General features: G+C 43.4%; 2 protein-coding genes across 4 annotated transcripts; one reads left to right on the forward strand and one right to left on the reverse strand.

The window, feature by feature from the left end:
• Positions 1-1128: 1128 nt before the first annotated feature.
• KDM5B (lysine demethylase 5B) lies at positions 1129-48319 on the reverse strand. Of its 3 annotated transcripts, XM_083173221.1 has the most exons (29): positions 47658-48319; positions 36463-36540; positions 32446-32568; positions 31343-31513; positions 30508-30564; positions 28987-29112; positions 28785-28881; positions 25184-25269; positions 24747-24905; positions 23708-23788; positions 22536-22655; positions 22297-22455; positions 22036-22217; positions 21801-21963; positions 18421-18540; positions 13806-14000; positions 13487-13668; positions 13200-13321; positions 10273-10423; positions 9741-9855; positions 8012-8364; positions 7779-7917; positions 7529-7708; positions 6986-7147; positions 6346-6828; positions 5888-5999; positions 5411-5613; positions 5021-5287; positions 1129-2042 (listed from the first exon to the last, which is right to left on the reverse strand). In XM_083173221.1, exons 1-29 carry the CDS (start codon positions 47790-47792, stop codon positions 1908-1910), a joined length of 4656 nt encoding a protein of 1551 aa, XP_083029347.1. In that variant the 5' UTR covers positions 47793-48319; the 3' UTR covers positions 1129-1907. The 3 variants fall into 3 exon arrangements, with proteins under 3 accessions (XP_083029347.1, XP_083029348.1, XP_083029350.1); XM_083173222.1 differs by lacking the exon at positions 23708-23788 and having other exon boundaries at positions 47658-48316; XM_083173224.1 differs by lacking the exons at positions 23708-23788; positions 24747-24905 and having other exon boundaries at positions 47658-48316.
• Positions 48320-48892: 573 nt separating this feature from the next.
• On the forward strand, positions 48893-54421 carry LOC146060231 (uncharacterized). Its single transcript, XM_083173225.1, has 2 exons — positions 48893-48994; positions 53177-54421. Exon 2 carries the CDS (start codon positions 53336-53338, stop codon positions 53945-53947), a length of 612 nt encoding a protein of 203 aa, XP_083029351.1. The 5' UTR covers positions 48893-48994; positions 53177-53335; the 3' UTR covers positions 53948-54421.
• Positions 54422-72089: the final 17668 nt, after the last annotated feature.

Here is a 72089-nt window from a genome sequence, read left to right on the forward strand (position 1 = left end):
AAGTCATACATTGAATGGATCTACCCATAACCTGAGCCAGTGCACATTTCATCATACCAGATTTAAGGTGCCCATACACGTTACAATTATTGTATCCAATATTAGATACAATATTGCATCTCATCGCATCTCGATTTTGCGATAAGATGAGATCTAGTACAAAAAGTATGTGCAGCACATACTTTTTGTACTAGATCTCATCGCAAAACCGAGATGCGATGAGATGTGATATTGTATCCAATAATTGTAACGTGTATGGGCACCTTAAGTGCCACTTAAAGCATGTGAGTCACCAGGCCATACTTGGCAGTCTGCAAACAAGTCACAAAATATATACAACTGTGCAGAAGTAAAAATATTGCAATATGATCGTTTTTATTGTTAATTAATTTTGCCTGGTCAGCCAACAATTACACAGAAGAGTGCCCTGTGAGAATGAGCAATAAGAACCTAATTATAGACCTTTGAGTTTCAGCTTCTATGGTCCCATCAAAAAAAAAAAAACAATGTTAGTGTCCCTACAGCTGATAAAAGAGAAATAGTGTGTATTTTTTTATATACCAACTCTCCCATTAATCAGAAGCAGCAGGAACAATTTTATAAAGATCTAGGAAACACTTGAGTTGTATTTCTGAATAGGTCTTCTTTTCCCTTTGCATTGGTAGATTAACAAGATGCAACTGCAGCCTCAGTCCCATCTATTAAGTGTTTTTTGGTTTTCAGGACAGTAATTGCCAGAATGGTATTTGGTGGGTGGTCAATATAACCGAAGTCTGATGTTTCTGGAAACCATCTTCACATTAACAGATTTAAAAAAGTATTGCACCTTTAAATAGTGTTTCTACCTTATTTGATAGAGGTTTTGATAGATATTGATTTGGTTGCCACTTTGTGGAGTGAGCCAATAATCATGACGTCGAAGTCACCAGAAAACCATGCCTTTAATATTTACATATGACATGACATTACGCCATTAGCAACTGATTCAGTCCATTCAGTTTACAAAATGGCTGTCTTCCACAGGTGCAACTGACAGATGTGTGTGAAGTAGGATCCTAACCTGGTTTTATTCAACAAAAATCCTCCAAAAGTTATGTTGTACTATATTTCATATATTAAGGGACATCATTCATTGTAACCAAGGATTTTATTCCACAATATAAACTGCAATATTTGATACAAGCTACAAGAAAAGCCAAAAATAAACAAGAAATAATTAAACAGGGTTTTAAGGGAAGCTGACGCACAGCTCAGATTGCTATATCTAACACGCTGGCTGCCCTAAGCACCTACTCACCCAACATATCTGTACAAAGACGCTCATTTTGAAAGGGCAATAAAGTCAGAGCATAAGGTTCAGTATCTCTTGGAATTTAAAGAAAGATAAAAAAAAAAAAAAAGAAAATAAAAAGTTATTGCTCAGGAAATGTATCCTAATGTAAAACACAGAAAATGGATTCTCATTAATGGAACCGAAAACTGAAGTGTCAGCACTTTACCCCAAGTTAAACAATTATTTCATACTCCCTTCTACGGATCCTTAAAATGTTGCAAGGTGGGGTTTTTTGGGGGGTGGAAAGAAGCTTCTCTTCAAACTGAAAACAACCTAAAACAAATTAATTTTGCTGGAGAACCAGCATATCTGTAAGTTGTAACAGCTGCAGAGTTACAGAAAATATACAAAACAATTCATCTTTCAGTGAAATCTGAGTTCTGTGGAAGGAGCAAGGGGTTTCTAGGGTCTGAGAAGCACCATTTGGAGCCGGATTTTAAAAAGGAAACCAGTAATGTGTCTAAAGGAAAGAGAAAAGAATCCTAAAGCTCCTGCAAATATAGTTTTTAATCCATCCCACCCAGAGCTTGGGAAGAGGAGTGCAGTCTTGAATCTCTGAGGGGAAAACGTGCTCTTAATTGTGCGCAGCAATTGCTTCATTGCAGTGAGTGCACACATAATCCTCCTTCTCAGCAGTTTCAGCAGAAATGCCAACGCAGACCTGATGAAACCAACGATTACAGCTTCCATCACATTGCACCCAGTCCACCTGAAACAGAAAATACAACCCCCGTTAATTTTGAAATTGCCTCCTCTAGAAACAGGATTCTGTAAATGGGCCTTTTGTAGAACACCAATTTTAAACATATTAAAGAATGTACAGGAGGTTCAGGTACTTTAAGAAATGAACATTGAAAATTTTACGGTTATTAATTGTGGACTTGCATGTAGCTTAAAAGTGTTACAAGAGTCTCTACTAGCCATAACAATCAGTAATCCATAGTAAAACAAATGGTTCATCACTAAAAGGCCATGGAAATAGGACGGCAAGAGCAGAATGCTCAAAGAGGTTAAGAATAACCTTAGAGTTTTAGCTAAAGACTTATGTAGGGTACTCACCAGGACAACCCGCTCACGATGCACATCGTGAGCGGGTCGTCAGTCGCTCACGGTGACGCGGGGGGGCACGACCCGCTCACGATGTGCACCATGAGCGGGTCCGATGGCGACCCGCACCCGGCTGTATGGTCGTCATTGAGATCCTACCTGCAGCAGGTAGGATCTCAATAACGACCGACCGGCGGGACCGCGCATCGGATCGGTCCACACCAGGTCAGAAAAGGGCCCAATCAGCACACAATCTACATCCAATTGATCGGAATTGGATCTAGATTGTGGGGATCGGGCCCTAGTCGTCCTGGTGTGTACCCAGCATTAGGGTGAGCTGTACTAAGCCTTGAAAAGTGATAAAAGGAAGATAAACCTCCAACCAATCCTGTCAGGAGCCGATTGGCTGGTTGTTTATCACTTTTCAAGCTTAGTACATCTGGCCCTCATACTCAGTATGCATTGTGAAATAAAATGTCACAATATCTGAATTCCTTCACAGGGGGGTAAACAATTCCCAGTTCCATCTTTGTTAAGGAAAAGGGAAATGTCAGCCGACCAATTGTTGGATCTAACAGACATGCTTGACCATTACTATGACTATTACTGCTTGGTTGCGGAAATACTGTTCAATTATCAGATAGCTGCATTTCTGAAGTTAATCTCCACAGAACTGCTGGCAAAAATATCTGATTGCACTACACTACAATTGGACTAAAATCACAAAATTGGTTTGCTTTTGCGGTCTGGTAAACTACCAGCAGCGAAACGATACCCCCCTAAGACCTTCAGAAGCTATTTACTACATTAGAGGATAATTTTATGCTCTTGCTGAGTCCTCATGAAAGATGAATACTGTAGGCCTGTTTCAGAGGTGGATGGAAATACAGCCACAAAATCTGCCAATGACACAGCCACCTGTTGCACACTGCAACTACTGAGAACTACCTGCTGCACAAAGATTCCACACTCCAAAAGCCTGCCAGCCACCTGGTACATAAAGTCTCTATACCTCAACTTCTACCAGCATCCTGTTGCATAGAGACTCCAACTAATGCCTGCCACCTGTTGTAATATAATCTGCAAGCCATAAAAATGGCACTTAAACATTATCATGCACAAATGTTTTTTAAGCTAATTTCAGAGAGAAACCCTATGACTGCTAAGAATGTCCACCTGAATTAAGCCACCAGGACCATTTGAACTGCGTATAAAGACTGTGACGGTTTGAAATATGCCCACTAAAAAGCCTGCATTTGACTAGCCCACACTGTTCCCCTCCCTCCCATAAACACAGACCAACTTTCAAACATTGAGTCCAAATTTGACAGCGACCACTATCAGTTATTCAGTAGCGAAGCATGAGCAGTTCACACAAAAAATCTATGCAAACATCAGCTTAGTGCCAACCTCTGAATCAGGCCTTGTATGCATTGGAATAAAAATAAAAAAACTATCCTATTAGTGAAGTGAAAAATAAGTCTATAAAATGCATACAATATCCTTAATTTGCTAAAAATATTTGTTTTTTTATGTTCAAATTGATACTTTGACAGCTAAATACAGTTGTTGTTTTTTTTTTTTTTAAAGCTGGCTATTCACTGCTCTAATCATTCAAATGACTGGCTTGAATGGTTTCTGTTCAGTGGATAGGACTGAACGATAATCATTAGCAGCCTCAAAGTGGCTTAGAAACTGTCTGGGTCGTTGTATCTTAACACCTGCCTTCAACTCTGTCAGCTACCGCTGCATAATAGTGCAGGGCAGAAATACATATTAAAAAGCAATTTACTGATGGTGTATTAAAAAATAAAGTTCTCTTTAAATAATGCAATTGTGAGAAATCTATCTGGTGAAATCTGTAACCATTTCCTTCACAAAACAAACTTGTTCTAGAAGTTTCATTTTTTTTTTTAAATAAAAGATATTAAGTCATTTACAACATAAAAATTTAATTCACATTTAAACTAAAATATGACCTGATGTGAAAATCTGCTTTGTTCATAAACCAAAAAAAAAATTAAAAAAATTTGAAGGACAGCTACATAGCTCTCATCCTAACCTTCTGTTTATGCCCACTTATTCCCCTTCTGTGTCACCCCAGTCTGTCTAACCTTCCCCTTTAGAATGTAAGCTCTCACGAGCAGGGCCCTCTATCCTTATGTGCCTTTCTCAGAATATATAAACCTCTGCCACCATGATGATTGCTTCAGTGTCCGGTCCCCTGATGCAACTATCCATATTAACCATGTACTTGTCCTAAATTGTCTTGTACTGTAATTTATCTGTTTTTGCTCATTTGTGTATTGTTAGGCACTGCGGAACCTTTGTGGTGCCATATAAGTAAACAATGGTACTTGTGTATTATCATGGCGCGGCCTAGAATCTAATTGCATCTCATAGAAGTGTATAGTAAAGTAAATGGCAACGCACCCTATAAAAAAAAATTCGCATGCGATTTAGCGTGCAGTGGATTTACATAAGGAAATCGCATGCAAAAAATGAGATGCGATTTCCCTACGGTGCCATACATATGCAAATAGGGTGCCGCGCTAATACACAAGTACCTAAACAATAATAATATTCAGTCTCCTCTCTAAAAATAAAACCTCAAAAGTCACATCTTCTGCATTCCCTCACCTCATCCCCTTCAGGTTCCAAGCATTGTTCTGCTGGACAAACTGCATAGTCATCTTCGGATTCAGATGTGAAAGAACCCTGGGAGTCACTATCTCTTGTCTCTGGGTTTCTTTCTCTGCCACACAGGTCTTTGGACTGCAATGTTTTCACTCTCTTTTTACGTGGAGTGACCATCTTCTTCATTCTGCCATCGGTACCCTCATGTCGCCGCTTTAATTTCTTTTCCGTGCTGTCTGTTCGATCTTTCTTCACTAGACAGGATACAGCCTTGGGGGAAAAAATTGGATTTTATTTCTAGCACAATACTACCTAAAAAGCTCCCCCTAAGGAGGAGGTCACAAAGCAATTTTCCTTAAAATACATATACTGTTTTTTGGTTTGTTTTTTTACCTCTGAGCGTGGCGTGTTCCACTCTGTTCCTTGTTGCTTACAGAGTGTTCTCTCTCTGCCAACACCTGTAGGGGTTAAGCTGCGCTCAGTGGTTGGTGTGCTTGGCTGAGTCACAAGAGCCTGATATAGTTCCTGTACTTCAGGAAGCAAAACTTGCAGAAGCTGAGCTTCCATAAGTAACTCGTCCAGCTCTGCACTCAGACCTGACATTTGAAAAGAGAGAGAGGACAAGAAGATAAAACACCCTATTAGGTCTCGGACATCGATGGTGCAAGCTTAAAATTGAAGTTCATAGTAAAACTTCAGGGCATTACTAATGTCATTCAATTTTTAGTCTATACATAACACACATTCTTCTTATTAGTAAAAAAAAAAAAAAAAAAAGGTCTTACGTTTCAGATTAATAGTGAATGCTGACTTTTTCATTCTCAAATCCTATTATGGAAATGGTGTCACAATATGTGCCTGCAAACTTACTGTTTAGAGGAATGCAGTTGCGTCCAGGAGAAAATGGAGACTGGACAAAGATGGTCCTGTTGTCCCACTCATGGGGCAGAGAGAATGATGTGGCCCCGACACTCTGTGATACCTGCAGAACAGCTAAACTTAAGTTAACATGTACAACTTTGATCTAGAACTACAACAGTGTTCTCTATGAATACAATCCGATATATGCAAAGCAAGCATCATAAAAGCTTTGTGATAAGGTGTGATAAACTGAACATGATAAGGTGTGATAAACTGAAGGAAAGAAATTGTGCACTTTAATGGCCACACTAATGTGTAAATGCACTGCACAGTATATTGGTGCTAATGAATAAATTCACTTTCGCCAGACTAGACAAAACATTTCAAAGCCAAAATACAATACATTTTTACAGCCCTTCAAACACCACAACATATTCCTCCATATAAATTTGAATCTGGTCTCTTACATTACAAGTTTCTGTCAGCTGCCCAGTTGTTGCTTGCCACCTGTTGTAGAGTTGACTTGAGCTGACTCTCTCCTGGGCAAGTTTTAGGTCTCCAGAAGACAACAACATGTGCTGTGCCCGATGCTGCCAGCTCACTGTCCTCTCAATAAGATAACGCAGGGCATCGCCCTCTGGCAGTCGAACGCGGAGACGTTGTAGAGATGCCAAAAGAGGGAGGATCTTTTCCAGAGGTGGTTTCTTTGAACGGTGGCACTGTGGACACAGCCAGACTTGGGATCCATGCTTTGGGGCATTAATACAGCCAGTGTGGAAGCAAGCACGACACAGCTCACACTGAATCATAGGAGCCATGGGTGCACCCTGACATACACACACTTTCCAGTCACTCTGTTCTTCTCGCGACAAGATTCTGTTCTCATTAGAGATCCGCATAGCATGCAAAGACTCCATTTCACGCAGTCTCGCCTCACCCAAAGTTGCCATCTGTGAGGTTAATGATAAAAAAAAAAAATATATATATATATATATATATATATTCTTAGAACCAGAACGGATTACATTTTAATGGTGCATAAATGCTTAATTGACCTACTCCAGGCTGTGACTAAAAAATAAAACGCCAAATAAATATGGCACTTACAGCAGTAGCTGTCTCTTTACTTTCAGTCAAGGCTTTCTCAAGCTCAATCAGGCCTTCTGGTTTGGGATATTTTTTCTTTCCACCGACAGTAGTCAGATCTTTAACCTTTCTCACTTTTCTTTTCAAACCAGGAGAGGAAACATCACAGCGAGGGCAGAGAACCTAATAAAAAAAAAAAAAAAACGTTCGAACAATAAGTCATTTGAAGGTGAAAGTGGGTGAAGATTCATATAGTTAGAGTGCACTCAAACAATTTTTTTTCTACTGCAATATATTACGGGAAGTACTTTATTTGGTACTTGTGTAGTTTCACGGTGCCTTGCGGGCTCAGTGGCTAGCTACGCTATCTAAAATCAACTTTATGCCAACATGGATAGTGGAGGTATGAACTATCCATGTTGGCATGGAGTTAAGTTACTTTATTTTACATAGTTTGTGGCAAGTGCACAACCCGGAAGTAGCACGGCGCCATGAAACTACACAAGTACCCATTATTTATAGATCCATTTCCAAACAGTAGATATCAAGCATATTTTTCATTACCTCTAGCAAAGTGTAGGGAGAGTTTGGTGTTAAAAACGTGTTTGTGGCACTTTCAGTCCAAGCATGGACCTCACCAACAAGAGCCTCAAGTCTCGGTAAAGGACTAAGATGGACAGGAATTGCTCGACCATGATTCACCAGCTCCACCAGGGTATCCAGAACAGGAACTCTGAGTCCAGTCTGTAAAAGAATAAGACTGAGTAGAATGCCACAGCATTATCACCATACTTGGACAAAGAGTGAAACGAACCTGCAAAGTCTCCACCTTCTGCAGCCATTCCTGAGCTTTCTCCACAGCATCCCTCAGAGACTCCACACATGGAAGGTAAGCTGGGACATTCTCCACTTCCTGCAGAGCAGCAACCATAGAGCTAAGATGATGTCGGGGCCTATGAAATAGGAAAATATGCTTGACATGTAGACAAGAGAAAATAATATTGCTAAACCTCCACATTGCTTCCAAGGAAGAGTATATCAACTAACCGCGCTCTAAGCAGGCTTTTGCATTTGTCATGCCAATGTTCTGACATGGTCAGAAGCTCCTGAAGTTTGGCCATTGCTTTCTCTACAGTCGGATGAGGAGTCAGCCCCACACCCAAGTCTATTAGTCTCCTCATTACATCCAGTGTGAGTGTCCCAGGTTCCTGACATGCTTGCTGCTGTTCCTCCAACCAGCGTGCCTGCTCCAGGCGCTCTCGCAAACTTCCCAAGGGTAAATCCAAATCAAACTGAAAGCTGGAATCAAGTAGCTGCTGTAAGTCACTTGCTCGTGGCATCTCTGCTGCTAAAAGCTTCTGGCTGCGTGTCTGAAATTCCTCCACTTTATTAAGAAGGTCCTTTATTTAAAGGAAAAAAATGGAATAGCTGTTATGTCGGTAAAATGAGCAATACGAAGAACACAGAAATAGCAGGAGTTTATGTACATGACTACAAGTAAATGTTTTAAAAAAACAAAACAAAAAAAACACCATTAATTAAATAGGATTAAAAAAGGTTTTAGATGCCCTACACACTTATGTAATAATGAAGTAATAAAAACTGAAAATATACGCAGCCCTACCAAACCTTCCCACGTAAAGCCTAAGTTTTCTTCAACTAGCAGATCTACCCACACTCACACCTGAATGGATCATTACTTACTCCTGTCACTGAACTGGAATTGTCCCCATTATTAAATCTTTGGTTAAAAGGAAAATCCCCAGGACCGGATGGGCTTTGAAGAGGAATTTTATCAGGATGACACAGAAACAAATACAACCTCATCTTAACTCCTTATTTAATTGCGTGCTATGGAGGAATCCTGCCCCGCATAGATTTATTGAGGGTAGAATAGTATTCTCCAAACCTTGGAAGGACCCTATGGCTTATTGGCCTATATACATATATATATATATACTAAATCAGGATTTAAAACGCATTACATTTTTTTCCCAACGGTTGCAGTCCATTTTGCTTAGTTTTTCACATCCTGCACAGAATGGAATTATTAGGGGCACATTGTGCACAATATTCATATGTTAGTTACCACCATACATAGGATTCATCAGCTCTTAAATAAAGAAGCAATTATTGTTAGCTGTGAGCCCGAAAGAGTTCGATAGAGTTTCTTGGTCACATTCTTAGGGTCCTTCAGCTCAAACAACCTGAAATTGAGCATTAATGTTATATTCCTGCCCCATTGCACATTTAATGATTAATGGCTTAAAACTTCCAATGCTTTGCACTACACAGGCGGACCACCAAGGGTGCCCACTCTCACCTCTTATTTCATTTGGCACTGGACCCGTTGATCAGAACTTCTTTAAAGACAATACTTGGAAAGGAATACTGATAGCCAACTCAGAAATTAGGGTATCAGCTCTGATTACCTGGTTTGCAAAAGAGCTTGTCGGATTTTCATAGGATATCTGGCTTTTTATTAATTTTGACAAGACCGAAGCCCTGGCAATATTTTCTAATGCTAAACTGGGCTGATCCTTCCAGTTTCATTGGTTTGGGACTTTTAAGTGTATTTGGGTTTGAGATTTCCTAGTCAGCTGTCTTAACATTTATCCTTTTATCGCCCAAATGAAGGCTGATTTTGGCAGATAGCAGCATCTGCCATTTCATACCTCGGTAGATGCCATTTGTTTAGGATGTTATCCTTCCCATGACTTCTATCCGGTTCAGATGCTGCCATACTACATTTTTCAGTGTTTTTTTTTTTTTTTACCTTGAGCTGAGGTGTCTGGCTGATACTACAAGGCAGAGAATGCAGCTGCTTCACAAATGACCTGAGCTCTGACACTGTCAGCTGGTTCTGGGTCTTTCCACCACCTGATCGGAACCTAAGAGAAGAGATCGTGCATCAGACAGATAACCTACTTTAACTACAGAAAAATAAAAAAGTTACAATGCAACATTAAAATAATTTTTTTTTTATGGTCTGAGGGGGTGGATAGAGGACAGTGTAATGGGTAGCATTGCAGCCTCACAGCACTGTGGGTATGTATGCATTATATTGGAAATGGGTAATAAACACCAAGTTAAAAAAATCTACATAAACTAAATAAAAGCTAGGCGGAACAAAAAGTGTGCCTTTCCTTTAAGGCACAAAAACTCGACATAATCTGCTTTAGGTGGGAAAGTTAGAGGGTGAGGCGTTTTTAGTGTTGTTGTGCCTAACCTCCATAGCCTCACTCTAACCCAGAGTAATGGTGCAAGCATTTTTTTCACAGACTTAACCATCACGGTTTGCTTTTTACCTGGTATGACGCTTTCCATTCAGCAGTTGCTGTGCGAGAACTCCGCACTTCTCTGCATCTTGTACGACAGCTCGCAGGTGACGCAGTAGATCATTATCTGGAAATTTCTTAATTTCAGATTCCTCTAAAAGCAGCTGCAGACAGGATATGCCTAAAAACAGAATTAAACACATCTCTGAATCCATGAAATAAAAAAAGCTATAAAACAATTGAAAACTTAAAGGGATGAGTGCTAGTTGGTATGTAGTATATAAACAATAAAAAAAAAAAAAAAAAAAAGAGAAAGACAAATGAAAAAATGTAAATATATAATTAAAATATATTTATATAGGGAGTCCGTAGTCTGTCTGGTGGGGGCAATCTGGAAGCAGCTTCTATTGGGCTCACGGGATTTACACATTTCATGCTTGAGATAAAAAAACAACCCTTTTTTATCCTGAAAAAGAGCTTAGAAACACAAAATGCTGCTAGCTGCCTGTAACAGCGGGCAGGACCGGTCTTCTAGCCACCGCACAGATAAGTATCTCATGGCAGCTGGCCGGACCCACCAGAGGTAGGATCAGTCTAGTTTCCCCATCTCCGTGGACTCCCTTCCTTACATAAGGAAACTGGAAACATTAATAAACTCTTCCTTCCCTACTGGTGCCCTTTTTTATTATTATATATTTTATTTACATTTTTATTTCAATTGTTTTATTTTTTATTATTACAGGTTGAGTATCCCTTATCCAAATTATTAAGAAAACCATAGTTTCCAAAATGTAACTTTTTGTTTTGCTAAAAACCTACTGGGTACACCCGTTACTGGCACTACTGGATACAATAATATGTAACCGATACTAAATATGTGCAAGAAAAGGATTTCTTGGCATTCAAATTTAGTGTAGGAGACTGTACACAAACTTTGTTTCATGATTTAAAACCTTATTTCATGCACAAATAAAATATGTGTGTGTGTGTGTGTGTGTGTGTGTGTGTGTATTTCATGTGCTTATACAACATAAACGCAAGATACCTCAAATTCAAATATAAAAAAGTATTCTATAACACGGAATAACCCATTATCCAAAATGCTTCTGGTCCCGAGCATTTTTAATAAGGGACTCAACTTGTATTATATACTACATACTGTAACAACTAGCACTTATCCCTTTAAGTTTAAACATCTCTGAATCCATTAGTTACTGTGGTGATATAGAATGGTCTAAGAACTAGGTACTCAAGCTGAATTCTGCACAAAATTTAGTTGCTCCTCCTTCTCTATCACCATTGAACTTTCTGCATATGCATCTAACTCCCATAGTTTAGAATAGGAGGATAATATACAATAGTGTAAAAGGGTGGAAGGCCATTTTCTGGCAGTTTTCCCACCAATAAAAGGTTTATATTTTCATTAAAAAGTCAAATCTGCATCGGCAGAAAATAATCAAAAAAAAGTCAGCATTTTTGACTAAACACTTGAATTGGTGAATAATTCAACCGTGCCGATTTTTAGGGCAACCGAAATGGAATAGGTTGAAGGCAAATTTGACTAAAAATCCATACAAAAATCCAGTGCTCGCTTTCCAATTGGAGCAAATGGTTACTGTGGAGATGTTCCAAAGCTGCTTATAGGGATGAGTACACAGGAAAAAATAATTAAAATACGTCGCCCCCAATAATAGGATGTGTACACATGAAACTGGTAACTTTTTGTGTATATATACACAGCTGTTCAGTTAAGGTGGAATTGTTCGAAGTGACGTTATGTGGGAGGGTGGTAAGATTATCAGCTCAGTCACAAGCACTGTACAGTTGATACCAGCCAATGCTAATATTGGCAGTGTACACTGTCATGTACAGATGTGGGAGCAGATTGTTAATGGAGGCCATGCTGCAGAATGCCCCTACTCCTTTTCCCCCATGGCACCAGCATCGGTGAACATACTAGCCAATGTTGGTGGCATGGGGGAGAGTGGAGGCCATGTTTCCATCATTAACGATCCAATCCCTTGTCTGAATGGGTTGGGATCGTTGGGTCTACAGCAAGTTGGTCGAAACCGTTAGGTTGACACTGGGAAAGGTGATACAATATACGATGTTGCTCAGAAGAGCCGAAATGAGCGATATCACTCATTATATAGCCTAGTGTGTACTGGGCTTCAGACATGTTGAGTTTAAGAAAACGCTGGGACATCCAAGAAGAGAGCAGAGAGATCATTAGAAATAATGATCAGGTAGGTAGAATAGGCTGCTTAATACAGAACAAAAGAACAAATTCTGGACTGGGGACTATTACAGTATACGGTGCGATATAAAGCGACATTCTTTGTATTATGTGCATTTGTGTTGGTGGAGCAGTGAAGTTAATACAGATGACCAGTGGTCAGAACAGCACCGTTGGCATCCCAAAGAAGGGAAACAGCCCCAACCCACTGTTCTAGCAGCCTAACCCTGCCTCCAACCAAGCCCACTAGGGCCTTATCCTAACCCCCATCCCCGCAGCTCAATCCTAACCTGCCCTACCTGCAGTGCACATGGTCATGCCCATTAGAGAACTATTTTGCAATTCCTGCGGAATCAGGCCTCTAGTACATTAACCTAAATCAATGAATGTGGACCCGACCCGTATCCAAAGTATCTTCTGGGAATAGATATTCCACAGAATCAAATGCTTTGGCAGCAGCAAGGAACACGACCACAAATGTCTCATCAGTAGACATGTGTAAAGATGTATAAAGGCTTCTAAGACCAATTGTAGCATAATTGCCAATACCAAATGATGGGGGTGGATAATTGCCAATACCAAATGATGGGGGTGGATAATTGCCAATACCCAATGATGGGGGATGGATAATTGCCAACATCCAATTTTTAAATCGTAAAACACATGGATATTATTCTTTCATTGCAGATTACAATTAAAAAAGGAAATATGTCTCACTCACTTCTTTTATTGCATGGTGTATGAAGAGCATCAATAGCCTCAGAAGCCCAACTGTCATAGGATTCTGCACGCAACTTCACAGCAGTCATCATAGGATACAGGTCATCAAGAGTGAAACGATACCTTTGAGAAAAGCAAAAGTTACAAGCTGTTAAAACTAATTTCATTCTCTAACAACATTCTCAAACTAACTAACTAACATTCTCTATTTATGTAAATTTTATTCATGTACTTAAAAACCAAACAGGTCTTAAACATATTTCCACATAATATATGTGTGTACCTTACCCGAGAGTATAATTGTACTGGGGGCAAGAGCACAGAGCATCAACGTGGTGTAAACACACAAGAGACCCAGGACTGCAGGGACAATACACAGCAGATATGAAGCAAGTGGTCTTGCACTTCACACACTGTCTCTCATCGTCTGCTAATAACTCCAGATCCATCTTCTCAGACTTCACAACACCCTGGAGAGAGAAAAAAAGTTACCAAAAAAAAAAAGCTTAACTAAAAGATATCTAATAAAATCAAGATAGTTTTTTTGCACAATGTTAAATCTTTTTATACCAAAAACATTTTTGCCATTCTATAAACAAATACTTACCATTTTCCGCACAGCCTCACGAAGATTCCGTTCTTCATCAATCATAATAACTAGATCCTTTTGTACAGATGATGCAAGAACAACATCCAACTCTCTTGCTTTATAAGCCATTTTGCAGATCATTTCATCATGAGAGAACACACAGTATCTATTCAGGCCGCGATAATGATCCACACACTGGCGACCAAGAGGTAGCTGAGAGAGAAGGTAATAATATTCAGGGTCCAATAATCTACAACTATTTTCTCTTTTTACAATGACCTTGCACTGAATGTAATAAAAAGCAGGACAATTCTATTTATTTAAAAAGATTTTTATGTAAATGTTTAGTAAAAAAAAAAAAAAAATATATATATATATATATATATATATATATATATATATATATATATATATATATATATATATATATATATATATATATATATATATATATATATATACATACATATACACACACACACACACACACACACACACACACACACACACATACATATATTTCTCCAATTGGTACTTCTTCTCTTTCACGGCGCCAGCATGGCGCCGCGCGTCAGAGTCCCCTTGCGGGGCTCGCTTCGCTCGCCCACGCTGCGGGCTCGGTGGCTCGCTACGCTCGCCACGCTAATTAAAATCAACTCCATGCCAACATGGATAGTGGAGGTATGAACTATCCATGTTGGCATGGCGTTAACTTAGTTTATTTTACTTAATTAGTGGCGAGCGTAACCCGGAAGTACGCGCGGCGCCATGGCGCCGTGAAAGTAAAGTACCCTCCAATACTATGATTTCTTGAGACTCAGAAATGGGGGTGAGTGCAGCCAGAAATTTGAAACCTTCCTCCCCCAACCTGATTATTTTATACAAGCCAAGAGAAAAATAGAAACCCCAAACCATCAACCCAAGCATCACGGATACAACAGAATGCGTCACAAAAGGCAATGCCTGGCAGCCAGAACATAAAAAAAAAAAAACCCAACCACCACATACGAGGAACTCCAAACCCATTAAAAAAAAATCCTCTGTGAAACTTAAACTTTCTCCTACATTTAATGGGAGATATGAAGGACATCCCAAATTACAACCTTCATGTTTAAAGGTGGATGAACATGAATGCCCTGCATGACTGTCTGGATCTCTGGGAGTCAAGGTGCCAAAAAAACAAACAAAAAAAACACACAGATAAAGCAGGGAAATCAAAAGCAACCATGTGCCCAAATCCTCCTGTAGAAAAAGGAGATGCAAAAGCAGAATAGAGGAAGGAGGAATACCCATCTCACACCAAATATATCCATCACAAATGGTGTTAACAGACTTTGGGGGGTATTCCATGGGGGGGATCAAAGCGGTCGATCCCTTCTGACAGCTGAACAGTCGGGATTCAATGCCCCGCCTACTGATCGTCGCAAAGGGGCCTGGCCGCAAAAACGGCCGTGGATTGTTGATCTACGGATGGGATCGCAACTATCCACGGCCGTTATCGGCAGAACGGGCCGACAGCTTCTAAAATCGGGCTCGTTCTGCCGTGATCCCGTTTCAATGCTGTCGCTAAAGACAGCATGGAATAGGGAGCCGCCATTTCCCCATTCTCAAATTGACAAAACCATGTGGGGCAGATGTAATGTGCAGAAAGAATTAGATTTGGGTAAGGTTTTACTTCAAAGTGAGATCTATATTGCAGAGTAGAAAAATAAAGCATCCAGTATTTTTCCTGCACAGAAACAAAACAACTCACCCAAATCTAAATCTCTCTACACAGTTACATCAGCCCCCCCTGCAGTGCACATGGTTTTGTCCATTTGAGAAGGAATTTGCCTCTGCGAGTGAATCAGAATAAAGGGCCTTGGAATCATCTCAACAACCCATTGCTTTTAACCCCTTCAGTGGTGTTTTTTTTGGTAGCGCTCCCTTAAAAAAAAAAAAAACACTGCCTCCCTGGGCCCGGCAGCGCCACTGAACTGTCAATCAGCCACTGCCCAGACCTGTGCCCAGGCACCTTGTCCCTGTCCCCGGCAGCCGGCTTGTCATAAGTCACGCCAGGGACTTCAATACAATAGCCTGAGGGAGGAGGAGGCGCGTCAGAGGGGAGAGTGCTGCCCGGCTGTAAATGCCGGGAATTTTCCGGGCTTGCCAGACTGGGCACTGAGGCACAGCCCGGAAAATTCTCAGGATTGCCACTGAAGGGGTTAATGCATCTGAGGTAGACATAGGGGCCTTCTCAAAAAGGAGGTCCAGGTGATCTGGTATTTGCCAGAGGTCTTCCCCTAGAAGACCTTGGAGGTCTGAATACCACAACTACCAAGGGATTCAGTCCAGGTTATGTCCCAGCCTCCTTTTTTAGACCTTTAAATAGCTTACTCTCTTCTCTGGTTTGGGCAAACAAACACCCTAGGATAAGCATTGGCACACTAACTAGAACCAGAGCGGATGGTGGTTTGGCCCTCCCTCATTTCAGGTTGTATTATTATTCCAGTCCATTGGCCCACGTCAGGGTTTGGATACAGGTAGATCACTTCCAGCTCTACTTGTACACCAAACGTGCTCTACCCTTACGCCCTGACAGTTGCTACTCAGAGGTAGCTCCTCACCGCATGCCCCTTCGTTTGTTGTCCAGGCTATCAAGATTTGGCAGGAAGTTCATCGCCTGATGGGGTATGAAAATACTGGCCCAGACACTCCTTTCTGCCACTCCACATGGTTCGTTGAGCTCTCTCACCTGACTGGCAGGCGTTTGTGGGTATCCTGGGGATAGTATCCATAGGGCAATTGTATGAGGCTACCCTTTTTAAATCATTTCAACAATTAAAGAATATAGTCTGTCGCAGACATACTTCTTTCACTACTTACAATTGTGACACGCTCTTCAAACTCAGTTTAAAAAAAGTTCCCCAGTATTAACATCTTCTCCAGCTAAACTATTTTTAAGGAATCTGGGACAAACTAAAGCCACTTCTTTAGCATATTCCGTTTTATTGTCCCATATACATAAAGAACCTCTTCCTGCTCTACGCACCGGTGGGTGATAAGGAATGGGATTCTGCAAGAGAACTTCTACATCATGCCACGGTCTCCATGAGATGCCAGCAGATCCATTTATTCATCTTGCACAGGACGTATTTAACCCCTGTTAAACTGGCCAAATTCAGAGGTCATTCTGCCTCTAACTGCCCTAAATGTTGTTCTGAGCGGGGGGGGGGGGGGTTTGGCATCTCATTTGGGACTGCACTTTGGTCTCTTCCTTTTGGGTGCAGGTTAAATTTATTATAGCAGCTACCAGGATCCCGAGCAGGCTTTAACTGCTACATTTTGTGTATTGGGCGGTCAGGAAGACTCTCCTTTAAACAGGGTGGACACTCAGTACATTATAAATCTGTGTTCATTAGCCAAAGTTTGCATAGCCCGCTCCTGGATGGCTCAATCGGGCCCATCGTTGGCTGAGTGGAAGACATTGTTAAACACGTCTGTGCAACATGAACGTTATGTATATATGTCTCGTGGCTCTATGGGAAGCTTTGGGCTAAACCACATGTCTTCAACCTGTGGCCCTCCAGATGTTGTGGAACTACATTTCCCAGCATGCCCTGACAGTTTTGGCATGCTCTTATAGGAAAAAATGTGGCAATGCATGTTGGAACATGTAGTTTCACAACATCTGGAGGGCCATAGGTTGAAGACCCATGGGCTAAACAGTTGGATTCTCCATACCCTCCCATATATTGATTGGTTGGATACTCATTTGTTAGAAGGGGCCACCCTGGGTAGCTATGACTGGATGACAGTCAAATACTTTGCGTATTTCCCTCCGTCTAGCATTTCACTGAAGCATATAAAGATATGGGTCATTTAACGTATGTGTAATTAATTATCACTTTTTACTTCTCTCCCTTTTTTCTTTTTGTTTTCTCCCTCATTATGTTAAAGTTTCAAATGTTAAATTAACTTGTGTTATATTGAATTAACAGAGTGCTGACATCATTCTATGCGGTTGGTATATATTTTAATTGGTTCTTCATATTGTTATGCAATAGTAACAGTACCAAAATATGTATACTTCGCTCACTCGTTAATATGTCTAATGATGGTACATACTATACTTCTGTTGTGAAAATTACTCTGCAACAACTTTTTTGCCAATAAAAATGACTTCACTCACACAGCATCATGGGGTGCAGCCCTAGTGCCGCACGATGTGCTGAGTGATCATGCTTAAGCCTGTCGCTCAGCATGGAGGCAACGGTCACCACATGTGTATGCGGTTTTAGACTATCTTGCAATTTGACCCAAGGCCAAATACATTCTACAGGTGAGATAATCAAGATAGACTATTTCTCTATTCAAAACTGACTAAATGGGAGCGTGCATAGGCTGTGGCTGAACACTGCAGTTCAGACTAACTATATATATTCTAATTTGCTTACTAGTAAAGCAAGAGGAAAATGGATGTTCTGCTTGGTGTTTTAAGATTTTAGTATCTAATAGTGGAAGCTATACTCCAATCCATTTTCACACTTTAAAAGAGGATTAGATTGCCAAGGCCACTTGAGAAACAAACCCTAAACAATGAATAGGAGTATCTTCCCATTAATATTTAAGCATACTAAATATTTGAGCTTACCCAGTCCACAGTGCAGAAATTTACAGCCTCTGCAAAGTTGAAGCCCTGGTTAAAGCCACTATGATACGCACGTGGAAAAGTGATAACAAATTCTCCAGCACACTGATTGGTGCGATATATCTGTCAAAGATAAGAAGAAAAAATAACAAACGTTAAAAAGTTAAATATTTTATATACACATACATGTGAACACCAGGACACCATGTAAAACTGGTCCCCACTACAAAAGCTGTGGTACTCTTTACCTAGAACGGCGCCCGTCGCGTGCATCGCGGGTACATTTATGTATGGCCGCGACGCGACCGACGCGATGCCCGCAATTTCCCATTGAAACCAATGTTAAACATGGAAATCGTGTCGGTCGCGTCGCGGCCGGCCATAAATGTACCCGCGATGCCCGCGACGCTCCCGATTTCCCATAGGAATCAATGTTAAAAGGCGCGATGGACCCGATTTTACTGTTAAATGGCTCAATCCACCCGATTTGGCCATAGGAATCAATGTTAAATGGGCCACAGAGCCCATTAACCCTTAAATGTCCCCCCAAATTTTTAACGCCACCCCACGATCCACGCCAACCCGAAGCGTGGCGAGCGCAGCGAGCCCGCGAGGGGCGGCGGTACGCGTCCTCCGACCTTTTCATGCCCTACTATCCACTAGGGCGTGGTGTGAGAATATAATAGTGTGGCGAGCGCAGCGAGCCACCGAGCCCGAAGCGTGGCGAGCGCAGCGAGCCCCGCGAGGGGACGCGGATACCTTCACAGTTATGCGCGTCCCCTCGCGGGCTTCACAGGTGTCCGTGGCGAGGCGGACACCTGTGAAGCCCGCGAGGGGACGCGTCTACCTGTGAAGGTATCCGCGTCCCCTCGCGGGGCTCGCTGCGCTCGCCACGCTTCGGGCTCGGTGGCTCGCTGCGCTCGCCACACTATTATATTCTCACACCACGCCCTAGTGGATAGTAGGGCATGAAAAGGTCGGAGGACGCGTACCGCCGCCCCTCGCGGGCTCGCTGTGCTCGCCACGCTTCGGGTTGGCGTGGATCGTGGGGTGGCGTTAAAAATTTGGGGGGACATTTAAGGGTTAATTTGGCCTATTTGGCCCCAAATCGGGACCATTGAGGCATTTAACAGTAAAATCGCGGTCAATCTTCCGTTTTAACATTGTTCCCTATGGGAAAATCGCGGTGATCGCGGTCATCGCGGCCATCCCGATTTACCCGCGATGCCCGCGATTTTTACCCCCGACGACCGCGATTTCAATCGCTGGCGCCGTTCTAGGTAAAGAGTACCAAAGCTTTTAATTACATCAGAACATGGCAATTGGGATTTCACATCCATGCAGACAAAACAACATTAGTGAGGTCATATCCTGAGGTTAAGCGATAAGACCTGGCTTGCAGCCATCACAGATCTTCCACACAAGACCAATTTTTGGTGGATCTCTCATACTGAAACAGGGAAGGCACTTAATTTAACTGTGGTCACAAAGCTGAACACATTCAATACAAGATTGTATACTGAAGCAATTAATCGTTTCACTGTAAATAAGAGCCCAGGCAAACTTATGACAAAACAGCCTCAGTTCATTTTTCCTTCTCCACAAAACTCTACAGTTGGCAGTTTGTAGGAAGCTTTCTAATGACATCAGCCAGCCCAGTATTTGTCCATTAATCTGTAAGATGGTCAAGCATGATTAGTCACTACAGAGAATGCGCTTCTACATTAAAGGGCCAGAAGAAAACCCTATATTGAAGAAACAAAGAAATCACTAACACATCAATCAAATCTGGGTATTTTAATTCAATTTGGTACTGAATCTCAAAGGTGGGGCTGATGAGCAGCTGCAGAGGGAGTGAGATGCTCCCAGCACAAAGTTATCATTCCATGAAGAGCAGTCCTGAAACTCTTCTGTGATCTCATCTACTATAGGAAAATAGCCTTGTTAGTATGTAACCTTTTTGGATTCCCTCCCTTGTATTTTCTAAAGCTGCTTGCAATATAATTTGTATGTGTAGGTTTGTAATATCTTGTTGTAACCAAACCATGGTAAGGTTATATACCTGTGTGTTACATATTTTCCGGTACTCTTTACCTAGAAGGGCGCCCATCGCGGGCATCGCGAGTACTTTTATGTGCGGCCGCGGCGCGACCGACGCGATGCCCGCGATTTCCCATTGAAACCCATGTTAAACTTGGAAATCGCGTCGGTCGCGTCGCGGCCGGGCTTAAATGTACTCGCAATGCCCGCGATTTCCCATAGGAAGCAATGTTAAATGGCCCGACCGACGCGATTTTCAGGTTAAATGGCTCAATGCTCACGATTTTTGCATAGGAAACCATGTTAAATGGCCCACAGAGGCCAAATAGGCACCCTACATTAATAAATGGCCCCCCCAATTGTTAACGCCACCCCACCATGAACGTGAACCCGAAGCGTGGCGAGCGCAGCGAGCCCGCGAGGGGCGGCGGTACGCGTCCTCCGACCTTTTCATACCCCCACTATCCACGTCGGCGTGGAGTTGAGAATAGAAAGTGTGGCGAGCGCAGCGAGTCACCGAGCCCGAAGCGTGGCGAGCGCAGCGAGCCCCGCGAGGGGACGCGGATACCTGTGAAGGCCGCGAAGGGAAGCGGATACCTGTGAAGGTATCCGCGTCCGCTCGCCACGCTTCGGGCTCGGTGGCTCGCCACACTTTCTATTCTCAACTCCACGCCGACGTGGATAGTGGGGGTATGAAAAGGTCGTAGGACGCGTACCGCCGCCGCTCGCCACGCTTCGGGTTGACGTTGATCGTGGGGTGGCGTTAACAATTGGGGGGGCCATTTCAGAGTACAGGGAGACTATTTGGCCTCTATGGCCCATTTAACATTGTTTCCTATGGCTAAATCGTGAGCATTGAGCCATTTAACATAAAAATCGGGTCCATCGGGCCATTTAACATTGAATCCTATGGGAAATCGCGGGCATTGCGTCGCGGCCATCGTGGGAACATTTATGGCCGGCCGCGACACGACCGACGCGATTTCTAGGTTTAACATGGTTTTCAATGGGAAATCGGGGGCATCGCGTCGGTCGCGTCCTTATTTGGCCGCATGCGATGCGACCGACGTGATTTTTTACCTAACGATGCCCACGATCAAAATCGTGGGCGCCCTTCTAGGTAAAGAGTACCTATTTTCCTTTATGTTGATAATGTAAGAAATAGAGTAATTTATTTTGTGGTGGCAGCAGAATAACTCATTATTAGTGAGTGACCGAAGTGCGCAGTATCCCAACTAAGTTGCCCTACATTGCATTATCAGAGGCTAGAATCATAACACTATTATATATTTTGCAAAATGCACGAAGTACACACAAAATATGAGAAATCCTACAACACATACCGGCACACCATGAGACATGAGAGTATTTGGATTCATGATGGTAACCAGCTGATGGAGGAGGTCAGGCTGAGCAATAAATAATTCTGGAGCCAATTTCTTCATCACCTCCTCCAGTTGCTCTGCAGCATATCCAGGCGCTCCATACCAAGTTTTTGGCTCACCCCTGGCAAAATACCAAACAAATTAAAATCATTGCATAAAACCATTTTTATTCACAATATATAGAAACACTTACCAGTGCAGATAATTGATAGAGTAACTCCAGTGATCTTCAATATGCCAGCAAAAAGAAGAGAAGCACATGCCAACATAAAGCCAAGGCAACTTCATCCCACAAATATCAGCAGTGATATGAGCCAATACAGAGGGCTGCATTACGGGCATATTATTCAGATTCCAGCCACAGTCCAAGTATTTCTAGGAACAGGAGAAGAAATTAGCACTATGGAAACACACTCTTACTTCCACTATAGTATGCCAGCTTTCAGGACTGTACCTCATCTTCAGGCTTAACGCGGAACTTCCCATCTCGCACAGGAAAACCACTTCCAAATTCTTTTGATGCAATATCTGCGCCATACTCAACAGTTACATCCTCTTCTATAGTGCTCACTAATCGCCAAAACTCCTTTTCCACCAGCTCTGTGGGCACCATCTGAAAAATCAAAGGGGACAGCTGCACTCTATTCTCTTACATTCCAAGATGCAAAGGAACAACCTATATGAAATACTTACATGCACAGGCATATTGAAATAGTCAGACTTGAAGTTATCAGCCATCTCTCCAAACATGCGCAGGGTGTAATCTCTGGCTGCTTGCTCAAAACCAAATGCCTCCTGTGGTTTACCGCATTCCTGAAATAAAAAGGGACAGGGCGTGAATTATTAAAAACAAAAAAACTGTCCAAAAGGTGTATAACCTGTAAAAGGTACGGTGAATTCAAGCAAACTGATTTATGTAATTCAAAAGAAAGGATGCTTAAATAAATATAGGCATAACTGTACTCTTAATATAAATGAATGACTTAATTTTAGAATTCTCAATAAAAAAAAAATTTCAAATCTACTTAATAAGAATCTTTTTAGAGTCGAGGTACAAGTTGATATTTAACATGTTAAGGTCATTTTAGGCAGCAAAACAAAAATAGTTTCTGACTATTGGAAATAGTTATCACTTTTACATTAACACTAAAAACAAAAACAGTTCTATTAAGCCAAATATCACATTATAATGTAAGTATGTTGAAAGGTCTATAAAATTACAAGTTTCTATTAAAAAAGCAAACCAAGCACATGAACAAAATGCAGTTCATACACTAGACAATTTAATAACTAAAGTTGCAGGATCCAATCCTCAGGTTACAAAATGTAATATATAAAAAAGTGTTGAGATTTAGCAAATTAATAGTTTTGCTGTGGGATTTAAAGTTACATCTAGGTAGCTACTGTATACTATTCAGCAGTCTTTCAAAAAAGCTGTCAATGGTAGCATTGACCAATGATTTTAAAAAGTGTCATTAGAAATAAAAGATAAGTTAGTATTATTTTGCATTTTTTCTATAGCACTTTAATTCCTGCAGTCTAAACACTGATCGTTAGCAACTTGACAAAAGGCTCAATAGCAATTATACCCCATACTATTTACAGACTTAAAAAAAAAAAGGAAGGGCAATGATTTGGGTTGATCGAATCGCTGAAGGACTTATAGAAGTTGTTGCTATACACGATAGAACAAGCAAATGACTAGCATCCGGAGACTAGGATTTTATCTATCAAACGCGTTTATCCAAATGACATTTTAAAAAAAATTCTAGGCCTGTTTTCTCTAAATAACCTTCTGTATTGTTCAGGTTAAAAAAAGCAATGTCTAAGTGTTAGTTGTTTTTTTTTTTTACATAATCACATACAAAGTTATATTCAACATTTGTCACAGCCCATCTGTCTTTGGACTGTGGACCATCAGATGATCCATTTTGTAGGGTGAAATCCTGGGGAAACATGTAAAAGGTCTCTTAGATGGGAGGTTTTTTTTTTAATGTTAAGACACAAAGCTATTCAGAATTATTCAATTCATCTCACAGTAAATTGAAATCGCTCAGAAATGCTCTACTTAAAGTTGTATTCTACAGCAAACCCTCCTGTGTTCTGAAAACATATTACACTCTCCTTTATAAAAATAGTTTTCAAAAAGGGTTTTAAAACAAGGATGTAGCTTAAAACTATTACTTTTTTGTAGAAATTTTACTGAAGCCTTTATCAAATTAGCTGTGGTAATTTACAGCAGCTAAAAAGAAATTGCCGTGGTGGCTAAGCAGTTAGCCTCGATATGCAGCACGTACAAATTATGCTTTAAGGTGCCTTAAGCACCTAAAGCAGGGGTGGGGAACCTCAGGCCCTGGGGCCATATGCGGCCCCCGTAGCCGTCTGAGTGGCCCTCCCACCCACCAGGCGGCTTTGCCGGGAGTCAAGTAAAGGGGAATTCTTGCGAGAGGTCAGTAGTTGTCAAAAGATTCCTCTTAATCAACAGCAACTGGAGACTGACAGTCCTATTCAGCAGCAGCCACCGAAGCGTGGGACGGCTGCATCAGGACACTTTGTAAGAGACATTTTTAAATATGGCCCCTGAAGGATTTTTTCCCCATACAAACGGCCCTTGGCACAAAAAAGGTTCCCCACCCCTGACCTAAAGCATAGTCTGCGAGAAGCAGCAGACATAACCGCTATAACACTTGGTATCGAGAACTTCTCCTAACTCCTCAGAAGCCCTAGGAGCAGCTCCATGGAAAAGTTACCAGGTAACCTGATTAAACAGGGAAAAGCCGTATGAGGTGATAAAGTGGGAGAAATGGCGTTACATTACAAAAAGGTGTGATATCAGATGGAAGTTATTCAAAGCTAACTTTTTGTTTCCGTTAATGGTCTAAAAGATCAAGAGTGAAGTGATACCTGTGCCAGACATTTTGGGCATCTCCAATCGCCTTTGGGCACATCATGGAGTGGCGGAATAAGACAGAAGGTATGGTAACTGTCATCGCAACCATCGCACAGTAGGAGACGGTCTTCATCACTTCCACTCCCACAGATAAGACAGACATACAAATCCACCTGAAACAGTAACAGAATCAATTTCAGAGGGTGGGGACAGGAGCTGTAGTGAGAATGGAACTTCTATGCGGCTACCCTATGTAACATGATTCCATTTTAAAGGAATACAGGGTTATATATAGATTTCATATTAATGAAGCTCCACATGAATCCATGTAAACGCAACCAGATAGCACATAATAAAGTATTGTATAGCACTGAAGGCACCTCAACTTTTACATGTAACTCCTGAAGGCATTAAGTATATACATCAAAGCTATGACAAATCTTATACTTACTAAACTTTTGCTTTTCTTGGAACGGGGCTTTGGCTTCTCTATAACTTCTTCTACTGGCTCTCGTTTCACAGTTACCAGAGTTTCCTCTACAAGTAAGATTTATACATAGATTGTGTTATTTTACTTTCAGGCTTAGACAATGAAAAGGACAATCCACTAAAGTACCAAAAGTTAGAATTTAGGATAGAATATATAAGCCAAATCAAGATTAAAAAGATTATTGTATTTTATAATAAACATGATACATAGCAAGAAAATAAAATAGACACACACAAAAAGTACCACATACATGAGTGATGAGGGAGCACTAAAATTCAATCTAAATTAGAGATGTGCAGATCCGGATTTACCTGGATCTCAAAACAGGATCTTATTGGCTAGATGAGGTCACATGTTTTTGCTCCAAAACATGTGACGCTGGATAGCCAACAAGATCCCGTTTTGAGATCTGGGTAAATCAGGTTCTTCACATCTCTACTTTAAATAAGGCGCAAAGAAAACCTTTTTCTAATCACTTTGTATTGCAAGGTTACCTGCAATTTAAGTCAAGCATGCTATTCCACCTCTCATACCATTGGTCATTTGGACAGCAAGGGTATTTTAAGGGTTTAATATTGATTTTGACATATCACATTTACATAACATTACCAAATAACAGTTAACATTGCTGTAAAATATATATTAACAGGTGTCATTTTGCCAATAAAGTTTAATCTTGGTCAAAGCTTTAAGTAGTTTGGACATTCTTGATTCTGATTTTGAGTATATTTTGAGAACATTAGGGATAGCTGTTGATGTGGCTTGAATAAACCCTCATGGTATAATTTCCCAATAGTTTACACACCCCATACCTCTTGCAATTGCAGTCCGGATAGTTCCCCAAACTCCTTAGTGCCATTTAGAGGGGAGTCCGGGTCCAATCCCACCCTAAGGAGATTACAAAAAGCCCACTTCCAAACAAGTATGACTTGCCTCGCTATAGGTATCCTAATTAAATAATTAACATTTCCGCTTATAAATTTAAAAGGCACAAAACCAGGAAGTGCCCTAGGAATTAGCAAGCCACTCCACCAAGTGAGCTAAGCCGCCAGATAGTAGTCTAAATAGTAGTCTCCTTCGAGGACTCCTGAGAAACATTGAGCAGTCTTTCTGAGGGGAGAATTCCAGCACAATGCAAAATTGCTTCTAGGGCCATCTGCCTTGATGGTAAACTAATAAAGTTGATTCACAAACTCACAGACTACCAGTTCACTAACCTACAAAACAGTTCTAAAGAGCAACTATGACTTTGTAGCCTAGGAAACCCTAACCAAGCTGGAATTGGCTGTATTAAAAAGGAATATAAATCACCAGAGCCCTAAAGCAATAGCCTGCTTAGTAAACTAGACAAATAAAGCTGTAAGGGAGCACATACACCTGCAGAGATTAGTGTTAAGCGATTTTGCTTAAGCAATAAAAGGCCGGGTAGTGGTTCAGAATGAGAGATTGCGATCAGTATCTCTCATTCTGTACACACAGAGATTTGCAGTCACTTGCTAAGCAATCTGACTAGATTTTCACTGCATGCACTGATTTAGTTAGCAGGAGATATTTAATCTCTCGGGGCATACACACGGAGAGATCTGTGCTTATTTTCTAAGCAATCTAGTCAGATTGCTTAGAAAATAGCACTAAATCGCTCTGTGTGTATGCCCGAGTCACAGGCAATGGAGATAGAATCCATGAATCTGCGTACTAGCAAACATACATTTTCAAAGCAAGTTTTAAAAAAATATACACACACACACACACACACACACACAAATCAAGCAAGACTAGCTTGATACACATTTTGCTGACGCAATAGCCAAAAGGTTTTCCAAATAAATGAAAATCAGGTTTATCCAGTGGTTCGAAGACAATGGACTGAAAATGTAAAATAAACGATCAAAAAAAAATGAAAAAATTTGATGGGGTCTATAAGTTTAAGGTATGTACACATTATAATATATGCACAATACAGACCATCATTTAAGGCCCATACACACTGGGAGACTGAGCTGAAAGCCGCGCAGTGTGTATGGCCGGGAGATCCGATCATCTGCTGATATTACCAGCAGATGAGTGGCTTTGAGGACGGCTTTGCATAGCGCTGCACTATGCAAAGCCTTCCATCCCCCATTGACCACACCAGGCATGGGGAAAGCCGCTCAGTATGTATGCACAGAACACTGAAGGTCAGTGTTCTGTGCATACAGTGTGTATGCACACCACACAGAAGGTATTTAAGGGTGAGGTTTACTAAGATACTAGACAAAAAGCTTAAACTATATGATGGACTATAAAACATTATACCAGTGGTTCCCAAACGGTGTACCATAGCTTCAGGACACTTGAGGGGGTGCCCTTGGTTGTCGCCCCAAAAACAATTCAAATTATATATGGCCAAAGTAACAGGAAAAACCAGTGCTTGTGGCTTCCAATCATAGCTTATGGGGATAGACAGAACCAAATCCTGTCTCTCACCACATAACGGACCCTAATGAAGACATATAAATTAAGTAAATTGTATCTTTTTTTTTTTTGCATTTCTCAATAACAAACGTTTAGCCTAAGGGTGCAATGTTCTGATGCTCTAGGTCAGTGGTAGCCAACCCTAGCCCTCGAGAGCTACCAACAGTTCACATTTTCCAGACAACCTAGCTGCTGCACAGCTGCACTCATTAAATCACTGACACATTTTAAAAGATACACAGATGGAGCTAATTAGCTCACTTGTGATTCTGTGAGGAGACCTGCAAAACCTGCACTGTTGGTAGCTCTCGAGGACTAGGGTTGGCTACCCCAGCTCTAGGTCACCCCAATTCAAAACAGTTTTAGGGGGAGATTCTCTAAGCAAGAAATGCGGTAAAAACCCCATTATCGGGGTTTTTACAGCATTTTGGGATGCTGCAAGCATCCCACTCCGGGTTAACGCAGCGGGGGGGAATCGCCAGAAAAATCTGGCGATGCCCCATAGAAGCCAATGGGCTTCTACCGCATCCCACCGCCGCCTCCCCCCTCACCTGTGTCCGGGCAGCACAGCTCTGTGACCTCCTCCCTGCACTGATCCTCTTCCGAGTGCAGGGAGGAGGAGAGCCCAGCGCAGCAGCGCCGGGTGTGTGAGGGAGGGGGGAGCCGCCGGGACCCGGCGACTCTCACCGCAAAGGACAGCTCTTAACGTAAGAGCTGTCCTTTGCTATAATTATCGCATATGTTGGAACATATGCGATAATTATAAATGCGATGGGCGGCGATTCTTAGAGAATCTCCCCCTTAGACATTAAACAGAGGATAGACAGAGAATATGCGAATTTTCATCAGAAGCCTCGCTGGAGTACGAGTGCCGATATCTTGGAAGGATAGATAGATATATATATATATATATATATATATATATATATATATATATATATATATATATATATATATATATATATATATATATATATATATACATATACATACATATATACACACACACACACACACACATTATATATACACATTATATATACATACACACACACACACACCTACCTATACATACATACACACACATATATACTTTATAGGAACTCACCATTTTCACATATGGTGGGTGTGGAGCCCATCCTACGACGCAAGGTCCGAGGTCTTAGTTCTGCGGTTTCTTCTGGTTCAGTTTTAACCTTCACAGCCTTGAAATTAAACATGGTCTTAGTATTACTTACTGAAAGCAACACAATATACAATTTCCAGTCAGACTGAAATAAAGAATGTGCTTCTTGAGAACGGACACTCACCTCAGCTTTCATACGTTTAGCCCGTCTGGCAGGAGTGCAGTTTTCTGAAGGTTGGACAGACTGCCGCTGTGGTATATCATGAGGTTTGTACTCCTTGTCTTTCACATCAGGAGCAAGAGTTGGTTTCTACAACATAATTACATAAGCTTAATGGATAAAGATTAAGGGGGAGATTCTCTAAGCTAAAAATACGGTAAAAACACTGTTTTCGGGGTTTTTACCACATTTTGGGATGCACTAAGCATCCCCCGCCGGGTCACATCGCCAGAAAAAATCTGGCGATGCCCCATAGAAGCCAGTGGGCTTCTAACGCGAATCCACCGCCGCCCCGCAACGACCCTCCGCCGCCCCAAGAGCTGTCCTTTGCTATAATTATTGCATATGTTAGAACTATAATTATAATTGCGATGAGCGGCAGAGATTCTTAGAGAATCTCCCCCTAAGAGTGAAGTATACAAAAAGGCCTGCAATAATCTGCACATGTGTAGGGCAGAAAAAGTCAAAGATAAAAAAAAACGTCATGGAGTAAACACTTAAGAAAACTAAAAAGATTAGTAAGTACCAGGAAATTGGTATGCCGCTTCCTCCATCCCCATGTATTAAAAACAAATAACATACAACATAGCTTGCAATATTAATCTAATGTTACCTGTACAATATAAACTTCATACTCCCCCCAAGATTACTAAGCACATAGCAATGTGCCAGCTCTGTGTGATCAGCGATCTGTCAGGCCAGTGTTCTCCACTGAGAACATGGGCCCTGACCCCAGCGACCAACTACAATTATCCAGCATGCTGGATATTAAATCACCTGGCAATAGGGATGCACGGAGAGATGTAGGGGCATTTTCTAAGCGATCTAGGGCTGGATGTTCTAACATCCGCTGCCCATTATCGCCCCCCTTCGCCGGCCACCGCATTCTTAATAACGGCATATGCTCTAATATATGTGGTTATTAACACAAGGGACAGCTCTTGCGATAAGAGCTGTCCCTTGTGATGCGGTGCCGGCACTGGACTTCCGGGTCTGTGACCCAGGAGTCCACCTGCGCATGCGCAGAGTGACGGCGGCGGCGGGGGGGCATGCCGGGAGGGATCCCTCACAGTAGCGCTGTGGCCCCTCAATGCCAGCCGCACATGTTAGTACATATGCGCTGGCATCGCGGCAGGGGTGTGGCAAAGGGCGGCAAAGTATATTAATACATCCCGCCCTAAGTGAGGAAACAAAATGAATGAGGATATATAACAGATTGGGAGGAAAGACTGGTGAGTTCAGTATATGCAGTCTGTATTATCATACCGAAATAAATGGTTAGCTTGCATTCCAAAGATATATGGAAATGGTCACACAATTTATAATGACAAAATAAATAAATAAATGGTTTACAGGCTGGAAGCTGGAATTAGCAGCTCTATTCAAAATACAGCAAAAGTGCTTATAGTATGGAACACAATGAACTGCGCCAAAACTAGCCTAGAGTTCTTACAAGTCATGCACTTAACACCAATTAGTACATACCTTATCTAGGGCTGTATTGTCCATGAATTTGAGCAGTTTATTGCATGTATCAGGAGCCTGTTAAACAGAAATTGGAACATTATTTCACTAACAGAATATTGAATGTCAACAGCAAGAATGGACCTTAACATATCAAATGTAGACCACTCCATTTCTACAGTTAATGTTATTCGTAAAAAATCCACATTCTGTACACCCACAAAGCATTATCATTCCTTGAGAGCAGTTTTTGTTTACATAGTAGGTGACATACTGCTGCTCTGTTGTCTGTACATGCAGGACGTATTGTTAACGAGGAACTAGTTAACAACCCAAGGGGTGCGTTTAGTTAACTATACTGAGTGGGCACACTGTACAATATTACAAATATCGCTCAGAAAGGCCAAAATGAGCGACAACACTTATGTACCCAATTCTAGTCCCTACCATGTTAGACCACAACCGCAGACCATGGCTCTTGCAGCTTTGATTGCAAGTATCAGATAAAAAAATAATGGTGAGATTAGTGTACACATTTTCAGTGTGGGTTAAGATACTAAAAACAATTGGGGAGATGCAACAGGCTGTAACAACCACTGGCCCTATATCATGTCATCTTGTTTATGATAATGAAAAAGAATCAACAGGAAAGGGCATACCATGGCAAAAAAAAAAAAAAATCTCAAACACATTGTGCAAGTTTTGGGAAATGCTATAAAAACAGATCACCCTAAAAGAGAAAAATGCTAAAATACATTTGGTGATTATATTATTGAAAAAGAGTATGTGCGTAAATATATGGTTGGGTATAAAACATTACTTTGCATGCATGGTCTCTCGCATATGACAAACTCACCAGCAAGCTAGCTCCAGTCTGAAACAAGTTGAAAGGGTAAAGTATGCGCTCATAATGGCCTCGAATGTGAGACCCAACAGCTTTTCCAGGAGAAAAGCCCATTTTTGTAGCTATCTTGGTCCATTTTCTGTCTCTGCAGACCAAATCAAAACCACCTCCTTCAGCCACCAACTTCAGTGAAAGAGAAAACGCAATAAAAAAAAATTGTTAATAGAAAAAGCAATGTCAGAATAACAGTTAGGCGTTACATCTTTCAGACACACATTTGCTAACCACACAAGTATCACAACTTGACTGATCAGTTAATTTAGAAAACAGTGTGAAGCAGTTAAACTAGAGACCGGCACATTTATTTTTATCAGTTATTTATATAGAACACACATATTCCGCAGCACTGTACAGAGAAAGTGGAGCTTACAATCTATATTCCTTTACACTTGTACACGCACTCATTAATTCTAGGGTCATTTTGTTGGGAGCCAATTAACCTACCGTACCAGTATTTTTTGGTATTGTGGGAGGAAACCGGAGTAGTCTGAGGAAACCCATGCAAGTACCGGGGAGGATATACAAACTCTGCAGTTAGGGTTATAGTGGGAATCGAACCCATGACCTCAGTGCCATGAGGCACGAATGCTAACCATTATTGCTGTGCGTGATGCCCCATTTGACCAATACCAGTTTTATACTGTATTGCTATGTTGCACCAAAGATTTTATACCCAGGTTCAAACCATCTGGTAATTATGGTGTCCTTACAAGGCATAATGCCAGGTGGGTGTGGTCACGGATGGCAGGTTATTGCTGTGAACGTGTCCCATCAACTGAAGCACAAGCAGGGTTGAGCAATAAGGATTCAAATGCCAGGCTGCACAACCCAGGTAGCTTCAACTGGATGCATTTCCAGTGCACAATATCAGAGGTTGCTGCGTGTTCATGTGCACTGCCATGGGATATTTAGGGCAATTTGTGCCATGAGTGAAGATTAACATATGACAAATGGGTGAGAAATTATGGTCACTCCCCTCTTATGAAGATGGTGAACACAAGGAAAGTACAAATCAAAATAATTCAATAAATTAGAAGTGGGGTATTCATTCCAACCTTGTTTAGCTGAAACAAGTCCAATATTTTTCGTTCAACATGAGGTATTTTTAGAGTACATCCCTGCAATTCCCAGAATTTGGCTATCTGGTCCAAGAAGTTCAACTTAACCCTTGTCTGAGCCTGAGAAAATACAATAAGGAAAAAGGTCAAGTAATTTATTATTCACATTGATTTAGTGGTGACATTAGGTCAAAGCTTTTTAAACCATCTATAGAAGGAAAAAAGCTGTAATTTATAGTGCAACATCCACTTGAAATGCACTATACAAACATTCATGTTTTATACATGCAATAATGTTTTGTGTCCTCCTTGCTTCATATGACAACCAATAATTTTGTATAACTTTCAAATAGATTTCAACTTCAGTTCATGAGGTTATTTAGCTTATAGTGTACCAATACTGTGCTAAAGTATCTGGACAACCACATCCATAGGTTTGATAAACACCGCTTTCTAAACCCATGTGCATTCGTTTGGATTAGTCCCCCTTTGTAGCTATAATATCCCCCACTAGTCAGAGAAAAACTTACACTAGATTTTGAGAACATGACTGCAGTGATTTGCATCATTTTAGCCACAAAAGCATTGGGGAGGTTGGGCACCAAGGGCGGGATGTATTAAAATACATCGCCGCCCTTCGCGCCCCCCCCGCCGCGATGCCGCCGCATATGTACTAACATATGCGGCTGGCATCGCGATGCGGTGACGGAGGCCCCCCGCGATACCTGTACTGTGGTCTGCGGGGGGTCTCCGTCACCTCCCAGCCGGCTTCTGCAGTTTTCACGCCGGGGACAGCTAAGCAAGCTGTCCCCGGCGCTTCCTCCTCCCCCTGCAGCCGGAAGGACGTCCGGCTGCGTTGCTAGGGGGAGGAAGGGCTTACCTTCCGGGGTCCAGGAGGACCTGCAAGAAGGTAAGCCCAAGGGAGGGGGGAAAGGGGGGGTCGGCGAGGCGGCGGGGTTGCGGCGACGCGGCGGGCGGCGAAAAGAAGCCCATAGGCTTCTATAGGGTATCGCCACCCAAAGGTGGCGATACCCTGCCCTGCGGTGACGTGGCGAACGGGTTTTAGTACATAGGAAAATGCGGTAAAACGGGGGTTTTACCGCATTTTCCCTTTAGTACATCTCGCCCCAAGAGAATTGTCCTACCATTTATGCACCTGACACCCATCAGGGTAGCTGGAGTGGCCAAACACTAAAGGGGGTGTGCACACACAAAATAGGTCACCTCATTTTAAACACTCTTCGCGTGTAACAACAGAGCAACTTAACTGCTATAAGTCTTTGCCTGCGGAAGCGTGCCCTGTCCATCAGCTTACCATGATGTGTGAGAATTGTGTGAAAGCTGAAGGGAGATTCATCTGTACTTTTACCCATATAGCAATACATAAACACTGACATTTACTTTAATCAATTTGTATTTTATCATTCATGTTTCATTCCCTGCATGCATAAAACAATGCAGACATAATGAAGAGGTTGGGTTTTGTGTAAACAATATGGTTATATCCTGGCTGGTGCCAATGGTTAAGCCTGGTGGTAGCAATGCAATAGTGTGGGACGTGTATTCTGGTATCTGGATTGCTCCCGGACAATGTCTAGGTCAGTGGTGGCTAACCTTGACACTCCAGCTGTTGTTGAGCTACACATCCCAGCATGCCCTGCTACAGTTTTACTATTTGGACACGCTAAAACTGATGCAGGGCATGCTGGGATGTGTAGTTCAACAACAGCTGGGGTGTCAAGCTTAGCCGTCACTGGTCTAGGTAGACAGTCACTAGGTCAACATGCGCTAAGTCGACATTGACAAAATGTCAACACAAGCAAAAGGTCATCATGGTAAAGGTAGACATACAAAAGGCATTCCTGAGTGTTTTTTCCATGCTTTACCATACATGTGCACTGCAATTTGGAGCAATTTCAGGGTTCTAAAGCTACACGCTACACAAACTCGGGGTCCATGTACTCTAACGACATTAGGCTCCTTAATAGCAAGAATTCATTGCATAAATACCACACAGCCTACTGGAGTATTATTAATGGCCATGCGCATACCATTTTGTGCACAGGATACCCATCTTGTAATGGTTTCTTCCAGTAGATAACATGCCATGCTACAAAGAACAATCCATCTCAAACTGGTTCTATAACATTTTCCAAAAAGCAAAAGTTCAGAGTACTCCAAAGGTTTCCAGAGTCACCAAATCTCAGTCCAATAGTGATTTTTTGGGGTGCATTTTGGTGAACAGTTACGCAGTGTTTTTATGTCAATATCAACCTTTATCTCGAAAGAACGTATCAAGCTCCTTGTTGAGTCAAATTATACAAATTATTTAAGCTGTTCTAGGGGCAAAAGAATCCTACCATGTACCAGAGAGCTGTAGTTGTTCCTAATAAAGCAGCCGCAGAGTGTGTATATGTGAAATGTATACATGCAATGCATGTCATTCATATTTATTTTAGTGAAAAACCACAATGTTTTATTCCCTTACATTATCCACACAATAGTTAGATGAACAGATTTATATGGCCACTATATTCACATTTTAGATATCTCAAATTACTAGTGTTTAAGCTGAAAATGGGTACCATGGTATTTTACAGCAGAACACCAGATCAGAAGGGCAGTAATTTAAATATGGATGACATCACATTTGCTCTACATTAATGCAGTGAGGATTGGTTGATTCAGACATTTGTGCAGGTCCAGCGTAAAGTGATCAGAGCTAAAATTTGGGTGACAATTTACCAATCTGTAAGGCAGGGATGGTTACTACTTTGCATGCTATTAAGACACAAGTATCAATGTATTCTTCATTTTCAGGTCTTAAATTCAAGTTTTTAGCGTTATGTACTTTTAAAATACACCCTCCTCGCTCACTTTCACTATGCACTTAAGGACGCATCCACTAGTGTTATATGGTAACTTTTTATGCCATTCCGATGCATTGCATGTTATTTATCTGCAACCGTGATGCGCGTTCCTATGCGGCTTGCTTCGCAGATCCGACTGGCTACCATAAATATTTATTGCAGCACATAGCCCTTGCTGGGATTGCATACAATACAATGTATTGTATGAGATCCTGCTGCCCTAGTAATACCAGGACACAAAGCTATATGAACTAAATAAAAAGTTATATGCCTGAAATGTAATCTGCCATACATTTTTTGAAACTGTGTAGCGTATGTACAACAAAGATGCAAGCTGCTTGACACTTGAAGTGTGAAGTTGATAAATAAAGATTAGTCACAAAAACTGCTGAAGCATACATTACTGCAGGCTGAAGGATTATATCCAATGACAAACAATAATATGGGAGTTTGAATTTGCACATTTATCCAAATAAACTGTATTTATATATTTTAAAATATATTGCATATTTCCTGGACCATGAAATCCATATAAAAGGATTATAGAATTCTAGTACAAAATATATATATATATATACCAATACAATAATGGCACTCCCGCAGACTGGTGTGCGCAGGGACAGTGCTTCGAAAGGAGCCCGTCCCTGCGATGCCTGGAGCCGGAAGCCCTGCACATGCGCGGCTACGTGCTGACCCCCCACCCGCGACCCCGCTGACCACACTGCCGCTCGGGCAATGTGATGTGTAGCCATAGGCTACAATGGGCTATTGCCATATCAGAATGGCGATAGCCCAGGGGTTTGATGCCGGGCTGCCCGATGTTGATACATCGGGCAGCTTCGCATCCCTCATAGAAACCTATGGGGGATGTGGCCGGCGGCGCTGCAGTGGAGATCGCAGCAGGGATCGGAAATTCCTGCTGCGGTCCCCCTTTAATACATTTCAGTGCTACTTAATATTTGCGCTTAATTTCGGGGATTTAACTGCAAATATTGCTTGATAGATGGGCCCCTTGATAGGATACAGTCCCAGGCCTCTAGTCCCATTCATCAGGCATACAGCATATACTAGATATGTAGTTTTTTAGCTCACAGCTTAGAAGTCTGACATTTAACTATCTGCCATATAAAGATAAACACAATACCTCAAGTTCATTAAGTCTTTGGATTCGTGGAGTGAAGTGCAGTTTATCCACATCACAAGCAAATGGAGGTTGCCAGTCCTAGAGAAAATAGAATTACAAAGGTTTAGCACAGTAGCTTTTACTACACAGAAGGAGGATAGATAAACATATAGGTATGGTAGCTCATTTCAGAAGGCTTTAGTGTAGTGCAGCGGTTCTCAAACTGTGGGTCCTGACCCCCAAGTGGGTCCCGACCTTCTCAGTATGGGGTTGCAACTATTCAAAAATCTGTTGAATTGTTTATTTTAGACTCTTCCCATCATGTTATGCCTCCACAATGCTGCCATGCAGATGCTCTCTGATGACTACACATGTTATGTGATCTTCTGCAGTAACTTTCTGGGGTCCCGTAATTCTTTTTATTGTCTGATGGGGTCCCAGAGCAAAATAGTTTGAGGACCCCTGGTGTAGTGTGTAGTAAGAGACAGGATTTGCTTCTGCTTTTCCACATAGTTTGATTGGAATCCACAAGCACTAGTTCTGCATATCATTTTAATTGGTCCTGTACCATCAACCCATAGAAACCCGAAAAGTGTCTTGGGGTACCCCAGAATGCCACAGCATCCTGGGGTACAATAAAAAAAAAAAAAAAAAAGCAAATATTAAAGAAGCACTTTCCTGTAGGAAATAATCTTAGCCATGCATGACTAATGCCCTGTACACATGGTTCGATTTGGTCTATTTTTCTATTCCATATTGCTTATATAAGCAAAATTGAATCTAAATCAAATAGACCTTGAGCGGTTTTCAGCAGCATTCGAGCCTGATGCAAGACATCAAAATAGAATAGAAAAATAGACTGTGCAGGCAAGACTATATAGTGCAAATAGAATGCGTTTTTTGCTTGCCGTTCCATTCGATCCCAATCGAATCCCAAGCAAAATTGCACTGTGTGAACACCCTTTTAGAAATGCCCTAATGTTACTGGATCACAGTCAAGATTGTCAGATTTTGTTTTTGTGGACAAAGTTCATTGAAACACACTGTTGTAATGCCACACAAATGAACACTTTTGACATTGCATACCATTATCTTATACAATTGGAGAAGAGCCAGCTATAAAACTGCGTCCCTCCTTCTCCATGGGACATAAAAGACATTCCTTTAAGTCATAGCTTTGAAAAGTGGGAGTAACACACTCAGCATCTTCCTTAGTTCATAGACGCATAACTCCATACTTCGTTACAAAGATACAGCCAAGCCTACTCTGAAAAAGGTATGGCGTCATCCCAAAAGAAATATGCTATATAACCAGTTGTGCCAAGGATTTTTTCAGAAATAAGCAACCACACCCGCTGCCAAATACATCCTCATTTATACAAAAAATGGCAGAAGTCATGGGAAAGGTGCTTATTATCATGTAACAGTACAAACAGTCAGTCCACAAATGGACAGAAGACATCTGGAGAGATATTCACCATGCCATCTGGATAGCTTCCCATACAGTAGCTCCCGGATATTTGTACGATCATGTGTGCGAATGCACCTGTCCCTTAAGGCCAATACATGCTAGATTAGCTTCAAGTCAAGCAAATGTAGCAGCCACACCGTACTTCAAAACCGTTGTGAATGCTCCTTGAACAAATGGACAACTTGAAACTAATGACAGTGCATCATCCTGGAATATTTCACTGTTGTGGGAGCACATGAAGTCCATAAAAAGCTACAAATTGTCATCAAGCAATACGTAGCTGTTACAGGACCAGCGCACCCATGCCACATGAACATTATGCCACACCATTATGCCACCCGAAACCTAAAATCAGCCAGGAACAACTGGAAGCCAGGCCATCGGACCATGCCACATGTTCCCAGTCCAGTGTCAGTATCAACAGGGGCTTACTGGGTATTCTGCTCACATGAAAGGATGTGATGATGCAGTGTCACTTGTCTTACTGTAAACAATTCTGGCCAGATGCGGATAGTCACAATCACTAAGCACCCATGGCTGGCCACTGCGGGGTCCAAAGTGGGTAAAAAATAAAAATAAAAGCCTTCCATGACGTATTCCTGGTATATATGTGACAAATAGCAAAGAATGTTGAATGTTTGAACAACTTCGGAAGTGGAATGTCCGATCAGTCAAGCATCCACCTATTATTCCCCGATTGAATGCCAATAATTTACATCTCCGTTCCATGAGCAACCCGGATAGTATTTAGATTGACTTGCAAGATGTAAGATTACAAAGCATGCAGGTCTGTGCATTGCAAAGACATCACCGTATGGTGATGCAATCACTAATTATCTTTACATACTGCTATGCAATGTCTTTTGGCGCTTTAGTGTATACCAGGGGTAGCCAACTCCAGTCGAGAGCTACCAACAGTTAACGTTTTCCATGTCTCCTCACAGAATCACAAGTGAAGTATTTAGCTCCACCTGAAGATCTTTTAAAATGTATAAGTCAGTAATGAGTGCACCTGCGAGGTGAGATAGAAAACTTGATCTGTTGGTAGCTCTCGAGGACTGGAGTTTCCTACCCCTGGTATATGGGATGTGTATGATTATCCATGATCTCAGATAGGCAAACCAAAATCCCTGAAAGCTGCCCCTATTTTTGTGAGAAAAAAAAATCAACTACCACCACACTGTTTTGACTGAGCCTGTGTGTTTTCAGGAGCAAGTTCTATTCATTCACGCAAATAAAAAGAAATGTAAAAAAAAAAATCTGTGATAAACAGAAGAAATGGTTTCATTGCAGGTAATTGGATACCCTGAGACATGTGCACTGCTGATAACCACTGCTGTGTCCTGGCAACCCATGGTACCAAACAGAAAACTGCAGTTTAATACATTTGGGAGGCATATGGGTTGTGGATACAAAAATATCCATTATATTGATAGCATAAAAGGAGGATTAAGCAATAGAAAGCCAGCAACAGATTCAACAACTGCAATCTAACCCTATTAGGCATTCCCCACACCCATCCACCTTATTACTTCTTCCAATATAATGGCTCATAAATATTTAGCGCCGATTACTCGACCCGGCCAGAAACAGTGATCTGCTGACCGAATCCACCACATGCAAAACATTGATGACCGATGAACCATCGGAGAATTGGGGTAATCAATCATGTTAAAAATGCCCAATACAGTACATTGCAGATGTGTGGGGGCCATAACTGAAATGTGGGAATTCCGCTCTTATTGCAACATTTATGCTGAACCAGTCTGCAAATACTCTGCTCTTTACCTGCGCCTACAAAAATTCTCTTGAGCCACAACTCACCCATGGAATTTCTTATCAGATTCTCCACCAGCCTGCTTTACACTTACTCCAACATCTATAAAACATACACACATACATGTACACGATCGCTAATGCCCCAGTCTCCACAACACTTTGGCCAGAACCTTCACTTTCATGTCTACATTTAAAGATGGTGTGTTCCTATATTATATAACCTTTGGTTTTAATGCAGTTTTCTCAGAGAGGGGAACATGCGGACCCATACATTTTCAAGAAACAAATTATTGGCTGCAAGGCCAAATTCAAGAACCTAAACGTAAAAACATCTCAACTGTCTCAAAATAAGCTCTCACTGCCATAAGAAAATCTACGGTACTTATGTAGTATCTGGGCATCCGATTTAGAAATCGGATCAGATCGCATCGCATGCGACCAAATCGTATGCGATGCGATGGTCAAGATTTTTCCATAGGATTCAATGTTAAAATGGTCTGAGTCCATTTTAACATAGAATTCAATGGGAAAAAGGGGTCCTTTTCCTTTCCCCACTATCCAAGTGGGCATGGAGTTGGATATAAACCTGTGGCGAGTGTAGCGAGCCACCGAGCCCGAAGCGTGGCGAGCGTAGCGAACCCCGCGAGGGGACACAGAATACTTTTTAAGAAATATGCGTTCGCTCGCCACGCTATATAAAATCAACTCTATGCCCACTTGGATAGTGGGGAAATGAACAGGACCTTCTTAACATTGAATCCTATGCAAAATCGCATCGCATCTGATTGTATGCCTTAAGGTAAGGCATACAATCACAAAATCGGCAGCCCAGGTACTACATAAGTACAAAATCTACATTTATAGCATTATACATCTACCTACATTGTTTATTGAAATTCAGCTTAAAATGTAAACAAACTGAGGGGGAGATGCACAGATTGTACCAATATTTCTCTTCAGTAGCAACGAGATCTATTAACATCTAAAGATGCTGGAGAGGGTAAGTGAAGACTCCCCCCTTCAGCCATCCCTGTCACAGTCAGTGTCATGGACTGTAAATACATCATGGGCTGGGACATTGGGGGTTATTCTGATTCACTCTGAAAGGCACAATCACTGACAAAACCATATGCACTGCAGGTGGGGCTGATGTAACATGTGCAGAGAGAGTTAGATTTGGGTGTTTTATTGTTTCTGTGCAAGGTAAATACTGACTGCTTTATTTTTAAACTGCAATATAGATATCAGTTTGAAGTACACCTCCGTCCAAATCTAACTCTCTGCACGTTACATCAGCCCCACCTGCAGTGCATATGGTTTTGTTCATTAGAAAGTGATTGTGCCTTTCCAAGTGAAATCAGAAAAAACCCCATTGGGCCTGATTCACACCTACTCACATGGTGCGAATTTGCAGGCCATGCATGTGTAGAACCCATAATACAGTATATGTGTGTGTTGAAAGCCTGCTAATTATTTATATCGCTGACCTTTCACAAAGTGATTGACAGGAAGCTGGCGTTTGGGGGTAATAATCTGTTTTCTGGAAGTGCAGGGAAAAAAAAGATGCAAGCCTGCCGAGACATTTTAGGGAAGGCGTGTGACCACAGCTCCAGTCCTATCGCAGCCACCAAGTCCTTGGATAAGCACAGACTGCACACACTGGAAAAAACATTGGCTGGTGAACAGCCTGCAAATGGATTTGTAGCTAATCGCAGAGCTGCAATATTTTCGTAAGCCATGCTATGCAATTCGCAGGCTTGCACTCTGGAAGGGTGGCATATACCTGATCTCAGGGCTACAATATTAGTAGTCCAGCAATCAGGTCCCAATCAAGCCCATCAGCGTGCTCTCTTGTAAATTAATAATAAATGATAGGGCATAGCCCTCCTGTCATGGAGAACACATCTCCACAGTAATACAAAGAGAAGAACTAGTATCAGGGCACATAAACTGTGCTGATACCACTTTTCCCCTTAACAACTAGTCAGACATCTACCCCTTTTTAATTTTTCTGTTGCTTTTTAACCACTTGCCTATCTCATGCACACCAGGCTGCACTTTGTCTGACTTAAGCCCTGTACACACACATTGATTTGCTTTTGAATTGATGTTAGATTCAATTTTCTATTAGATCTGGCATTAGAACTTTCCATTAGATTTGGCATTAGATCTGTACTTTTGCATTAGATAATCGAATTTGATATACATTCGTGGTACATTGTACACATTCGATTTACTAGATCGAATTTGACATTTCCTTGGCTGCACAGTAGAGTTTTCTGTTCGATTTTGTGAAAACGGGAGCACGCATCGAATCGAAAAGTGACACAAAAACCATTTGATTTTCTTTAGGATTCGATTTTGCTAAGCAAAATCGAATTTGAAGAATCTGGAAATAGTCGCATCTGATCTGGCCAGTCATCAACCATCACTAGGTGGCAAATTTGCAGCCTCTGCAAGGCCTTGTTCCCTTCCCAGTGCCTGCCACCCAGCCAATCACTGCTTATCAGGCAGCCCCCCCCCACTCATACAGCTGCAGGGAAACTTAAGAGAAGCAGTCCTCAGATTTCCTGTGTACACCCATTAGGGTTAGTACAAATTTACTTAAATATCAGCCATCAATGCTTGAATCAAGGTCATTCAAGAAAAATAATTTTTTTAATAAAATATTGTTGGATAGGTTTTAAATACAATCAATCATGGGGGGGGGGGGGGGGTTTAAGCCAGTTGCATAGTTAATAAGAACATCCATGAAAATAGTGAAACGTTAGGGGTGAAATGGTAGGGACCTTACTGAGCAATCTTTTTGGACTTATACCCCTTTCAGACAGAAAACAAAAATTGCTGGGTGAAGCAGTTCCACCCAGTAATTTTGGGAATAACACAGGTCCTTTTTCTGTGTGAAAGGGTACACCCGTGTCCTCGACCCTGGAATTGACCAGGGTCGAGGACACGGGATTTATGACCCGGGTTGACCCTTTCACACAGAAGAAATACCGGTGTTATTCAGCAAATCACCGGGTAGAAATTTTCAACCTGGTAATTTGTTCTTCTGTGTGAAGGGGGGTCAGGCTGCTCCTGGCAAAATGACACGGCATTTTAAATGCCATCTATTTGCCAGGATTTTCAGACTTTTCTGTCTGAAAGGGGTATAAACTTCTGTTTTACCCTTTCACTGCTGAGGTTTGTGATTCTCACATTAATATCACTGATGAATAAATATTTTAAAATAAATACCAATTTGTCTTAGGGCGGTATTCAATCTCCCGACGCTATTCACGACAGGGGAAATAACGGCGGGCCCTATTCAATGCGGTCTACCCCCGAGCTGCAATCAAGCCGTCCGAGAACGGGACCAGGTCACAGCGGTCGGGCTAGCGAATATCCCCCTCAATGGGGGTAATTTAATTACAAGCGCTAGCTCAAGGATGAAGTGCCCAGAGATATTTAATTGGCCCTGTGGTAAACCTGTGACTAGCAGCTTCATAGTCTTCACTCTAGGTGCAGGATACTGATCAGTGCAGGAGGGCATAGGTTACATTTAAAATGGATAGCGATAAAACCCATCAAAAACGTTGACCTTTAAAATTTTAATATACCTTCCTTACTGATCAGCACCCTGCACCTATTGTGAAAACTAGATCTGCTCACATCCTCCAAAGGGTGGGAACATAAATCTGACTTAACCAATGCCTCTGGTTTAGTTGCAGTTTTATTCCAAGTGCTATTAGAACCACATGGGTTGGTGCGCTATATAAAAATAACGGTACTTGTTTCCTAGCACGGCCACACCGATTCTAATCTGGGGCATCGCAGGTAAAAAAATCTTATCGTCGCATCGCATGCGTGCTAAAAAATCGCATGCGATGGTCCCGACGCGATGCCCCCGATTTCCCATAGGGAACAATGTTAAATGCCTCAATTTACCCAAATGAACAGGGAACAATGTTAAATGGTCCAGAAACCCCCAAAAACACCCCAGAACAGTGAAATGGCCCCCCAAAATTAGTTAACGCCACCCCACGATCAACGTGAACCCGAAGCGTGGCGAGCGCAGCGGTACGCGTCCTCCGACCTTTTCATACCCCCACTATCCACGTCGGCGTGGAGTTGAGAATAGAATAGCGAGGGGACGCGGATACCTTCACAGTTATACGCGCCCCCTCGCGGGCTTCACAGGTGTCCGTGTCGACGTGGACACCTGTGAAGCCCGCGAGGGGACGCGTTTACCTGTGAAGGTATCCGCGTGCGCTCGCCACGCTTCGGGCTCGGTGGCTCGCTGCGCTCGCCACACTATTCTATTCTCAACTCCACGCCGACGTGGATAGTGGGGGTATGAAAAGGTCGGAGGACGCGTACCGCTGCGCTCGCCACGCTTCGGGTTCACGTTGATCGTGGGGTGGCGTTAACTAATTTTGGGGGGCCATTTCACTGTTCAGGGGTGTTTTTGGGGGTTTCTGGACCATTTAACATTGTTCCCTGTTGATTTGGGTAAATTGAGCCATTTAACATTGTTCCCTATGGGAAATCGGGGGCATCGAGTCGGGAGCATTTAATGCTTATTTAGCCGCATGCGACGCGACCGACGCGATTTTTTAACTTTTCAATGCATTTCAATGGGAAATCGGGTCCATCGCGTCGGGGGCCATCGCATACCACTATTAAGGGCACAAGATCAATGCGATTGTGGCCGTGCTAGGAAACAAGTACCAAAATACCATTTTTTTTTTTATTATTTATGGTCCATGTAATATGTAAAACCAGTGCTTGTGGCTTCCAGAAGTTAATCCTGTTCCTTACCACATAACTGAACCTATGAATGACATATAAAACACAATTTGTTTAATTTAATATTTTTGTCTAAAAGTAGTCAATAAGAAACTTTTGTGCTAGGGGTACCACAAAAATAATTTTGATACTCTAGGGTGCCGTGTATCAAAAAAGTTTGGGAACCACTGCCATAAATTACAGAAATAATGACTTTTTGCATCATTTTATGTGTTCATGCTATGTACCAAAAGGATCATGTAGATTTCACAGAAATCTACTGCTACTTAGCGCTACAGATCACAATAGCCCCATTAGTTTACACTTAATAATCCAGGGGCTGCAATTATTAATACATAGGCCACATAAATCACAATCTGCAAAATAAAACAGACATCTAAATAGTATTTGAGAAAGTAGTGCATGGGCAATGAAATCCACAAGAAATTGGAAGGGAATTCAATTGCTGGTGACTTTTTCGCCCAACCGCAACATGCCACATTTTACAGACTACCAGATAAATTGAGTGTCATTTAATTGTTTAGATAGAATTATATGGATAAAAAATTTTTGGGGTATAAAGTTTTATTTTATATTTAGTTTAGCTTAATCAAAGGCCTATAAAAAGGTAAAAAAAACAATGGAGGTATGTAAAGTATATCACAATGATTTACAAAATGTACACCAAAATGTAATGCATACTTGGATATATAAGTTAAAATGAACCAATATCAGTAAGCTGTACATACATAAAACAATTGAGTTTTGATACAATTCCCACTACCTGACACTATATTAACAAAGCAGCAGTCTTTAGTTTAAAATGTAGCTAACTTTGTTTGCAGTATGAAGTAACCCTATCTGCTGCTTCAATCTTGCATGTGTGCCTGTGTAAAATGGTGGACGGTGTTGAAGGAGAAAGATGGAGGACAGTTAAACAGAGAACATGGATCTGCACTACAATCCTGTGAGCAGGCTGCCATCTGACCCACTCAGATAACCACATTACCCAGACCTCTAATAAAAAGGAAAAGGCAACGGAGAAAAAACAACCCTACAGCATCTCACTACAATGGGAATATGGAGCTGCTCTAATCCTGTGCTGAGGATGCATTTCTAGCCCTCACACACAAAAGCTCCTAAAGTCACTCTGTCTACTCCATATGCTGCAACAGAGCTACCAGATCCTCACTATTTCCATAGTAATTTCAAAGCAGTTTATTTACAACCCTGTAAAGCAAACCTTAATGCAAATAGATATACATGGAAAATATATATATTTTTTGAAGAGGAATTATTGTAAGTCAAAAGCTCATCTGCAAAAGCAGTGAATATATGCTAAATTTGAGAATAAAACATGTATGCTTTACTACAAACATAGGACAAAAAGTAACAGAAGACAATTATGATCAGCAAAACCACACGATTTTCCCTCAGACATAAAAGATAAAAACAAACCCAGAGGCTTAGCAGAATGCATGATACATATTTGGGGATGTCCACCAAGTGACAATGACCAAAAGAAAAAAAAAAAAAAAACTTAAAAAAAAGAGTTTCAACTGCAGCTTACAGAACCAGCTCCAAAATATATTTACACAAAACAAAATGTATGTGTATTTTACATAATTATGGTGCACAACAGCACGTTCTGATCTTTGAGCTTGAAGAAGTTTTACAAATGGCTGACATGGGTGTGAGCTCAGGCTATTTGCTTGTGTAACAAGATTTACAAATCAATACAACTAGGATTGTGACTCACAGAAGGCAACAAAGTGTAAATTAAAAAAAAATGTTGACATTACTGTCATAACAATATTGAAAAGATAAGAACAAGAGGAATAAACTTACAGAAATTCCAAAACAAGTGGTGACACTGAAATGAGAGTTGTAAATGCCATCTTTATCAAAAATAGATTTAGGGCATTTGAGTAGAATTAGCATGGCCTTATAATGAAATTACAGAATTCGATAAAATGAAATATTAGATGAATGAATAGATCTGCTTCTCAGACTTATATGGTACAAATAAAATGTCTGGATGTTACTGGAATTCATACTTTAATGCAAATTCTGTATATAGTTGTAATGATTAGATGAATGTTTGCAGGGCACAATGACAAGCAACCCTTTAAGGCTTCTTCCATGTCAGTTTTCTCTCCATTAGTAGCAGCAACAGGAGAGCATGCTCCACTCCCACCCCATAATCTCTTCCCCTCCCACATTAGGCAACCATACTCCTTTCATCCCTCCTGTCCACTCATCAGCAGGTCATATTGGCTATCTTATGCTTGAAGTTGGCCTCCAGTGCACACTGCACCTATGGCAAGAGCTATATGTAGTTTCAAGTAAACTAACGCACCCAGCTGCAATATAGTAGCAGTAGTACAACACCCTGGTTACAAGTACACAGCTGCTGCAGTGTGTATTGTTGTTTTTGTGTGTGTCAAAGCAGCCACCATGTTCTCCATCTTCCAGCACCAACAAGCCCCGTTTCCTTGTTGATGGTGCTTTAACATTGCTCCACTTGGCCACTCTTGCCCCCCCCCCCCCCCCCCAACCAAGCCTTTGTTCCACTTCTCACCAACCGTAGCATATATTAGTGTGCACTGACCTTAGGCAGCAATGGGAGAGGACAGGCATCTTGTCACAGGCTATTATGCTGCGTGGTGCTATAGTGTGTCATGTATGATATGGTGCTAGCCCCCCTCCCTGCACACAAAGGATTGGGGTCTCGGGCGCCATATTGAATACTTCCTGTGGGCCCCCCGTGCTCTCTCCCTACCCCCGGAAAATCGTACTACTATTCTCGTCCATACACAATATATATATATATATATATATATATATATATATATATATATATATATATACACACACACACATATACACACACACACACACACACACACACACACACACACATCTTTAACACTTCCGGGACTTTACAGCTCAGTCAAACTGTGGCAGAGACCTCATTTTCAGGGGTTTCTCATCCACTACCCCCCCCCCCCCCCCCCTAAATCCAGCTTTGGCTTCTTCATCTGAATTGGGGGGCGCCTCAGCGCTCCGGGGCTCCCCAGAAGCAGTGTGGAGCTCTCGTCCCCCTCCCCTGGGTGTAAGCAGCGAGAAAAGAACAATTTCACAGGACATATAGTGATCGCCACCTCCACGAGTGCCCCCGGCCTGCCCGCATACTCACCGGCGGCGGCCGGACCTTGCAGATACCGGTGCGCTCCGCAATCGGTCGGATCTTGCTGATAAACGCAAAAGGGTCAGCAAATTCCTCCCGGCTAGGCTCAAACACCGGACACTCCGGCGGGGGCACGAACTCCATGGCGGCGACGGGGCACCCACCCGGTCAGAGGAGAGAGGACGGGCCGCAGGACGCACGGTGAGGGTGAGACCCCGGGGAGACCGGGCGAGCTGTCCGCGAGGGAGGCGGAGCGAGAGGAGCCAACCGACAGAGAACGAGAGAGCGAGGCCGCAGGAAGCACAACGAGGTGAAAGGTGTCCATCCGCTGAGTAAGGAGGAGGAGGGGGGCAGAAAGAAGTAGTTCCAGAGTGTACACGGATCAGAGTCCCAGTCTCCTGCATTAATTATTAATTATCTGTGGATGTACTGCCAGTGACAGGGACACACGGCCAGTAGCCATTGCGCACACATGGCGGCGGCGGCTGGTCCTCCTCGGTGACGCCGATAAGATATACTCGGCCGCAGCAACAGCAGTCACCTTCACCCTCCCTGCTCGCACGTCACAGGTAGAACACACTGTGTGCGGCCAAATCGGGGATTTCTGTACGAATTGCACCCTAGAGGTTTAATGGCAGCTGCCCGCACGGTACATGGTGACTCACTCAGCTCAGTGCGGGATTTAGTTTTGCGAATTTTTTAAAAAAAAAGTTGTATTATCTGATCACACGTGTTGTTTTTTTTTATTATTATTCACGGCTTTTAAAGGGCGAGTGTGCCCGCACACAGTCACAGTGCGGGCGCTGTATCACAGGGACGCGATCCTGTGCATTATGCTCTGTACAGGATTACAGCTCCAGGTACCCGTATACAGCCAGCAGCATCTACCACCAAAGTAAATAAGGCCTTCATATCAGACTAATTGCACGTTACAATGGTGCCCAATGGCCCCGCCCCCAGCTGCCATTGGCTGAGCGTCTCACTAGTGACAGATCTAATTCCACCGCGACCAACTGCCTCCAACTGTGGGATCCACTCCTTGTGTTTACATGGGCGGATGGATCTACATACAGCTGACTGCCACACCATCGCCGGGACTTATTTTTTTAAAGAGCCTCATTCAGCATGTGGATTGGATGGGAGCGGCGGCGACGTCCGGATGGGAGAGGGGTGTGTCTTACGCGCTGTAACTGGGAGTTCATTGTCTAGTAGTGACTGTCAGCTAGTCACGTGATCTTTGGACAGTGGGCGTGCCCGAGTCCTCCGGTTTCCTCCTCCTATTATGTGCTAGACCGAAGAGTAGTGTGTGTGTGCAGTACGTGACGGAGCAGCGCGACATCATACGGGTATAGAAACGTCATGTGTACACTGTACAATATGTCACACAGATGGAAGTTTTCCAGCCTGTACGTCAGAGGCAAATTCTAGTGTATGAAGGGCTATAGTGGTTAAACGTACAGATATCTTCTCAACCACAGCAACCTTCTACAGGCCATTTTAGACTTAACCCTTTGAGTGCCTAGTAAATTTGTTAAAATAGGAGTGAATAATATTGCTAAGTAAACATTTTTATTCATCATAATGCCCAGTAATATTTACCTTATATATGCGATACGATCTTTTTTTACACAACATTTCTTATTTTAATTATTATAAAAAATGTGAGCAAAGCTGGCATATTTAGTGGATATTTTGAACATCGTTCACAGAGATGTTGGCACTCAAAGGGTTAAGCAATGCTAGGGAGTCACCCTCTCAGACCTATGCAGCACCAAGGGTCCCCAAAGTCAATTCCATGTGAGAACAACATTAAAGCCCCGTACACACGGGGGGAGATATATTGCTCAACAATATGTTGCTAGCAATATTTTGCTGATGGCCACTGATGAAAGGGAACCTCTGCCGGCGGTGTCGCAGACAGGGCCGGCGCTACCACTAGGCAGCCTTAGGCATTTGCCCAGGGCGCCCGCCACTGGAGGGTGGAAGTTGGAGCAGCTGTCCACCCATCGCGCCCCTGTGCAGTGACTCGCCAGGCTGGGTGAGTCCGCAAGCAGAGCATTTCCCCCCCCCCTTGTAGCAGCCGCCTGACACCCCCCTCCCCCGGCTACTGTGTAGCACAGTAGCCAGGTCCGACGTACGCCCGGCACCCCCCCTCCACCTCTGTGTGGCAGCCGCCCGAAAACATTCCCTCCCCTGGCTACTGTGTAGCACAATAGCCGGCCACCGCACGCCCGGCACTTCCCCCTTCTCCGAGGACCGGGTGAGCGCCGGGGCGCCCCCACGCCTGGGGCGCTCCGGTGACTTGCACCGGCCCTGGTCGCAGAGGTAATCAGCTGGTCCTGCGACCAGCGATTATAACAGGGCTGAAAACGGGAGCGCGCAACCGGCGATTTACCGGCAATATGGTCGCCAGCGGCCCCGCGAGGGGACGCGCATTACTTCACAGGTGTACGCGTGTGCTCGCCACGCTTCGGGCTCGGTGGCTCGCTGCGCTCGCCACACTGTATAAAATCAACTCCACGCCAACGTGGATAGTGGGGGTATGAAAAAGTCGGAGGACGCGTACCGCCGCCGCTCGCCACGCTTCGGATTGGCGTCAATAGTGGGGTGGCGTTAACAATGGGGGGGCCATTAACATACTTAATACCCATGAGGGGGCATATACAATGAGAAATTGGCCATATTGGCCCTTTTCCCATTGTTCCCTATGTAAAATCGGGTCGATCACGTCGGATGCCATTATAATGGCATGCGCCCGACGCGATCAACACGGTAATTGACAGAAAATCGGGTCGATCGCGTCGATCGCATGCCTTAAGTACCTTAACTTAAGGCATGCGATCAACCCCGACGGGCGCCGTGCTAGGAAACAAGTACCGTATTTTTATCCTGTGCAGGGTAAATACTGACTGATTTATTTTTACACTGCAATATAGATCTCACTTTGAAGTAAAACCCCAACCAAATATAATTCGGTACTTATGTAGTATCTGGGCGCCCGATTTAGAAATCTGGTCGGATCGGGCACATCGCATCGCATCGCATGCGACCAAATCGGATGCGATGCGATGGACCCGATTTTTCCATAGGATTCAATGTTAAAATGGTCTGAGTCCATTTTAACATAGAATTCAATGGGAAAAAGGGGTCCTTTTCATACCCCTACTATCCAAGTGGGCATGGAGTTGGATATAAACCTGTGGCGAGCCACCGAGCCCGAAGCGTGGCGAGGGGACGGTATTCTGTGTCCCCTCGCGGGGCTCGCTACGCTCGCCACAGGTTTATATCCAACTCCAAGCCCACTTGGATAGTAGGGGTATGAAAAGGACCCCTTTTTCCCATTAAATTCCATGTTAAAATGGACTCAGTCCATTTTAACATTGAATCCTATGGAAAAATCGGGGCATCGCATCGCATGCGATATGGTCGTATGCGATGCGATATCGCATCGCATCTGATTGTATGCCTTAACTTAAGGCATACAATCAAAAAATCGGGCGCCCAGATACTACATAAGTACCTATAATTCTCTCTGCACAAGTAACATCTGCCCACCTGCAATGCACATGGTTTTGTCCATCTAAAGGCCCCCATACACTACGCGATTTGGCCCCGATTTCACCCGATTCTGGAGGATTGGGCCGAGAAATCGAGTGAAACTGGGCAAATTGCGTAGTGTATGACATCCGATCCGATGCGCGGTCCCGTGTACATCGGATCAGATCCGGATGTCGGACGGTCTGCACATAAGATTAATCATGTGCAGCCGTCCGGGGGAGTGACAGGAGCAGGCTGGGGGCGGGGTCCGGTCCTGGGTACCTGTAGGTGCAGGCTGTAATCTGTATTGTGCACTGGGAGAGCCTCAGCCTCTTCAGTTGTAGCAGCGCCGCGGCAGGCAGGGTCAGGAGCGGGGACCGCAGATGCAGAGAGACCGGGTGCGCGGCGCGAGAATAGAAAGAAATCCCATTCAAAGGACTGGGCGGCCGCTGATTGGCTGAGAACTTATATATACACATATACAGAAAAGTGCTGGTGCAGTTTAATGCATATATATATATACTGTGTATATATATATATATATATATATATATATATATATATATATATATATATATATATAAAAACTGCAAGGCCATTATCAAGGTTTTACAGTACAAGTATTGTAAGGTAAGAAAATCACACCACACATTGCTTGCCATTTTAGCAAAAAGTTTTATTGAAAAACTGAATGTAAATAATTTTTTGTTATTTTAGCTTTTAAACAACACATTTAAAATATGTGTCCAACATGGCTGAGAAGCCTAAACATGTGAAAAAACGAGAGCACTTTATATCTTTAAAAAATGTAATTTACTAGCCTAAAACTATCGCAATCTACACAAAGTGCAACATCAAATATAAATACTAGAAGTGGTGCAGCCTGCGGCACTGGCAGTGAGTGATTTCGCTTTCAGGGGTGCATTGCACACATGCAGCTTGGGTCAGGAAGATGGTTTCCCGCTACCATCTACCTTCCCCCAGCTGCATGTGCATTGTCCTCCTGCAAGCGATGTCACTCAAATGCCATATCACAGCCCAGCAGCACTATCGCAAAGTGCAGCATCAAATATAAATAACAACAGATGTGGTGCTGCCTGCGGCAGTGGCGTTGAGTGATTTCACATACCCAGCAATAGTTCACAGTCCAACTATTGCTGGGTATGTTTTTCCTAAAAACACAAGTTATATACGCCCAAAGTGGACTGATTCTCAAACATTACAAAAATGTTAAATTGAAATCAACCAACATTGAATAGCGTAGGCACCTCCACCTCATCCTCATCTGCATCATAGAAGTGTATATTGCTGAGGTGACGGTGGGTGTGTGGATGGTACGGGGTGGGTAGCTGTTTTGTGGGGGAGATTGGATTTGAGGAGAAGACTGTAGAGTGGTTGAAGGTTGGTTGGGTGTGGGTGTGGGTGGGTGGTGGCGGAAATGGGTAGGGTGGTTGATTTGAGAAGGGGTGTGAGGAGGCGGTTGGTAAGTTGAGGCAGTCGATTCTGCATAACCCGAATGGTACATGGGCTGTTGATGAGGATGGGTACTGGAGGAAGGGTAGGTGGCGAGTGGCGTGGTGTAAGTGAAAGGGGCATGCAGAGCAGGTGCTTGGGGTGGTAGGCCACCGAGGTTCCATTCTGGTGTCACTTGGCCTGTGAGTGTCTTGTACAAAACTTTGTTCATCAAACGCCGGCTCTCTAGTTGCTGCTGCGGTGTGAGTTTACGCATGGTTTTCGCAACGTACAATGCAAAGTCATCAAATTCATCGACTTTGCGGAGCAGGTTACACCGTGCCTCATGTAGTAGTGGGTCTTCGTTAAATTTGCTTCTGCGCGGCTTCCTCCTGGTACCCTGTTGGTGGCGTCGTCTCCTCAACAGATAGCTCGTTAACGTCAGGGGCACGGTCTTCAGGCGATATAAGTAGATATAGATATGACTATTGGAAAAACAAAAAAGTCGTTTAAAAACATGTTTTTTGTTTGGTTTACAGTTCGCCACAACCGCTGATAAATGGCAAGCCATCGCAGAGGAATTTGACAGGCGATGGAATTTTCCAAACTGCGGCGGGGCCATCAATGGGAAACATGTGTACATCACCAAACCCACCAACAGCGGCTCTGACTACAAGGGCTACTTCAGCATTGTTCTCATGGTGGTGGTCAACACCAACTACGAATTTATTTTTCTGGATGTGGGAAAAAATGGCCGAAGCTCGGATGGTGGGTCCCTAAGGAATACCCGCTTCTACGATCAGCTGACCACCAACTCCATTTACCTGTCGCCTCCTGACCAAATAAAGAATGGGCTTGGATTTGTGTTCGTGGCAGATGAGGCCTTTGCGCTGCATGAACACATAATGAAGCCCTACCCACAAAGAGTCCTGAACCATAAGAGGCGCATATTCAATTACAGGCTTTCTAGGGCACGCAGGGTTGTAGAGAATGCATTTGGCATTCTCAGCAACCGATTCAGGATCTTCCACCGACCCATCAACATGCAGTTGGACAAAATTAACTATCCAGTAACAGCATGCTGCCTACTGCACAACATGCTCCATCGCAAGCTTACCAGCAGAATGCCATTGCTCCCAGCAGGACCCGAAGACCCGAACCAGCCAGTGGAGGCAGCCCATATTTCCTCTGTGTCGGCTTCAGCTGTTTCTTTACGCGGCTCTGCTAGAGGCAAACAGGTCCGTGAAAGCTATAATGCTTTTTTCAATGGGGAGGGAGCTGTGGCATGGCAGGAGGAAGCTATCAGATAATACAAACAATAACAATATCAACTTACCCCACTTTCCTCCTCCGCATCCTGACTTCCCTCCTCGGACTCTGCCATGACTACGAGCGACTCCCTTGGTGACCGCTTCTCTAACAGGAAGTTGAGCTCCTTGTAGTACCAGAGCTGCGGAACGTAAACCTTGTCTGGACCCGCCCCCAACCTCCTGGACTCCTCGATCTTCCTGTTTTCTTTCACAAAGACGTTTGTTTGCAATTTTGTTACGCACACAGGTCACCGATGCGGCAAAGTACGTGGGCTTGGAGTACTCCACCAGGCGGTTGTAGGCAGCTTCCTGCTTCTGTTTGTTGCTGTAGTCTGGGGATGACATCAGCCACAAGATCTCCTCCTCACGATAAAGGCTGATGAAGCCAAAAAGGAAGTCCCGCGTTTCATGCGACATCTGCAAAAAAAAACACATCTGTAATTATTGTTGATAAATAAAGTTTTATGCATTTTTTATTATTCTCTTTATATTCAAAGTTGGTATAGTTGATGTTGTTAAATGAAGTTTGTTTTGAAGTTACATTTTGGTGCGGTGTTTATGATAATACATTGACATGCAGGGTGCAGCAACAAATGGTGTGCACATGGACAGTGGGGCAGCATAATGGGCCTACATAATGTAGTGCACATGGGCCTGCATAATGGCGGACAGGCAGGGGCGGGATTGGGGACTAAAAGTGGCCCTGGAAATTTCCTGAAAGTGGCCTCATGTAGGCAGCAACAAATCAATAATAGGTGGAGCCAGCATGGCACTGTGTGGCACTGATAGACGGAAACGGGGAGGAGTTGAATTACGGAGAGGAGGCAATGGGCCACACTCGGGACTCTTTGTTTATACAATGGGAGGAGACAGGCCCTCACAGGCTTGGTCTATTAAGCGGGAGTAAGGAGATGGGCCACACAAGGGACTTATGTACACAGAGGAGATGACGCAGCCGAAGCCACAGGGACTGTCTAAGCCAGGGGCGGGCAACCAGTCAGACACCAAAAGAAATACCACCCCTCCCTTGCATGCACCTGAAAAGTTTTACTGAACTAATTTGAGCATCTACCACTATCTGTACTAAAAGAAATATGTTTGGGAGCCAACATCATGCGCATCTATACATTTATACCCCGCCACCCTCATACATGTATATATATTTATATACCGCCACCCTCATATATGCATACATTTATACACCACCACCCTCATACATGCATACATTTACACATCACCACCCTCATACATACATATATTTATATACTGCCACCCTCTTATATGCATACATTTATACACCGCCACCCTCATACATGCATACATTTATACACCGCCATCCTCATACATGCATACATTTACACATCACCACCCTCATACATGCATATATTTATACACCGCCACCCTCATATATGCATACATTTATACACCGCCACCCTCATACATGCATACATTTACACATCACCACCCTCATACATGCATATATTTATATACCGCCACCCTCATATATGCATACATTTATACACTGCCACCCTCATACATGTATATATATTTATATACCGCCACCCTCATATATGCATACATTTATACACCGCCACCCTTATACATGCATACATTTACACATCACCACCCTCATACATGCATATATTTATATACCGCCACCCTCATATATGCATACATTTATACACTGCCACCCTCATACATGTATATATATTTATATACCGCCACCCTCATATATGCATACATTTATACACCACCACCCTCATACATGCATACATTTACACATCACCACCCTCATACATGCATATATTTATATACTGCCACCCTCTTATATGCATACATTTATACACCGCCACCCTCATACATGCATACATTTATACACCGCCACCCTCATACATGCATACATTTACACATCACCACCCTCATACATGCATATATTTATACACCGCCACCCTCATATATGCATACATTTATACACCGCCACCCTCATACATGCATACATTTACACATCACCACCCTCATACATGCATATATTTATATACCGCCACCCTCATATATGCATACATTTATACACCGCCACCCTCATACATGGTTTGACACTTTGACACCTTTGACACTGTTGACCACCCTCTCCTGCTCAACACCCTCCGCTCCTTTGGCATCATTGGCACGGTATTCTCCTGGTTCACCTCATACCTCTCCGATCGCTCCTTCTCCGTCTCCACTCCGAGCTCCTCCTCTCCTACTACCCCGCAGCCAGTCGGTGTTCCCCAAGGGTCTGTCCTTGGCCCTCTCCTCTTCTCTCTCTACACCACCTCTCTGGGCACCCTCATCAGCTCCTATGGTTTTCATTACCACCTTTATGCTGATGATACCCTAATCTATCTCTCTTCCCCTGACCTATCCCCATCACTCCTGTCCAAGGTCTCCGAATGCCTCACGGCCATCTCAGCCTGGATGACCCAACGCTTCCTGAAGCTAAACATGGCTAAAACTGAACTTCTAATCTTCCATCCCCCGAACATCCCATCTTCTCCCACTATCTCCATCAGTATTGGTGAAACCGAGATCACCTCCACCGACCAAACACGCTGCCTCGGTGTTATCATTGACTCCTCCCTCTCTTTCACCCCCCACATTCGTGCTCTCTCACAGTCTTGCCGCTTTCACCTACGCAACATCTCACGCATCAGACCATTCCTCTCCACTGACGCGACCAAAATTCTCATTCACTCTCTTGTCATCTCCCGCCTTGACTACTGCAACATCCTTCTCTCTGGGCTACCTCTCACCCGCCTCGCACCTCTCCAATCCATTCTTAACGCTGCTGCTAGGCTCATCTTCCTCTCCCGCCGCTCTACCTCCGCCTCCCCCCTCTGTCTATCTCTTCACTGGCTCCCCATTCCTTTCCGAGTTCTCTTTAAACTCCTCACCACCACCTACAAGGCTCTCTCCTCCTCCACCGCTCCTTACCTCTCTTCACTGATCTCTATCCACACTCCCTCCCGTCCTCTTCGCTCCATCACTGACCGCCGACTGACCTCTCACCTAATCACCTCCTCCCACTCCCGTGTCCAAGACTTCTCTCGCGCTGCCCCCCTGCACTGGAACAACCTCCCGCCACCCATCAGGATTTCTGATTCCCTTACCGCCTTCAAGCGCTCCCTTAAAACCCACTTTTTTCGACTAGCCTATCCCTCCTCCTAACCTCTTTTGATCCTCCTATCCTGCCTCCATTCCCCTCCGTTCCTACTTATCCTGTTGTTTTTCGTTCGTCCACCCACCTATTTTTAGTATGTTAACTCTTATGAGTAGGGCCCTCCTTCCTCACGTACTCACCCTACCTCTTTACCTCACCTGTGCTCCTGTCCTGTTCTTCCCTTCCTCTACTTCATCTTCAGTCTCCTCGACAATTTTGACACCTACTTCTGAACTGATGCTGATTTTAGTTCTACCAGCTATACCCCTATTTATACTGTATTTTTCAACACACCCTGTACGTTACCTCGTAATTTTTTTGTTTGCTATGTACGGCGCTGCGGACACTTTGCGGCGCCTTATAAATAAACGTACTACTACTACATGCATACATTTATACACCGCCACCATCATACATGCATACATTTACAACACCACCCTCATACATACATTTATACACCACCACCCTTATACATACATACATTTATATACCGCCACCCTCATATATGCATACATTTATACACTGCCACCCTCATACATGTATATATATTTATATACCGCCAGCCTCATATATGCATACATTTATACACCACCACCCTCATACATGCATACATTTACACATCACCACCCTCATACATGCATATATTTATATACTGCCACCCTCTTATATGCATACATTTATTCACCGCCACCCTCATACATACATGCATACATTTATACACCGCCACCCTCATATATGCATACATTTACACATCACCACCCTCATACATGGATATATTTATACACCGCCACCCTCATATATGCATACATTTATACACCGCCACCCTCATACATGCATACATTTACACATCACCACCCTCATACATGCATATATTTATATACCGCCACCCTCATATATGCATACATTTATACACCGCCACCCTCATACATGCATACATTTACAACACCACCCTCATACATACATTTATACACCACCACCCTCATACATGCAAACATTTACACATCACCACCCTCATACATGCATATATTTATACACGCCACCCTCATATATGCATACATTTATACACCGTCACCCTCATACATGCATACATTTATACACCGCCACCCAGTGGTTGAAGTGGGGGTATGGAAAGAAAGCAACGGTCATCTGCGCGCGCCAAAGGTGCGTGCACTGGAAAAGGGGGCATGGTCACACAAAAAGGGTGTGGTCATTACACATAAGTGGGGAGTACAAGAGGTGGGAACCAGAGTGAACCGTCAGATTAGTACGACGGAGAAACGCGTCAAGAGCTCTCCCTGCCCGTTGTGCCCTTGTCCTTGCCTGCCTGTATCTCACTGCACCAAAGGAACCCTCTCTAAAGCGACATAGACTGCAAGCCGCACATACACTACAAAGCTGAGCACGGCACAAGCCGCCAATCACGTGCTGGAAGCTGAGGTAGCTATACCCTCTAACTGCCGCGACATCCATTCCCCTGCAGCGTCCGTCATCTGGCGGTCGGCTCCCTGAAACAGCGAGCAGGTCTCTATGTTGTGGTCAGGTTGAGAAACTATACGGCATACCAAATCCAGGAAGGTAACTGTGAAAGTGCGTGTTTGCCTGTCTCTGACAGTGTAAAAACCAAAGGCTAAAAGTGAGAATAATACAGGTGCCTCCTTATTTCAACCATAATACTGACTACTGATATTATCTATGTGTATGCCAGAATTACGGTCCAACTGACCCTCAAAACATCTGGTTATATCTGGACTTGCTCCATCTCCAGCTATTCAAACAGTATCATTTGGAAACATTTAAACTCTGTGGATGTGATCATCTGAAATAACACGATTAATCTGGCTATTGAAATCCACATTATCAGTTTTCCTTGGAAAATAAATATTGGCAGAAATTGGCAAAGGGATACAGTCATTTTATATATTTTTATGTTCATTAATTTATTTGGGGGTTTAATGTACAATGTATATTTTTTTATTAAATATAATATCTGTGTTTAAGGAAGCTTAAATAAAATAGTAGACGTGGAGCAGAGAGATAGATAAAGTGGTGAGAAAGGGTTGAGAAAAAAAGGGTCCAGGGAGAGAGGCAGAGGAGAGAACGGGATTAGGTGGGGGAGCACAGGATGAAGAAGAAAAGAGAAGAGAGACTGGGGAGAAAGGTAGACAGAGACAGGGAGTAGGGGGGAGATCATGGAAGAGAGAACTAGAGAGGGGACAGCAAATAGACAGGGAAAGATAGTAAGTGGTATCTAGCAATGTCGGGCAAGTTCCCTGTTCTGTCATAGAATTGACAGAACAGGAAACAGTGGTAGTGGTGAGGCCCTGGGTGGTTTAGACTGAGGAGGATAGAGGGGGGTTGGTGGCAGCTGAAATGCTGTATTACTGTGGGAAAACATATTACTTACCTTATTCCTATGCAGTGTTGCCTGGTTTCATGGTGCTTTCATCATCATCAGGAGGAAAAGCTCTCTGGCAGCGGAACTCCAATACATTTCTTCATTTAAAGGGGAAAAAATGCTAAACATGAACATGAATGCTAAAGGGGGGGGCGGAAGATGGGGGGGGGGGTGAAATAGAGGGGTGACAAAAGGCAAGGTGCTGTGAGAGAATGAGGAGAGAGGTGGTGAGGTGACAGGGGGGCGAGCTGACAGGGTGAGGTGATGTGGCAAGAGCATGTGAGGTGACAGAGGGAGGAGACAGGGGGCAGAGAGAGATGTGACCAGGTGAGCTGGCAGGGGGTGAGGTGAAGGGGGGCCAGGGAGGAGTGAGGTGCACGGGGGACAGTGGGGGTGAGTTGACATGGAAACGAGCTGACAGGGGGTGAGCTGATGGGGGGACAAGAGGGCTGGAGCTGATGGGAGTGAGAAGGGGGGTGAGATGATGGGAGATGAGAGGGCTGGAGCTGATGGGGGTGAGTTGATGGGGGGACAAGATAGCTGGAGCTGATGGGAGTGAGAGGGGGGTGAGATGATGGGAGATGAGAGGGCTGGAGCTGATGGGGTGAGGTGATGGAGGGACAAGATAGCTGGATCTGATGGGAGTGAGAGGGGGTGAGATAATGGGAGATGAGAGGGCTGGAGCTGATGGGGTGAGGTGATGGGGGGACGAGATAGCTGGAGCTGATGGGGGTGAGATAATGGGAGATGAGAGGGCTGGAGCTGATGGGGGTGAGGTGATGGGTGGATGAGATAGCTGGAGCTGATGGAAGTGAGAGGGGGGTGATGAGAGGGCTGGAGCTGATGGGGGTGAGGTGATGGGGGATGAGATATCTGGAGCTGATGGGAGTGAGAGGGGGGTGAGATGATGGGGGATGAGAGGGCTGGAGCTGATGGGGGTGAGGTGATGGGGGGATGAGATAGCTGGAGCTGATGGGAGTGAGAGGGGGTGAGGTGAAGGGGGGCAAGCTGTCAGGGGGCGAGGAGTGCTGAGGTGACTGGAGTGAGAGAGGGTGAGATGGTGGGGGGAGGGGGGGGGAGCTGATCAGGGGTGAGGTGACAGATGGAAAAAGCAGAGGGTGGTGAGAAGAGGCAGATCTCATTCTCACCATGATCAGCGGGCCTACATACCCCGGCGCCGGCCTCATGACTTTCCTGCTTTCCGGCAGCCACTGCTCTCTTGCTCCCTGGTTTCCAGCTGCTCCTGTTCTCCTCGGGCCCTGCTTCTCTCCCCATGGCTGGGCCACAGCTGCTGCTCTCCTCATTCATCGGCCGCCACTCCGTCCTGTCAATGTTTTGTGGTCTGCACTCTGCAGTGCACGTCCAATGCTGCACAGCCTGCTGCAGATCAGAGGGAGCCAGGAGGAATTCGGAGATGATGGGAGATGATGGGAGATGAGAGGGCTGGAGCTGATGTGGGTGAGGTGATGGGTGGACAAGATAGCTGGAGCTGATGGGAGTGAGAGGGGGGTGAGATGATGGGGGATGAGAGGGCTGGAGCTGATGGGGGGCTCCATGGCTGGGCCACAGCTGCTGCTCTCCTCATTCACCGGCCACCACTCCGTCCTGTCAATGTTTTGCAGTCTGCACTCTGCAGTGCATGTCCAATGCTGCACAGCCTGCTGCGGATCAGAGGGAGCCAGAAAGAGGTCGGAGCCATGAGCCTTCACTCACGAGCTCCGCAAAGCACCACGGGAGGAGCTGTGTGCAGCCCCCCTCTGGCCATTTTGGATATGGGTAGCAACCAGGTGAGCACAAGAACTGCTGGCTGAAAAAAAAAATCACTGCCACCACCCTCATACATACATTTTTACACCACCACCCTCATACATGCATACATTTATACACCGCCACCCTCATACATACATTTATACACCGCTACCCTCATACATACATACATACATACATACATACATTTATACACCGCCACCCTCATACGTGCATACATTTATACACCGCCACCCTCATATGTGCATACATTTATACACCGCCACCCTCATACATGCATACATTTATACACCGCTACCCTCATACATACATACATTTGTACACCGCCACCCTCATACATACATACATACATACATTTATACACCGCCACCCTCATACATACATTTATACACCGCCACCCACATACATACATACATACATACATACATACATTTATACACCGCCACCCTCATACATGTATACATTTATACACCGCCACCCTCATACATGCATACATTTATACACCACCACCCTCATATATGCATACATTTATACACCACTACCCTCATAATACATACATTTGTACACCACCTCCATCATACATGCATACATTTACAACACCACCCTCATACATACATACATACATTTTTACACTGCCACCCTCATACATACATACATACATACATGTATACACCACCACCCTCATACATTCAGTACTTACACCACCACTCCCATCCATGCATACTCTGCCTCCTTCATACATGCATACATATATCCATATATACACTGTCTCTCTCATATACAGTGAAGTTGAATGCTGCATTCTGGGTGCAGTGAGAAATACAACACAGCCAATCCCCCGGGGCCTGAACCAGCACTTATGTAACATACATCTATGCATGTTTGTTCATGTGTTAACCAACTCATCCCTGTACTAAGTGGTAGAGTATGAGCTGCAGCCCAGTGCCAGGCACTGGAGTTGCCACTGCTTACATGACCAGAGAGGGGGTGGGACGTATCAGTGATCAGGTGACCCTCTACTAAGAAAGAAGCTTCAGTTCATATATACATTCCAAATGCCTTACATAGAAATCTGCTACATACAGTATAGATGTTTCAAATTCTCCCCCAAACACAAACCCTGGCTGCCCCCCAACAAGGCCACCTTCCCCAGGTAACTTACGGAGAACTGCACTCTGTGCAGAGAGGAGAGTGACACGCCGGGTGTCCTCCAAATATGGGGAGGGTGTTCCGCAGGCCGCGGCAGCCCTCTATGCAGCCGCTCACTGTGCCCACAGTGATCGGGAACAAAGGCGCGCACTGCTTCTGCGACGGGGGGGGGGGGGGGGTAGCATAGAGCCGGGCGGCCCGCCTCCTATGACTGCATAGAGCAGGGGTGGCCAACCTGTGGCTCATTAAGGAGAGAGCCACAGGTTGGCCACCCCTGCTCTATGCAGTCAGAGGAGGCGGGGCTGGCCGGGGACACGGAGTGCTGCAATCTGTGACTTAATAGTAGCAACAGCCAGGCCCAACTCGAATCCTTCATACAAGAATTGTAATTCTTTAGCTGTAGGAATATTGAAAAAATCTTTTTCAAAACTTCCCCAAGAAATTAATTTGTTCCATGTCTTGTAAAACACCAACGATGAAACCTCTTTTCTTGCTTTCAAAAGCAGCTTTGTTACCTGACCAGATAGATTGTGGTGTCTCAATATAGACCGCTCAATCTCCATACCTTTTAGACAAAAGGTTTTTGGATCTGGATGAGGCACAGGACCTTGTCTCAAAAGATCTGGTGTAACTGGCAATTCCCAGGGTTGTTGAATTGACATCCTCATCACATTCGTGAACCAGGCTCTATTCGGCCAGAATGGCAGGACTGCTAGGACCTCCACTTGATTCCTCCTGATTTTCTTGAGTATTTTGTTTATCATGGGAACTGAAGGAAATATGTAGCCTAGAGTGAATTCCCACTTCACTGAGAATGTGTCTAGAGCCGAAGCCAGAGGATGAAAGAATTTTGAGTAGAATCTGTTCACCTTCCTGTTGGTGTATGAAGACATCCGGTCTATCTCTGGTTCGCCGAACCTGGCTATTATCATGTTGAACACCTCTGCAGATAGCTCCCATTCTCCTGGTAAAATCTGTTTCCGACTTAGAAAGTCCGCAATGGTATTTTCTGGACCTGTAATATAGACAGCCGAGATTCATAGAATATTTTTCACTGCCCAAGACATGACCTTCTCTGTCACTGCCAATATTGATAGACTTCTTGTTCCTCCCTGATGATTTATATGAGCAATGACAGTAACGTTGTTCGACATCACTCTTCAGTTGGAATTTCAAATTCTGCTCTTCAGACAACAGATCGCCTTCCATACAGCCTGTAATTCTCTTACGTTTGATGACTTTGAGTATTCTTCTCGGGACCATGTTCCTTGTACTGAACTGTTTCCTAGATCCGCACCCCAGCCTTGTAGACTCACATCTGTTGTAAGCACTAGGAATTCTGGGTTTGCTAAACTGGAAAGCCTTGTCTCTAAGCCATTTCTCGACCATCTCAGGGATTCTCTTGTCTTGACATTCAACAGGATTTGTATATTGTCTTTGCTTCTGTTCTTTACATATGGCAGGAATTGCCATTGTAGACCCATCATGTACCATTGAGCCTAAGGGATGATATGGATACAGGATGCCATCATTCCCAAAAGTTAAAGGCCTGACTTCTGAGAACATTTTCCGTGTAGCAAAATCACTTGAGCAAGATTCTGAATTTTCAGACACCGGTCCCTTGATAATTTCACTGAAAACATCTTTGTATGTATAAGGACACCCAGAAATTTGATTGTTTGAGAAGGTAACAGTTGACTTTTCTCCTGGTTGATTACCCAACCATGATTCTGTAGGAAGTTTATTGTGAACTTCACACTGCGCTGAACTTCTTTTATCGACATTCCTGACAGCAAAAGGTTGTCCAAATAGGGCCAAATTTGTATCCCTTGCTTCCTCAGTTCTGCTATTAGTGTCACTAGGATTTTTTGTGACACATTTAGGAGATGTTTTGAGTCCAAACTGGAGACAGGTGAATTGACAATGGAGACCTTGAAGAGAGAATCTCAGGAACTTCCTGTCTTTGTGACATATTGTGACATGTTAATAAGTGTCCTTTAAATCGATGGAAGCTAAGAAATCTCCCTGTTTTATCCCTGTGAGAATAGAAGTGATTGTTTCCATCCAAAACCTTGTTCTTCTTAAATACATGTTTAGTTTTCACAAATCCAGAATGGTTCTGAAACCTCACGTGCTTTTTTCCACCAGAAATAGATTTTAATAAAACCCTTGACCCAACTGATCTTCTGGAGCATGTTCCTCTGCTCCTATTTCTAGTAACTGTTAAATATTCATGATAAGGGTCTGCTTCTCCACTATTATCTCTGGAACACGGTACTTGATGAATCTGGTTCTCCATGGTATTCTTAAAAACTCTATCTGGTAACCTCTTTCTACAATGTTGATTGCCCATTTGTCTGTAATTGATCTTTTGCAGACGCTTGAAAATTAAAGTAGACGGGCTCCTACTTCTTTTATCGATCCACCGTCATAATCTTGAACCTCTTCTATATGATTGTCGAAAGGACTTGTGAGTTAAATTGGGATTACCTATTCAGACGTAAGGGAGACCCAGACAATAACTCTTAGCCTCCTTATATGACTGTCTGTTTGAAGTTGGTATAGGAAACCGATTTCTTTTATCCTGAGGTAATTGAACCGATTTAACTCCTGAAATCCTCTCGATCATTGAATCTAATTTTGATCCAAACAGGAAATTCCCCCCAAATGGTAGGGTCGTCAACCTGTTCTTTGAGTTGGCATCAGCGCTCCAAGGTTTGAGCCAGAGTGCCCTCCTAGCTGTGATCCCGGCTGCCATGGTCTTAGCTGAAAAGGACACAGTGTCAAGCGTTGATTCACAGAGATACTCTATGGCCTTTTGTATTATATGCAGACTTCTTGACAGATAGGGGAAAATTTACTAAAGGAAATTTGTAAAAAAAATAGGTGTATTTGTATCCAGAAATACACTTATTTTTGACATTTACTATCCTGAAAATAAGGCAATTCGTATTCATATTGATGTGCTGTCAATACGAATTGCCGTATTTTCGGGATTGTAAATGTCAAAAATAAGTGTATTTCTGGATACAAATACACCTATTTTTTTACAAATTTCCTTTAGTACATTTCCCCCATACTGTTTTGAGATTCTATCATTGATATCTGTGAGCAGGTCTGAAGACCACAGTCTTAGTGCTCTAGATATCGAGGCAATAGCAACACTAGACTTAAGGGATAAAACTGATGCTTGGTGGAATTTTCAATTTTTCTTTCCATCGCGTCCTTAAACGCTGCTCCATCCTCTAATGGGATTGTCATTCTAGAAGTTAATTCTGCCACCGCTGCATCAACTTTCGGGACCAGACACCATTTCAAGAAATCTTCATCCTTGAATGGATACATCTTATCCACTCTGGCCCAACCTCTTATCAATGTTAGTCCATTCCTTGTTAATCTTCTCTCGGGCTACCTTATGAACTGGAAAGGTTCTACCTTTCCTGGATCTTTCTTCATATAACGGATCTTCCGCTGTATTAGAGACTTCTTGGTAATTCATGGATTTGTAAATATTTTTCAACATACTCTCCACTAAGACAAGATTAAATGTTCTAACATCTTCCTCCAATTCTCCTGAATTCTGTTCCAAGGGATCTAATTCCTCAGAAGATCATTCTCCTTCATAAGCCATTCCTGCTTGTTCCCTAGATCGGAATTCCTCTTTGGAATCAAAAGATTGTTTCATCCAATCCATCAATTTCTTAAGCATATCAGATTGGTTAGGAATATCTGTCACTTCATGCTGTGACTTTTCACAATCATCACACAAGTTTTTCTTAGTAGAACCTCTAAAGTTTTATCACAAGCCTTGCAGGTTAAAAACTTCTTCTTAGCAGTCCTTTTTCTTATGTACAGGAGACTGAGGGCCTTATTCTAGTTCACTCTTTCTGACAAAATCCTTCTTAGATGGACAAAACCATGTGCACTCAAGGGGGGGGGGGGTGTGCAGATGTAAAATGTGCAGAAAGAATTTGATTTGGGTGAGTTATATTGTTTCTGTGCAACGTAAATACTAGCTGCTTTATTTTGAAGTAAAACCCCACCCAAATCTAATTCTCTCTGCACAAGTTACATCTGTCCCACCTGCAGTGCACATGGTTTTGTCCATCTAAGAAGGATTTTGTCAGAAAGAGTGAACTAGAATAAGGCTCTGTGGCACACTATAGAAGAAAGAAAAGCCTAACTAGTATCATAAAAATAAATAATCTAATGGCCATAAAAACAAAGGGCTTACCTCAAAGGGGAATTATCTGGCTGTTGGGAAGAAGGAGCATCCATGCTGAACCGATTCTGCAATCCACTGCAATAATTCAAACATGTGCTCCCTTTTTAAAAGGGTAGATTAACCTCTTAGATACACTAGTAAACCACTTTGCCTTTTTATATACAGAAAACCCAGCAAGTGGAACTAAAGTGTTCCACCCTGTTTTCACGATGCACCGCCGGTGGAAGTGAAGCTTAGGTGCACTTCTGCCCATCGCGTCTCTGTTCCCGGCAGCTTCAGCACACTGCTCCAGTTAGGAGAACAGAGGCATGCCCGGCCAGAGAAAATACACACTCTGCCACCTGCCGGATCTATCAGCATCTCCCCTGCACAGTAATGGAGGTACTCAGCATTGTAAGGTATGAGCTCTATGCATCTTGAGCACATGCTGCCGGTTTAACCTATTGTTTGCTGGTGCTAAGCACAGCCTGCACAAGGTATAGATGCCAATAGTGTAGGAGGCAGGATTCTAAAAAGGCCACATTCCTCCACACTCTTCTTCCTCCCGGGGTGCCACCCCAATCAGCTCTGTTGATACCGAGGTAACCCTGCTTGAAAATAAAACATAAAAACCCTGCCTGTCCTATCCAGACAGAGACAGGAGAAAAAAAGACACAGGGAAAAGGGAGGAGCAAGCTATTATACCCAAGGTGGGTGGTCCCTGGGGAAAAAAAGTCCTGTCTAAACTAGTAGTAGGAGGGGAATATCTCACTGTCATGGCTGCCATGGGGATCGTAGAAGAAAATAAAAAATTTCACATGGTTTGGACTAAATCCCCTGAGTAGGGTTCAAACCTCCAACATATATACCAAAGCCATTTATCTAGTAGGTTGTGTACTTAACCATTATGCCAAAGGGGTTCATTCTCTTATCAATGTTATTATAAGATATATATACTGTATAGCATTTACTGTTATCTCAGAGATTTTTTTTTCTTTACCCCTAAAACTATATAGAGACGCTTTTTATTTAACGATATATTTTAAATATACTCATCCTCAAGTGTATTCTAGTGGATTGCAGGGGACAGCCCTGCCGAGCGTTACTTGGCAGGCTGTCCCTAGCGCACGTTAGGTGTGTTGTTCATATATTTTAAAAAAAACTAATCCCCCCAGTTAACCAGCATTAAGTGCATACATGCACTTAACGCTGGTTAATATATCTGCCATACTCTCACTCCAAGTCACAGATGCAATCATATCATTTTAATAATGTGGTTGGTGCTCCCCGGAATAAACATATATGTATTAAGGCAGTGGTTTTTAACTTCGGTCCTCAGGACCCCCCAACAGTGCACGTTTTCCAGGTCACCCGGCAGTGTTCTTGTTGTATACCTGCCATAGGGCCTGATTCAGACCCAGTTGCCGTTTTGAGAAACGTAAAAACTGTAACTCACATATGCGCAGAAGTGTGGAAATTGCAGAATAGTGATTTATGTGACACTTTTTGGTACTTGTTTCCTAGCACAGCCACAATCGGGGGTAATCGTGTACCTTAACTTTAGGTACACGATTACCCCCGATGGACCCGATTTCCTTTGAAATCAGGTCCATTTTGCCGGCAAAGGCAAAATCGGGTCCATCGCGTCAGTCGGGTGCATTAACATGGCACGCGACACGACTGACGCGATGCACCCGATTTTCCCATAGGGTTCAATGTTAAAATATTTTTAACATTGTAATCGCGTTCATCGCGTCGGGATTAAGCACTTTTTACATAGCTATCAAGGGAAATGGGCCAATATGGCCCATTTCTCATTGTATATGCCCCCCCCCATTGTGAACGTCACCCCACGATTGACGCCAACCCGAAGCGTGGCGGCGGTACGCGTCCTCCGACCTTTTCATACCCCTACTATCCACGTCGGCGTGGAGTTGAGAATATAAAGTGTGGCGTGCGCAGCGAGCCCCGCGAGGGGACGCGTATACCTGTGAAGTTATACGCGTCCCCTCACGGGGCTCGCTGCGCTCGCCACGCTTCGGGCTCGGTGGCCCGCTGCGCTCGCCACATTTTATATTCTCAACTCCACACCGACGTGGATAGTAGGGGTATGAAAAGGTCGGAGGACACGTATCGCCGCCGCTCGCCACGCTTCGGGTTGGCGTCAATCGTGGGGTGCCGTTGAGGGGGTTAAAATTGGGGTCTGGGGAGACTTTTACATTAAATCCAATGTAAAATAGGGTCCCAGGGACCCTATTCACATTTCAATCAATGTAAAAATCGGGACCATCGCGTCGGTCGCATCGCATGCGATTTGGTCGCATGCGATGCGATGCGACCGACCCGATCAACATCGGTGTGGCCGTGCTAGGAAACAAGTACCCACTTTTTTATGGTGTCTGATTCAGGCACATGGCTTTAGTAAATCAGGGAGTTGCAACCTCTTTGCCAAAAAATCCAAACCATTTCTATACCCTTCTGTATGAGTAACGCTGAAACTATGGACCTTATTCTGGTCCGCATGTAAAGCTGCGTGGATTAAACACCGCCTGCATGAACGGATGCCCCCCTTGCTCACCAAGTTACCCGCATGCATGCGAATAGATATTTAGCATAAACATCCATTCACAGCCTTGGATGCAGGGACAAATTCATTCGAGGGTCAGTGACCATCAGTGACCTCTCTGGTGTCTTACATCTGCAAGTGCCCTGTGGGGGAAGTGGACGGGCAGCTGACATTCGCTACATAAGCTGCCTGCACCCACTTTACGGGCGTATTTACATGAGAACGCCCAGCATTTTCATGGGCACGCCCATGAAACACTGGGCGTTCCCATGGGTGCGACCCCTCACCTCCACGCCCGCACTGCTACACCACATAGTTATTCGCTATAACATGGACAGTAATGACGTTAGAAGATTTGAATACATCTCACAAAGCCATCTTCTATGTAAAAGTGCTGGTCTCAGAGGCTAGTCTTAACTAGTCTCTATATATATTTAGGAAATAGCTTAAAGTGAGTAATGAAGAAGACTTATACGGCCTACACACATGCAGATATTAAGGCATTTTCTACGCGATTTTGCTTAGTTTGGCAAAGTCGCTTAGAAAATGCCCTCACATCGGTGTGTGTGGGAGCTATATCGACAGCAATGCGCGTCCCCGTCTTTGTCGCTGGCCGAGATTGATGAACAGTGTCCATCAATATCGGCATCAGCAGGGTTCTCCCACTGGAGAACACTGGCGCTGTCTGCTCGCTTAGTACATAGAGCTGACAGCTCACTCTGTGTGTGGGCTGTCAGCTCTGTGTGCTGAGCAGATCGGCCCGACATAGCACAGCTAGGTCGCCCCACACACATCGGCATGTGTGTAGGGCCCATAACAGTTTCTCTGTGTGTGCACGTGATAATGTAGAATTTTATAAGGTTAAGAAAGTTTTTACTGAACTTTCTCTATGTCATATGTAATGGTATGTACACACGGTGCAATTTTGGCTACTGATTTTAGACTGTATCGTCAAAATAAACCATATTTGGTAGCACCCAATCCCGATTCGTTGTCCTACACCCCCCCCCCCCCCATGGCGTCAGAATCAATAGTACAAGTAGACTGTGCAGCACATTCTATTTCTACTAGATTGAAGGGAGGACACAGCATGGCCCCCGCTCCCCCCCCCATGTCTTCCCCCCATGCCGGTCAATGTCAGGACCCCAGGGGGTTTGGATAACTTTGACTACTGGTTTGCATAACCTCTGCCATAGCCAATTTACAATAAAATAATTAATGTAGCTTTTGTCTCTAAATGTTACTGATTGTCTGATCTACTTTCCATGAATGCATAATTGCCAACTTTTCATCTTCCCCATATGGGAGGGTGCAGCCCAGGCAGTGAAACAGAAGGTGTGGCCTCACAATGGGGGCGGGGGGGGAGGGGTATGTGGAGCTTGATCTCATCATTGCAGGGTATGTGGCCTCACAATGGCCCTTATTCAGATCTGATTGCAGTACAAATTTGTTTGGAAAATGAGCAAAACCACTACAGGTGAGGCAGATGTAATATGTGCAGAGAGAGTTACATTTGGGTGGAGTGTGTTGAAACTGAAATCTAAATTGCAGTGTAAAAATAATGCAGCCAGTATTTACCATGCACAGAAACAAAATAACTCACACAAATCTAACTCTCTCTGCACATGTTACATCTGCCCCAAATTTGTACTGCGATCAGATCTGAATAAGGGCCATTGGGTGGGTGGTGTAGGGACGGATGTCTTCCCGAACATCTGGGAAAGTAGTCCACCTTTCCGTATGTATTTTTTTTTCTAATCCTCTTAGTTACAGTATAAATTTGGTAATTTTTGTCTCCATAATTGCTTATTCCAAAAATGTAAAGTTTGCTTTTCCAGTATAAAACATCTGAAAACAGGCATAAGAAGAAAATATTAATGAGGTAGGAACTCGCCAGCAGGCAGATCTGTAACACTAAAGCTGTGTACACATGCTGCGATTTGGGCCATTGATTTTGACTATATAGTCAAAAGTGATAGCAAGTTAGTGCAAATTATACCGTGTTCCGAACCCGATCCCCTGATTCGATCCCCCTGTTGGCCCTTGGGTGAACCAGCAAGGGTTCAAAGAGCCGTGGCTGGTTATGTTCAGGGACACACACGACCCTACACCCTTTTTAAAAACAATTAACTCATTATTATTATTATTATTGACACATTATGCCACAGACCGCAATGCGTTTTACACATTATGGAGGTTATTCTGATCGGAGCGGCCAAACGTGCGTACGTTCACTATTAACGTACGCTAGCCGTACGCGGCCGTTAGGGTTAGGTCCACCCATAAATCAGCCGCTTACGTACGGGCAGAAATACCGTAGAAGGGGAGTGGCGTACAAATGAGCGTACGGCACCGTACGCGGACGGGCCAGCCCTTACACTCCGACAACAGGCGTACAACTGAGCGTACGCCGCCGTTTACGGACGTCTTTCGTCCGTCTTCCCACCGACTTCTTGCGGAGATCTGAGCGTACGCCAGCTTGCACGGACGGGTCCCTATTGTTTTCAATGGAAAACACAGGTTATGTCACCGCTCGTGAGAGTGAGCGTACGTCCGTGTACGCTGCCATACCCTTCACATATATGGACCTGCAAATCTTGCCTCTCAACTACTAATCTGACAATTGATTAATTAATCTATTTGTTATTCAATTATTGTTTTCTATTAACTCAATTGTCTACCTTAATAAAGACCTAATAAAACTACATTTGAACCCTCATTACATGTATATTTGTTATGTTCTAATGTGGCATTTTAATCACTATCTATGTGTCCCCATATTGCTGTTACTTTTACATCAAGTTATGTTGGTGTTTCTGTATATGTACTAAATTATGTCCATAATTACTTTGTCCACAATGTGTA

The sequence above is a fragment of the Crinia signifera genome, chromosome 2, assembly GCF_055691185.1.
Source record: "Crinia signifera chromosome 2, ASM5569118v1, whole genome shotgun sequence".
Taxonomy (NCBI): Eukaryota; Metazoa; Chordata; class Amphibia; order Anura; family Myobatrachidae; genus Crinia; species Crinia signifera.

Coding starts and splice junctions, on each gene's coding strand:
- KDM5B (XM_083173221.1), bottom strand. CDS start 47,792: ATGGAGTTCGTGCCCCCGCCGGAGTGTCCGGTGTTTGAGCCTAGCCGG. Junction 36,541..47,657: donor GCAAGGTCCGGCCGCCGCCG/GTGAGTATGCGG, acceptor TATTTTCTCTAG/GACTGGCAACCTCCATTTGC. Junction 6,000..6,345: donor AGCTGACAGAAACTTGTAAT/GTAAGAGACCAG, acceptor GCTGTTCTGCAG/GTATCACAGAGTGTCGGGGC.
- LOC146060231 (XM_083173225.1), top strand. CDS start 53,336: ATGGTGGTGGTCAACACCAACTACGAATTTATTTTTCTGGATGTGGGA.